Source organism: Pseudophryne corroboree, assembly GCF_028390025.1.
Source record: "Pseudophryne corroboree isolate aPseCor3 chromosome 3 unlocalized genomic scaffold, aPseCor3.hap2 SUPER_3_unloc_56, whole genome shotgun sequence".
Classification (NCBI taxonomy): domain Eukaryota; kingdom Metazoa; phylum Chordata; class Amphibia; order Anura; family Myobatrachidae; genus Pseudophryne; species Pseudophryne corroboree.
The window spans coordinates 235,277-307,365 of record NW_026967548.1 but is presented as its reverse complement, the minus strand read 5'-3'; the positions used below and the strand labels follow the sequence as shown (position 1 = coordinate 307,365).

At 43.7% G+C, this 72,089-nt stretch overlaps 3 protein-coding genes across 3 annotated transcripts; 1 reads left to right on the top strand and 2 right to left on the bottom strand.

Annotated features, from left to right (window-relative positions):
* Positions 1-23,301: 23,301 nt before the first annotated feature.
* On the bottom strand, positions 23,302-25,045 carry LOC134984460 (uncharacterized). Its single transcript, XM_063950036.1, has 3 exons — positions 24,884-25,045; positions 24,636-24,788; positions 23,302-24,531 (listed from the first exon to the last, which is right to left on the bottom strand). The coding sequence occupies exons 1-3, from the start codon at positions 25,038-25,040 to the stop codon at positions 23,324-23,326; spliced, it is 1,518 nt and encodes a 505-aa protein (XP_063806106.1). The 5' UTR covers positions 25,041-25,045; the 3' UTR covers positions 23,302-23,323.
* Positions 25,046-26,256: 1,211 nt separating this feature from the next.
* LOC134984450 (gastrula zinc finger protein XlCGF17.1-like) lies at positions 26,257-29,401 on the top strand. Its single transcript, XM_063950027.1, has 2 exons — positions 26,257-26,347; positions 28,367-29,401. The coding sequence occupies exons 1-2, from the start codon at positions 26,257-26,259 to the stop codon at positions 29,293-29,295; spliced, it is 1,020 nt and encodes a 339-aa protein (XP_063806097.1). The 3' UTR covers positions 29,296-29,401.
* Positions 29,402-50,203: 20,802 nt separating this feature from the next.
* On the bottom strand, positions 50,204-69,432 carry LOC134984459 (oocyte zinc finger protein XlCOF6.1-like). The gene is made up of 2 exons (XM_063950035.1): positions 69,171-69,432; positions 50,204-52,405 (listed from the first exon to the last, which is right to left on the bottom strand). Exons 1-2 carry the CDS (start codon positions 69,229-69,231, stop codon positions 51,159-51,161), a joined length of 1,308 nt encoding a protein of 435 aa, XP_063806105.1. The 5' UTR covers positions 69,232-69,432; the 3' UTR covers positions 50,204-51,158.
* Between the last annotated feature and the right edge of the window lie 2,657 nt (positions 69,433-72,089).

Below are 72,089 nucleotides of genomic sequence, written 5' to 3'. Positions count from 1 at the left end.
CAGAGGTAAAATGTACACATCATATACTATCTACTGCTTAACCTCAGTATTAAACATATATGTTCTTGCTTATGCATAAGTGGATGGTTTGGCTCTGACTGTGTATCCATAATGTTTTATTCATGATAAAGTGTAATATTGTATTACCTTCTATAATTTCTTTGGTTATGAACTTAAATGTATGCATATAACATTTCCCAAAAAAAAAAATTACTGTATCTAGAGATTTATCATCTGGTCATACATATCTATCTATCCATAAATGTATACCAAGGCTCCACCCTCTAAGGGTTTTAACTATCTTTGGCCTAGTGCCAAAAATCATCTAGGTAGTTAACTATGTCAGCACACCGTTGACTTTTGTCTTTCGACACCGTGTGTCCTTTTCTGTAAGAAAACACAACTGTTTAGTACCTGACACCAATACTTCAAATAATTTGTAACACAAAGGTATATCATCCACATACTGGTTACATTTCTCAACATATCATTCAGACTGGCCAGTCCACACAACTGTACGTTTTTTTTTTTTCATGCACACTCTTATTTGCTTCCAAGCAAACTTTTCTTGGACTGTGTCCATCCCATGGATGTTTTGGCACATATACATATTCACTGAAAAATCACTTACAAAACTGAACAACGCTCCTGCTCACATTTCTATCTGTATAACTATTCTATACAATCATATCCCCACACTTCCTGGCTACGGAACCTGGTTCATCACCGCATATTGTGCAGTCCACTAAGAACTTTTGCAATGTATTATATCGATGCCTATACAATGAGATGGATTTTAGCAAGCATATTTTTTTACCTCACGAACCCAGGGTAAGTGATATATAGATATGCTATGCATCCAACTTAATCTGTTCCTACTTTATTCTTCCTGGAATCTTTAGAAATACCCAGGGTAACTTTTAACATTAGGATTCTTCCAAATAACTTGGAAGAATTGTCTAAAAGTATGTTAATACTGGAATCGTAGTGATTAATTGCTTGTCGCAATGTTTGATTTACAGCATATACATTAAAGAATGCGTATTCCTTTATCTTTCCTTATGATTTTAGCTGCTGCTTTGAAAACTTTAGCTCACCAGAGATAGGGCGTTGTCTTCTTGACTGTCTGCCAGATGCAGATCTGTCAGCGATAACGCTGTTAGCGCTGACATCTCTAGCCCATATCTGTTGCTGGGATTTTTTTTTTTTATCTTATATTTTCTGATTACAGTTATGCTGTAGAAAGAAATTGGCAGCATTTTCTACAGATTATCTGGTAAAGATATTAGTTCTTATATTAAACTGGAGTAGATAGCTTGTATAACAAACATTTCTAGAGTATTGCTTATGCAGAGGTTCCCAAACTGTGTGCCGTAGCTACCCGGGGGTAGCTACCCGGGGTGCCTCGGACACTTGCAGGGGTTTCCTGGGTCGGTGGTCCAGGACCAATTCAAATTATCCAGTGCTGGTGGCTGTCAGTCATAAAATATGTGGCCAAACAGAAGCAAATATTGTCCCTCACCACACAACTGACTCCAAGGATGACATACAAACGCCATCCACCTAATGTAATATCTACCTTTACATTTCTCAATAATACATTCTCCTTTCCTAGGGGTGCTGTGAAAAAAAATTCTGATATTCTAGGGCCACATGATTAAAAAAAATTTGGAATCACTGACTTATGCTTATTATGATCTACAGTATCTTGTTAGATGAAAAAAAATTAAAGCTCACTGAACACTTTTTTTTTTTTTACTGCGTCATGGCTTACACTGCTGCTGGAAAGGAGGGGGCACGATTCTGCGCTGTTACAGCCCCCTAGCTCTCTGTGCTTCACACAGCATTGGAAACTGAAGGGGTTTTTTTATTTTTTTATTTTTTTTCTCTTTTTGCTGGCAGACCTTCTCACAATATATTGCATTAAAGAATATTTACGTGTTAAACAATACCATATGGAAACTTCACTTCATAGTTAGATAGTAACATTAGATAAACACATATTTTTAACTACAGATCTGCCAAAAGCCATTTGAACACGGACATCAACTTTTGTTTCCTCCGTTCACAAATATATATATATATATATATATATATATAAACTTTATTATTTAAAAACTTGTAACCATGCCAATCACAGACATAAGGTTTCTATTAGACCCAGATCTGAGAATATACTTAACTGAACATTATGTTCCACCCACAAAAAACCATAACACAAAAAATTTAAATAGTTTGCTAACTTCAATTTCTTACAGAATTCAACAGTTTTGCCGATTTCAAAATACGCTTAGTATTGGTTGATCAGGCCAATATTATACAGCATGATTGAAATGCAAAACATATACTGTACCCTTTGTCACAGTACTATACAAAATTTGTGCTTCTATGGAATATTTCTTCCATACATGATATGCACACTTAGGGTTAATCCTCCCTGCCCTTCCCATACGCTGGAAAAATTCGCAATCCCTGCAATTTTTCACACACGCGACACGTCTGTCACTGGGAAGCTGCAGTAGATCCTCTTATCACAGACTACTATCACAAAGCAACATGCTTAGGTTATGCTTAAAACAACCAGCAACTCTTAGCAGCTCAGTATTGCAATATATAGTTACACTCAATTACATATAATCCCTACAACCTCGGGTTGTTCACTCTATTTATTTCATGTATCCTTCTTACACGTATAGCTGACTAACAAGGGGAGGTGATCTATGTGCTTTTTACTTTATTTTATTTGGCTCTTGGTCCAAAGCACTTATTCACGCAATCATTCATAGAGTGAAAAACACAGGTCACTGTTTCTTTGCTCAAATCTTTGAATTCATTTTGGTATTCTTATTTACATGCAACAGCATCTGTCAATCATCATTTCCGAGTTACTTGGTCCTTCAACCGATTTGGACATAATTTTGGTATTAATTTTACAAACAAACAACAACAACAAACAGGTCCCTGAGTTATTGTACTAGTTTGTCAATCTCTCCACTTATAATTCTCATATTATAAAAAATACAATCACACAGACAGCTGGCAGGTATAGAAACAGCATGTACTGGAATATAGCACATACCATGGTATTCTATACTTACCAGTGCTGTAATGACTTGGTATGTTCCATCCATCATCAGCTGCTGGCTGGCACACCCCTTTGAGAATTTGATGAAGAGATCGAGATCTATAGTTCCCGGACGAGCCCCCATCTTGTTGAATTCTCCTTGTGAGGATAACTAATTTTACCATCTTGTTGCTGTTTGGGTTGTTAGGTAAAATTAATGAATTGAAAATGGATTTATAAAAATCAATTATTATTTATTCAACGGGCCACGCCCGTATACAGGGAAGAGAGACATCCTCTCTTCCTGTGTCAAATCATTTTAACAACGACATACACGTATCAACAATGAGTTTTATATAATACAAAGTAACGCCCATTTTGTATATCCCTCCCATATGATTTCATTCTTCTGGAATACAATGTTAGGCAATAGAGTTATGCAATATTGGGACAATTATCAAGAATACTAAAATGATACTCGTGATCGTCAACTGTGTTCATATTAGGAATTACATCTGGTCTCTATGAGCTTTTAGAAAGTGCGTATGTGGAAACAATACTTAGCCAACAAAGTTGTTTTTCTCTCAGGGTGTGTATAAAGTTCAATATGAATTTGCTATATCATCTAACTAGAATCAAAATGGATTCTGTTATGCTTTCAGATTATACTAGTGAATATGAGAACCCTTTGCTTATTGAATGCCCTGTGATTATTGCGTGTATACATAATATACGTACTATCCCGTAGTGCACACACATAACTGTTAGGCCTTCAGCCGGTTGCCTCAGTCACAGTATTCGACAGACATGACATATGAATGCTAGCAACATAGCTGGAAACCGGGCCTAGGACGCTGAGCCAGCCTTAGGAGACACCTGAAAGGTAAATAATGGCTCCAATGGACCCCATCTATACCCCATGGTGCTAAGACTATCCCAGTATCCCCTACGGACTAAAAGAAAAAGATATACCGATAGGTATTAAAATCCTATTTTTTCAGAATAGCAGGGCCATCCTCGGTTGAAGGTATCACTGCAAAGGTGCCGTTTTGCATTACAATAACCTTAGTAGGAAATACCCATTTGTATTGTACATTTCCTTGGGTGGAATAGACGCCTTTTGGCCAGTGTCACAGGAGAAATATCTGCAGATTATCCAGTCACTCAGCTGTGGATGAGGAAGGCAAAGCAGCCTGTAAAATGTGTTCTTTAATATGATAAAAGTGGACCCTGAGCAGAGTGTCCCTCGGTGCTTGGATAGGGGCCTGTTTGGACTTTGGGAGTCTATGGATCCTATCAATAAGAAGGTCCGCGGCAGAAGCCTTCGGTGAAAGTTTCTGAAAAGAGAACCGTGGCATAATCATAAAGCTCAGCATTTGTAACAGAATCCAGAACGTCCATTATTCTGATATTATTTCTCCGAGACCTGTCTTCTAAATCAATGACTTTATCACGAATAGAGACCATGGGGTAAATTTACTAAGATGGGAGTTCTATTTAAGATGGGATGTTGCCCATAGCAACTAATCAGCTTTTACGTCTCATTAATCTAGCACCTTCTAGAAGATAATACCTGAAACCTGATTGGTTGCTATGGGCAATATCCTATCTTAAATAGAATTCCTATCTTAGTAAATTTAGCCCCATGTCTTCCTGAAGGGTGTCATGTGCTGAAATCAGATCTTTGTGAGATGCAACAATCTCTTTCATCTTAGTCTGTACGAGTGCCAATCTCACTGATATCTGACCTCAAAGCTTGAATATTAGAATTCAATTCTGAGATTATTTCAGTCCTTAAATGCAGATAACATAATGTATAGAGCACAGGTTCTCAAACTCGGTCCTCCGGACACCACATGGTGCATGTTTTGCAGATCTCCTCACAGAATCACAAGTGAAATAATTAGCTCCACCTGCGAACCTTTAAAAATGTGTCAGTGAGTAATTAATACACCTGTGCACCTGCTGGGTTACCTGCAAAACATGCACTGTGTGGGGTCCTGAGGACCGAGTTTGAGAACCACTGGTATAGAGCGTAGAGTAACAGGACCATCTAGGATGTCTTAAGATGTCTTCAGCCATTACAGCTGGGCTGTGCGTCTGACAAGAAGAAGCAGATGATGTAGCGGTCTCAGAAGGACCTCCTGAATTCGAAGTACCAAAGAGATGGACAGGTTGGGCCAATTTGGTACCTTTTAACCTTTTTTGGAGGCATGGTATACCGGCTACAAAGAGACCGACCTCTCAGAGATAGGAAAATACAAACGGTCTATAAATAAAAGGAGCAGTAGTACGCTGTCAGGAGGTTACATCAAGATGGCTCAGTTCAAAATGACATTCTTAGTCGGTGTGACGGGGGTATCCGAGCCAAAATTTCAAGTAAACATGATGTAATGCAAGTCAAATAACACAGTAATGACCGAGAAATTCCACTAGAGGTCAGCGTGATCACAGACGTGAAGTACTCAGCACAGCGAGACACAAATGGCAAAATATATTCAGTGAATAAATTCACAAAATAATATACTGTGAGGTTGTAATCAGAGTGTAATGAGCTGTACTCAGACGATACTTGTTACTGGGCTCTGCATGTAGACTGAGAGGAAGTAGATTATAGTGGTACCATATAAATAGAAGGTAGTTTCACCTCCAGGCAAATGCTTCAATTTAGTGTAGTGACCCCGGTCCAGCCGTCAGGACACTTATTTATATTAAACCTTATTGAAGGCAGAAGACAAAGCATGCGATGGCCGGGCACCAGGATACAAAATGGCAGCCACCTTACTTCCCAATTTCACCACTTGGCTCCGGTGACTGTGGGCAGCCCGTTCTGTCCCTAGCAGTAGCGGAAGCTGCGCACCCGTGTTATCTGAAGAGCAAGTGCTCCCGCCTGAGACAAAAGCGCCTTCAAGTCAGGTGTCTGGAGCGTGCAGGAAAGACTGGGCACACTTAGCCCCAGAATACAGCCCGTGGCTTCATAGGCGTCATTAGGCTGCGGCAGTGAACAGTGCCCGGAGTGAGCGGCTTTAGTGCAGTAGGAGTGGGGGACTTAATAGATTGGGCCTTGGTCACAGCGACGGCTGAGAGCTATCAGGTAGGGTAGATAAGAAGCCACTTAGTGAGGAGAACTCCAGAAACCACGTCTGGATGGACCACACCCCTCTTATTTATTATTTTATATACTAACAGAGGTGACAGGTGTGGTACATCCCTGCAAAGGCAGATCCAATCTCTTTCTCATCAGACTCTGCTGTCTTCCCTGCACTCTCACTCAGATGTTCACTGCTGCCAGTAGCACACGTATGAGAAGCAGAAGTATGGCGGCAGCTGTATAGATTCTGATATGTAATTCTCTGTATCATACTTACCGTACACACATCATCCTTATTACTATTGAAACTATAAAGGTAAGACACTGATGATGGGGATGTAAAAATTGGATTTTAATTACCTACCGGTAAGCCTGTAAATGTGTTATTCACCCTTATTTAAGGTATATTGCTACAGCAGAGTAGGTGTGGAACAAGGTACTTTACATGCAATACACCATATGATACCCTGTAATCATCATCATCATCTGCTAGGTTATAATCTACTATCTCTTACGTCCTAGAGGATGCTGGGGTCCATTTAGTACCATCGGCTAAAAATGGGTCCTTTGGTAGCCACTGGCACTTTAAGAGTTTAATAGTGTGGGCTAGTTTCCCTCTATGCCCCTCCTACCAGACTCAGTCTAGAAACTGTGCCCGAGGAAACGGACATACTTCGAGAGAAGAAAATACACAGATAGTGGTGAGAGTCACACCAGCTCACACATAACAAAAAGGAAAGCCAAACTAACCAACTTGGAACAATTCAGCAACGACTGAACCAACAATACTGACTCAAGTAACAATGCAGGAATACGAAGCACAGGGCGGGCGCTCAGCATCCGCTATGGACTACAAGAAAAGGATTTACCGGTAGGTAATTAAAATCCTATTTTCTCTTAAGTCCTAGAGGATGTTGGGGTCCATTTAGTACCATGGGGATGTACCAAAGCTCCCAGTACAGGAGGGAGAGTGCTGAGGTTCCTGCAGAACTGATTGACCAAACTTGAGGTCCTCAGAGGCCAAAGTATAGAACTTGTAAAACTTAGCAAACGTGTTCGACCCTGACAAAGTAGCTGCTCGGCAAAGGTGAATAGCCGAGACACCCTGGGCAGCTGCCCAGGAAGAACCCACTTTAGGGTAGAGTGGGCCTAAACACATTTTGGAATTGGCAATCCTGCCATGGAATAAGCATGCTGGATAGTAAGCCTGATCTAGCATGACATTGGCACCACAATAGGTTGGTTGATATGAAAAGCCGACACAACCTTAGGTAGAAATTGCTGACGCGTTCTGAGCTCAGCTCTGTCCTCATGGAAAATCAAGTAGGGGCTCTTGTGCGACAATGCCCCCAATTCTGATACGCGTCTGGCAGAAGCTAAGGCCAACAACGTGACCGCCTTCCAAGTAAGAAACTTTACGTCCACCTCCTGTAAAGGTTTGAAGCAATCCGATTGCAGGAACTGCAGCACCACTTTAAGATCTCAAGGTGCCATAGGAGGCACAAAGGGTGGTTGGATGTGCAGAACTCTTTTCAAGAAAGTCTGAACCTCAGGGATAGCAGCCAATTGTTTCTGGAAGAAAATAGACAAGGCCGAAATCTGGACCTTGATGGAGCCCAAGCGTAGGCCAACATCCACACCAGCTTGCAGAAAGAAGAGAAAATGTCCCAGTTGAAACTCCACCGTAGGAAACTTTTTGGATTCACACCAAGACACGTACTTTTTCCAAATCCGATGGTTATGATTAGATGTTACTCCCTTCTTAGCTTGGATTAGAGTATGAATAACCGTATTCGGAATGCCCTTCCGAGTTAAGATCTGGCGTTCAACCTCCATGCCGTCAAACATAGCCGCAGTGAGTCTTGATAGGCAAACAGCCCCTGCAGTAGACGGTCCTCGCAAAGAGGAAGAGGCCTCGGATCCTCCAGCAGTAATGCCAGAAGATCCGCATACCAAGCCCGCCTTGGCCAGTCCAGAGCAATGAGGATCGACAGAACTTTTGATCTTTTTATTAGTTTGAGAATCCTTGGGATGAGTGGAAGTGAAGGGAACTTATACACTGACTGGAACACCCACGGAGTCACCAAGGCGTCTACCGCCACTGACTGTGGGTCTCGTGACCTGGAACAGTACCTCTGAAGCTCCTTGTTGAGACGAGAGGCCATCATGTCTATCTGAGGTACACCCCATCGGCGTGTTACCTCTGTGAATACCTCAGGGTGGAGGCCCCATTCTCCTGGATGGAGATTGTGTCTGCTGACGATGTCTGCTTCGCAGTTGTCCACACCCGGAATGAAGATTCAGACAGCGCCAGCACCTGTCTTTCTGCCCAGAGGAGGATTCTTTTTACCTCTGACATTGCAGCCCTGCTCTTCGTTCCACCCTGACTATTTATGTAGGACACCGCTGTGACGTTGTCCGACTAAACCTGAATGGCTCGATCTTGCAGAAGATGAGCCACTTGTAGAAGGCCATTGTATATGGCCCTTAGATCCAGAATGTTTATTGGAAGGACCGATTCCTGGCTTGACCACATTCCTTGGAAGTTTTCCCCCTGGGTGACTACTCCCCAACCTTTGAGGCTTGCGTCCATGGTTAGAAGTATCCAATTCTGAATCCTGAACCTGTGGCCCTCGAGCAGGTGCGAAGTTTGCAGCCACCAGAGTAGTGAAATTCTGGCTTTCGGCAACAGGCATATCCACTGGTGCATGTGAAGATGCGATCCCGACCACTTGTCCAGAAGATCCAGCTGGAAGAACCGTGCATAGAATCTTCAGTACTGTAGAGCCTCGTAGGAGGCTACCATCTTCCACAGAAGGCGAATGCACTGATTAACCGATACCCTGGGAGGTTTCACGACATCCCGGACCATTGATTGGATCACCAAAGCTTTCTCCACCGGTAGAAACACCCTCTGCACTTCCGTGTTGAGTATCATCTCCAGGAAGGGCAGTCTTCTTGTCGGTTCCAAATGTGACTTTGGAAGGTTCAGGATCCACCCATGATCCCAGAGTAGTTGAGTTGAGAGCGCAATACTCTGCACCAGCTTCTCCTTGGAAGATTCTTTTATCAGCAGATCATCCAGATATAGAATTATGTTCACTTCCTGTTTGCGTAGGAGGAGCATCATCTCCGCCATGACCTTGGTGAACATCCTTGGTGCTGTGGAGAGGCCAAATGGCAATGTCTGGAACTGATAGTGACAGTCCTGTAGTGCAAACCGTAGATAGGCCTAGTGAGGCGGCCAGATCAGAATGTGAAGGTACGCATCCTTGATATCCAGGGATACTAGGAATTCCCCCTCCTCCAGACCTGAGATCACCGCTCTCTGATACTCAATCTTGAATTGGAAAACCCTCAAGTTAGGGGTTCAACGACTTCAGGTTCAACATAGATCTTACCGAAACAGCCGGTTTTGGTACCACAGGCAGGTTTGAGTAATAACCTTTGGTTTTTGGGCGAGGTGGAACTGGAACAATGACATTTGTTTGTACCAATTTTTGAATGGCTTCCTGTAGGATAGCACTTTCTGTCAGCGAAGCTGATAAGCCTGATTTTGAAGAATCTGTGAGGTGGGAGTTTCTGAAACTCCAGTCTGTACCCCTGGGTAACAATATCAGTCACCCAGGGCTCTAGGCATGATGATGTCCAGAAGTGACTGGAATCTTTTAGTCTCGCTCCCACCTGCCTGATCGCCAGGCTAAGAGATCCACCATCATTCTGAGTATTTGGAGGAAGGAGAACCTGGTTTCTGTTCCTGGGAACCTGTTGGTGGGGTTTTTTGGATCTTCCCCGACCTCCTCTAAAGAAGTTGGGAGGGGGATTGGATTTTTTAAATTTTGCGGTCCAAAAGGACTGCAGTGTAGGTGTAGGATAAGATTTCCTAGCTGAGGCTGCTGCGGAGGGAAGAAATGTTGACTTACCCGCAGTCACCATAGATATCCACGCATCCAATGCATCCCCAAATAGTGCCTGACCTGTGAATGGCAGGTTCTCCACACTTTTCTTGGATATTGCATCCGGAGTCCATTGGCGTAGCCAGAGTCCTCTGCGTGCCAAGACAGCCATGGAAGTGGCAGGCCAATGTCCTTCATGGCCTCCACCATGAAACCTGCAGAATCCTGTATGTGACGTAAAAACAAGTCAATGTCACCCCTATCCATAGTATCTAAGTCCTCTAGTAATGTTCCTGACCACTTTACTATGGCTTTAGAAATCAATGCACAAACAATAGTGGGCCTTAAAGCCACGCCTGTAGCAGTGTATAGGGATTTGAGCATAGTCTTAATCTTGCGGTCAGCCGGCTCCTTTAAGACGGTTGAACCAGGGTCAGGTAAAACCACCTTTTTAGACAGCCTAGATACAGAAGCGTCTACTACAGGTGGGTTTTCCCACTTCTTTCTATCCTCTTCAGGGAAAGGGAAAGCAATGAGAATTCTTTTAGGGAACTGGAATTTTTTCTCTGGGTTTTCACAGGATTTTTCAAACAAGGAGTTTAACTCCTTAGAAGCAGGGAAGGTAAACGAGGATTTCTTATTTACTGTAAAATAAGATTCCTCTACTTGTTCCAGAAACTTCTCAGAAATATGCAAAACATCCCTAATGGCTTCAATCATTAGCTGCACCCCTTTAGCAATGGATGCATCCCCCCCTGCATATCGCCATCACCGTCCCCTGTATCAGAGTCGGTATCAGTGTCAGCTTGCATGATCTGGGCAAGTGTACGTTTTTTGGGGTATGTAGGGGGGGTTTTAGATGAAGTAGTGAGAGCTGAATACTTCAAATCCACTACAGATTGTCTCAAAAACCTGCGTCTCTTTCTCAGTATGTGACATCCTTGTTGAAATCTGGGATATCATTCCCCTTAAAGAATCCACCCATGGTGGTTTGGATTCAGAAGGCTGAGACAGCACATTGCAGTCCTGAGTACATGGAATAGACTCCTCAGGAGAAGATACACACTCTGCAGCACAGGACACAGAGCCCTTAGACATGGTAATGTGGATATACACACTTACACACACACACACACAGACACACACACACACACACACACACACACGAAAATGTCAGACACAGTTTCCCCCAGAGTACCTTCAGAGAGTCACAGAGTATAAGGAGCCAGCCACACAGCGCCCCTGTAGGCAGTTATTATGATAAAAGCCTGGCGCTGACTAACCTTAATAGGGAGGGCAGCGCTCCCTGTCAGTGTCCTAGTTCCTATGATCTGCAGGGAGAAAATGGTGCTGGTAAGTGCTGGATCTGCTCTGAGAGGAAGCCCCGCCCCTTGTAATGGCGCGCGGCTTCCCGCACTAATTGTTTATACTGGCCTGAGGATTTTAGTGATAACAGGAGGATTAGCCCCTGTTATCTGCGTGACCAGTGTAGGGTATATCCGTGCTGGCTCAGGACGCCCCTCAAAGCGCCTACACTGTGTGTTGCTGAGCCTTCCTGGAGCACAGCCTGTCAGAGCTGCGCTCCCACCCTTGTGCCGCCATACCCGCCGGCGACCCGCAAACCGGGTCGCCGACGCTGTACTCAACACTTTCTTCTGGCTTTGTTAGGCGGTGGCAGCCGTACTGCGGGAGTGAGTTGTCGCCCGTGGGCTTGTGATCAGCACCCTCAGGAGCTCAGTGTCCTGTCAGTGGAGTAGAGAACCATTAACTCTTCAAGACGTTGGTTCCGTCCCCCTCCCTAAGTCCCACGAAGCAGGGATTCTGTTGCCAGCAGCCTTCCTGTAACCTAACTAACTCTAGAAAATAAAAAACTAAGAAAACTCCTAGGAGCTCCCCTAGCTGTGACCGGCTCCTCCGTGCACATTTTCTAAACTGAGTCTGGTAGGAGGGGCATAGAGGGAGGGGCCAGCCTATACTATTAAACTCTTAAAGTGCCTGTGGCTCCCAAAGGACCAGTCTATACCCCATGGTACTAAATGGACCCCAGCATCCTCTAGGACGTAAAATAAAGTAGATTATAACCTAGCAGATGATGATGATGATTGCAGTGTATCATATGTTGTATTGCAGGTAATATACCTTGTTTCACACCTACTCTGCTGTAGCAATATACCTTATATAAGGGTGAGTAACACATGTACAGGCTTACCAGCGTATGAGCACACACATAAAGGAATGCTACCTTACCAATGCTTCCAGGAGTAACATTAGGAGACATTTCTCTGATCCATCAGCTCATATGACTTATGTTATTGTTCATCTAGAATCTCCAATTCATACGATATGTTCCCCATCCATTGTTTTACATTGGTGCTGACATAGGACTTGGCGAGTGACTACATCTCCATTTATACTTCATGGTTAGTTACCAGTACAAGAGAGATATATATCTAAGTCTTATTATAATATTACATTTGTTATTGTGAGTGCTCTCAGGAGGGTGGACACAATGATAGTCTGAGACACAATATTATACAGCCTTAGTAGATAAAGTCAACCTTTCTGTCAAACTTGACAGTTGTTAACGCCCCCTTGCCCTAGGACCCGCCCCCTTTTAATATTAAATGATAGTGTTTTATATCGCTTAATATAAAATGAATATAAATTTATAGTGTTCGATATTAAAACGTATTAAAAATTGTCGCGTAACACCAGTCGCAGAGTGTCGCGCAACACCCCGTCGCAGTATGTCACGCAACGCGGCGCGTCAAATCAGGCGGATGAAAGATGCATATTACACAGTGTTAAAACCAGGTAGTTTTAGCGGTATTGATAAATATTATGGGTCGGTTAAAAATAAATTTAAAAGATCCGACGTAAGAAAGTGGTTACAAGAACAAGACGCCTACACGCTGCACAAGCCAGCAAGAAAAAACTATAAAAGGAACATGATTTGTGTATCGGGTATAAACCAATAGTGGCAATGCGATTTGGTCTCGCTGATAGATTTGTCAAAATACAACGATGGCGTTAAATACATATTAACAATCATCGATATATTCAGTAAGAGGGTTTGGGGTGAAAGTCTGACCGCTAAGAATGCAGCAACAGTCGCTAATGCTTTTGAAAAAATATTCCAGCGCGGTGATGTGCCGATGAAGCTACAAACCGATAATGGTAAAGAGTTTCTAAACAGACGCCTAAAAAAGGTGTTAGAAAAATACGGTATAAAACATTTCACGACCAATAACGATGTGAAAGCGGCTGTTATAGAGCGCTTCAATAGGACTTTAAAAACACGCATGTGGCGCTATTTCACGGCAAAGAATACCTACAGATATATAGACGTTTTACAAGACTTCATACGCAGCTATAATAACACATACCATAGAACGATTAAGTGCGCTCCAAACGATGTGAATGACTCTAACGCGTTGAGTGTCTTCAAAACGACCTACGGTGATTACTTTAGAAGTAAGAAAGCCCCAGTTTGTTTAGGAATCGGTGACCACGTCCGTATTTCTAAATATAAGGACATATTTCAGAAAGGTTACGAACAGAGCTTTTCTGAGGAGATTTTTGTTGTACATAGTGTGAACACTAAAGGGATTAAACCGCTTTATAAGTTGGCAGATCTGTACGGTGAAGTTATAACAGGTAGTTTTTACCCCGAAGAGCTTCAAAGCATACCAAAAAACTATAACAGAGTTTACAAAGTGGAAAAGATTTTAAAAAATAAGACGGTCAGAGGCCGTAAATACGCGTTAGTCAAGTGGCGCGGTTACCCCGCAAAATTTAACAGTTGGGTCGCAGCATCGGTGATAAAAGACATATAAAGATCATCAGTATCTAACAAGACGAGCGATGGATGACAAATCGTTCTACATAACCTTACCCAGCAACGCATCGGCTGTTACCTTCCCGCAAAATAAGATTTCTAACTATACGACAAAGTTGGCTAAACCGATAGACTTAAATGGCGAATGGGAAGTGGCACTTACTGAGATACAATACCCGCATACGTGGAATACATTGGATTTACAAGATTGTAGACTGCAATTATCATGGGATGGAACGGCGGACCAGCCGGTGGCGAGAGTCGCGAGTTTGTGCATTAAACCCGGTTTTTATGAAACAATCGAGGCGTTACTGAACGTAATCAACGCTGAAATTGTACAACTGAAACTGGACGTTGGATTAAGACTAACGTATGATCCATTTGCACGCGTTGTAACATGTGACAGCAAACTGTTGTATCAAATCCACGCCGGTTCTAAGCTGACATGGATACTGGGTTTACAGCCTAAAACTAATATTTCTAAACCATGCGCCGACATCAAAGGCGGCCAATATACGATGTACGTGTACACAGACATTATCGAACACCAACGGGTCGGGGATAGTTATGTACCGCTACTTCGCACTGTTGAAATGAAGGGTTATAACAATGAGGTTGTCACAATACGATACGAGAAACCCGATTACGTACCATTGTGCAAAACACATTTTGACACGATAGCCATAGAGATAAAGAACGACCAAAACGAGAACATGGCATTTAAGTTTGGGAAAGCGATCGTGAAGCTACACTTCAGGCGCCGCAAAACTGAATTTTATTAACTAAGCAGAATGGTCGCTGTTAAAAATTATGGCGATCCGGGGCTCTATGCGCAATATTATAAATCTCAAGCCGGTAATGGATTACCAGGTTTTCACGGCAGCGCATACATGTACGGCTGCGGTTTAGGCGGTATTTTTCGAAGTCTTTTCAGAAAAGCTGTTCCTCTTTTCCGGAGAGGTTTAGAGTTGGCTAAACCGCATATGAAGACAGCGGTTCGTAATATAGCGAAAGATGTTATCGGGCAAGCCACAACGGCCGTTGTGAATAAGATACACGAGGCGAACCAAGCAAAGCAAGACGGTTCAGGACTAATATATACAAGAAAAGGCGTGTCTAAAAGAAAACGGAAGCGTATGATAGCGCTTCCGCCTTGGGACATACCCTTTTTAAATAAAAAACAGAGACGACGCAACTCAAAGAAGAAGAGAAAGCCGATGAGTGCCGTTGGTGATATTTTTTAAACATGTCTTTCATACACCACGAATCCGTTGAATGTGCAAAAACAGAGCTGGATCTTTTTGACGTGCCCCCGACACAAACTAGCATAGAGAAAAGTCTATACGTCGAAGTTCAACCTTTAGCGGCGTTATCCGACACAGCTCCGCTTGAATTTTATATAGCAGCCAGCGGTGAACACTACTACGATCTGAACAATACGCTGTTGTACGTGACATGCAAGATCGTACGAACCGATAACACGCCGATACCGCAAGGTGCGCGGGTCGCGCTTATTAATTACCCAATAGCGACCTTATTCAACCAAGTGGATGTAACTCTGGGCGACAGGCTCATATCACAATCCAACAATCTTTACGCATACCGCGCGTACATTGAGACTATATTAAATTACAGCTCGGACGCATTGTCAACAAAACACACAACAGGACTATTTTACAAAGATGTGGATGGTGAATTTAACAACACGGCTCTGGACGGCCCGAATACGGGGTTCAAAAAACGAGCAGGCGCAACAGCGCAGAGTCGCACTGTTGAACTGCTAGGCCCGCTTCACTGCGACCTCTTCCATCAACATAAACTAATTTTAAACGCCGTTGATCTGAAGATTAAACTAACCAGAAACAAAGACGCATTCTGCTTAATGTCGTCTGAGGCGGACGCCTTTAAAATACAGATCACAGCTGCATCCCTGTTCGTGAAAAGAGTTCAGGTCTCACCGGCCGTGCGGATTGGGCACGCGCAGGCTCTGTTAAACGGTAACGCGAAATACGCGATTGACCGCGTTGGGATGAAAATCTACAGCGTACCAACAGGCAGTAGAGTATTTAATCTAGAAAATTTATTTTTAGGACAAGTGCCGAAAACAGTTATAGCCGGTTTCGTGGATAACGAATCATTTTCAGGAATACATAACAGGAACCCCCTGTGCTTTGAACATAAAAATGTAAGTTTTGCGTCCCTTTATCTGGATGGAACGCCGCACCCCGCCAAGCCATTTCAACCCGACTTTGAAAGCGGTAATGCTGTAAGAGAGTATATGTCACTCATACAGATCACAAATAAGCAGAAATCTGACAATGGTATACTGATTGACCGCGAAGAGTACCTCAGGGGCTACACGCTATTTGCTTTTGACCTTTCACCAGAACAGGAGTGTGGAGAACACCTTTCCCTGATAAGAACAGGCAATCTACGTGCCGAATTCCGCTTTGCAGAAGCGTTGGACCGGACAGTCAATGTGATAATATATGCTCTATTTGATAACATCATCGAGATTAATCAAAGGCGCGATGTGCTGTACGATTATCTATAAATTAAATAAACTAACACTATGCTGCTGAAAAAATGAACACATTACAGATAAACTGTATTCTGTACGCTGCGCAAAGCACAAGGCATATTTTTAAAGGAACGTATCCGTGCGATATGTTGCCGGTCAGTAAACTGTCGCAATACCCCTGCGCGTTTGTAATCAATACGCATAGCAGCGGGCAGCCGGGTGAGCACTGGCTGGCCGCTTATTTTAACGAACAGCGTGAATGTTACTTTTTTGATTCTTACGGGTTAGCCCCTGACAGCCCCCTATTCCCAAAAGCGATAATAAATTTTTTAAACTTGAATTCAAAAAGTGTTTATCACCAAAATAAGCAGTTGCAAAATTTTAACAGCACCGTTTGCGGTCAATATTGCATATACTTTATATTTTACATGAGTAAAAAATACAAATATGTGGATGTACTGGCCCGTTTTAGTGATGACACAAAACGTAATGATTGTTTTGTTTCAAATTTTGTAAGACGACTTCCAAGAAGCCATTGTCTGAGTCATTATGAATATAGATATATACAGAATTGTGTAACTTGTAACCAACGCTGTGCGTGAAGCGTTTTATGTACAACGTGTCATAACTATGACACGTTGTACATAAAACGCTTCACGCACAACGCTGTGTGTGAAGCGTGTTACGCACAACGTTGTATTGTTTGTGTAACTTGTAATCAACATTCTGTTTGATACGTTTTATGTACAACGCATCATATCTATGATGTTTTTCTAATAAACAACGTTGTTTATTAAACTTTATATCGTGTGCTTGAAATTTCTTCCGTTTACAGCAATAGAAACAAAGAACAAAACGTTGTTTTATAAAGCATAAGCATATTTTATTGATATATGTATATATATATATATAACACGGTAAAGATGCATTTAAAACATTACATAAAATATTATTGACATAAGTTAAACATTGTGGCGCAAAATACCAACACAAAATACAGTGTATAAAAATAATATAAATTAGTTATATGTTATAGTTTCAGCCACTGTGAATCCTGAAATAGATTTACGGATCTTTTCCTAGGCAGTAAGTAACCGTGCGGTGTTGTTAAACCTGGGGGACTTAAAACATTTATTCGCCCTTTGTTAAGGGTTTGTAACGACATGGGCGATGTCACAGCGCCATCAGAGTCATCCTGCATCTCAGCTTTTAATCGTTCTAAACACATTCTATTCCCCGCATTGGCTATGACGGTTGAGGGAATATTCAATTCAGACATAGCCCGCATAAATTCAGGCCAACCATTCGGTATATTACGGATCGACACACCGTTACTTTGCGTGATGCTTCTTATTAAATCTAACATGTTGGAACCAGGCACAGTGACGCCTTTGTACAGAAACTCCCCTTTACTGTTCCAGTCTGTGATGTGTTTAGAGCGTGTCATTTTACTCAATAGTATTTCACAGTTTTTCTTATACCGGTCATTAACACCGCTCAAAAGCTCATGATAAACAGCATCGGGGGCAATAGGCTGTGTCGTATTATTTGATTCATCAACAGATTTTGCAACGGGTGATAAAAGAGCTAAAGTTGACATTTCACTATCAGCCTGCTTACTCAACACCAGGTATCTCTGCAACAACATTGTATATCGCTTTGCTTTTTCATATTCTGATAAATCATTATTCTGTAGTATTTTCACGATCTCTACATCTAGACCGTGCGTTGCTGTTTTACGTATGTCGTCGCTGTTCGTTTTATTATGTAAACGTTCTATCTGATTCTGAGGCACCAGATACATTTTCTCAGCGTACTCCATCAGCGATTAGACAATAGTCCTGTAATTAGCGGTATAGCAAAACCAAGCAGCGAGCCGATAAAACCACCCGACTGTTTAACCAGAATCTTCTTTTTTCCAATGGCACATTTCTTATTACAAAGTGATTTTATAAGCGCACGCTTCTTTTTAAGGTAGTTCAGCTGCCGTTGAGACAGCGGTATTTTGCCTTTAAGCGTGTTGAGCGCTATCTCACAAATGGCCGTGACTAAATCGTTTGAAGCGTTGGATAAAATAGCATTTCTTTGGATTGGTGTTGCTTTAATTAACGTTTTTAAAAGCACCCAATTACGTCTTATCCGCCCCGACATGTTCACCGTTGTTAGAATGGCAACAAATGACTAAAGGTTGTACTGTTATAGCTTTATAGAACCACGCTTCTTAATGACAAAAGCGACAGGCTTGTCTGGTGGGAATAAGCCGCTTCGTAAACGATAATCGTCAAGAGCGTTGTTTCTTAAATCAACCAGCAAATACCCATAAGGGGCAGCCGTCGCGGATTCATAGGATTCGAGAAAAAAACGATGTTTCGATGGGTACATTTGTCTAGCCAGAATGCCCACCTGCATTTTATCCCTGGGGTTTTTGAACAGGACCATATATTTTGTGTTTAAATGTATAGTTCTGCTCTTTTTACCTTGACAAAATATGTTTTGGACAAGGTACAGGATACTGAGATTACGATGATGTACATACTTTGTGAAAGCCTTCTCAACCTCAGAATTATTACTTGCCGCGTCCATCAAATCATCAATCACTGTTAAATTAACCTTATCAGGGGGAAAAAGTTGATCATCGCTAAAAGACTCTGGTAAACCCTCTATAAAGCGCGTACCGGGGTAATCACGCAGAAGTTGGTCGTATATAGGTTGCCAACAGGTGTAAAACCAAACAACATTATCAGGTACATGAGTCATATGTGTTGCAGCGTGTTGCAACAGCGTTTTGACAAAATAACTTTTACCCGAATTGGACGGCCCCGCTAAAATACATGAGAAAGGGTGTTGAAATCTGGTGTCCATCTTAATAGCCGAACGGCAATGTTGTGAAGTTGTCCGTAAGAGACCGTTTAGTATAAACACACCTTTGCGTCTTCTGCAAAGTACGCGTCTCTATCTGCCAGCACTTTTTCACACGTACTATACCGGGTTGACGGATCACAACCTTTTTCTGGTCATCGCCTTCGGGGTTTAAAGGATAATCTAAGACCAGTTCTTTCAGGCTGTCAAAGTTAATGTGCTGCGCATTATCAACATTGAGCGTTATACCTTTAACTTTTAAACAGGTCTTTCCGTTGTTTAGTCGATAGCCGTATGACTTGGGACCGGCTGAGACAAATTCTGTTATATGGGTGCCTGTGGGCAGTTCGCTGGTCAACTCACCTAAATAATCACCCAATGGCGGGGTCCAGTCACCGGGTCTACTGACAAAAATTACAGAATCGGTGTCGTGATAAAGACATCTATCTTGTAATCTATACAGTAGTTTGTACAGTTCAACACGGGCATAAGCCGTTGTAAAGATGGCTATAGTTACATTTGAAATTGCACCCCTGGTGTAATGGTCTTTGGCATACTTCCAATTTACCATAACTGTATCATCGTCAATAAAATCCAAAGCGGACACGTCATAGTACGGTAAGAACGCGTATTCAAAAAGTTTGTCGGGGTCGGTCACTAGACACGTATTGGGCATGTTGCTACGTTGACCAAATTTACCCCATAAGGAATTTAAAAACAATTTTGAAATTTGTCTTTTAGCGGGGTTGATTTCTATGTGTTCGGGTCGTAAAGACAAGCCTTCATTCTTTTGATAGGCGTCTATATACTCTTGGCGTTTCTCGGCGTCTGTACACCATTCGGGATAACCAGAGGCCTCTTGTTTATCCCTGAGGTGCGTTTTAATGTAGCCTGAAAACAATTTGTCAGATCTCTCATCAAAATGCCACACCTCATAGATTTTACATACCTTGTACCCCATTTCTACAGCCAAGTTTAGTTCCACGGTACACCATGTACCGATGAGCGCACGTTTTTCTGAATCATGAACGCACGGCTCAGTCTGTCCAGACTCAGCGCATGTGCGACATAATGGAAACATTAACTTGCCGCCCATTTTAACTGGCAGAACCGGAAAGAATAGGCCACGAGGTGGATAAACTTTAACCCTGGCAAAACCGAAATACTTTGTGACATCACCAAAGTCCTTATAAATAATGCGTGGGTGCTGTATAGGATACGTTTTGGTTTTATTAACATACGGATAGAGACTGGTGAAATCAAAATAGTGTATTTTTTCATCACAGCCTGTTTTGTGATACAGCTTTATGGCGTTTGTGCGCCCGCCATAAAGAGCATCACGTGGCTCCAAGGGTTCGGGTAAATCTTTACCCTTCAGAAAAGCCTGTAGATCCGCATCAGAATCTAGCATAGACTTCCATTCACAACCCCAGATTTCACGTATCTGAAATCCACAACGTTTAAGGTAGTGCAACTTTACCTGCGTCTTGTGGTGTAATTGACCGTAGGTCGTTTTAGTCAGTTTGTTTTTATCATCGGCGTTGTAACAAGCACCACAGCCGTGGTAAAAACAACCTTGGAATTCAAATGCAGTTGGTGTTCCGTTAATCACGGCATAACCATCCAGGCTGTATTTACCAACTTTCTTCTCACCCCCTTGTAAAGCGTGTCTTATACTCACCCCTTCTTTGTGTTCTATGTACATTAACCACTGTATGGCGGGCGTTGAGTAACGCTTCTGCGTCTTGTGATAGTTATCACCCGGTAAAAGCGCCAGTGTCTTTTCCTGTAAAAATTTACACCGGTACATGGCCATGCATACGCTCGCCAACGTGACTAATTGAAAAGCCTCGATGTGACGTTTAACCACAACCTTTTTTTTTTTCTTTGTTATTAGAAACTCCTGTTCTGTCATGGCTATAACAGCAGATCTGAAAGCATCACAAGCTTTTTGTAATATTTTCACATCGTCTTTACAATATCGCACGAGCTCTTTTTGAAAGTTAAACGGTTTGTGTACACACTGTTTATACCAAGCTGTAAACTCAGATAATTCATCAGGCATCATGTATTGTGGACCAAAATACTCTATTGACGGCATAGTTCCTATGTAATTTTGGTTATCAGCTGTGTTAAAAAAATGTGGGAAATAACCTTTGGTACCGTCAAACCCCATCGCCTTTGGTAACTTGCTAAGCCGCATGGGTAAAAAATTTAAAGAGTCGATAAATCTTATCTTCAAATCTTTTACCGTGATGCACATTATGTTGCCGCCTCTAGATAATAATTCAATCTTTAATTTCTCCTTAATCAGCTGGCGCAGCACAAAATATGCATCATAGCGACCTGCATTATGGGCTATGAATGTGTAATGCTCAAATTTTGGTTTCATGAACGTCTTTACAAAGTCTTCGATACACGCAACACCCTTAAACTCCCAGTCTTTCTCACCCGTTAATGTTAAAGCGTAACAGTAGTTTGGTATGTGCACACCCGTCTCCTGCATACACTCAAAATCATAAAAGATGTATTTCTTTGTGGGCTCTTCCGGCTTGATGGTTTGTATATAGCACAAATGGTTCGAAAACCCATCAACGAACACCTTACAAATGGGGCACTTTAGGCCTCTGCAGTTATGATCTGTTCGCCTGTAGAGACAACACTTGTCACAATATACATGTTCAAGACAGGATATTTTGTGATCAAGAGCTAAAGCTTTGTGTAGCTCTAAACACTCGTTTGATCGACAAAATACCCTACACAACGAACACCTTAAAGCCGTCACACCATCGTCAATACAAGCCGGCCTGTGACAAGCCTTACAAAAGAAAAGACAATCGTGATTATTTCTATGATGGTAAGCGCTATGACAACGGACGCAGTAATATCGGGCACCAAGAAACGCTTTGATATCGAGTATCCCATAAAAGTGACAATCGTGATATAGCACAAAGATCGTGTCTTTGTAACGACTGTCTGCACTGTAGTATTTCCAAGACCCTTGACTGTAATAGAGGAGATTGATGGATACTTTTAAATAATTTTCAAAAATTGCAACATCGCTAAAGCTGACCGCTTTATCAAGCGGCAGATTCAAAGCTTTATGTAGTTGTATCGCTCTCTCCTGTATTACATGATCATTGGCATTGTTACCTTTATCCAGAAGTTTACAGACGCTAGCGGCCAAACACAGGTTATTACCTACGCGTCTGAAGTCATAGAGATATCTCTTTCTTTTATCTATTATTAAACTTTGGGGCAGGCGTTGTAAACTACGCCCAGTCAAACCAGACCCTGATCTGTTCATAAAAATACTGATCACAAATCTTAAGCCTGTGGATAATAAGAATTCAGCGTTACTTTGAAGCGTGTTTGTAATCTGATTCAAAAAACTGGCAGCGTCTAATGTTTCTTGCGGCTTACGATGCGAATAGATGGCATTGTGTAACCCACCCCCCTCCAATCTAAGCTGAACGCGGTCGGCAGGATCCACGCCCGCAAGGACATCATCGAGCATGTCCTGTATAGCCGTATGAATGGCTCGAACTCCCTCTACAAATGATGTAACCCTATCCAAATTAACAAACCGATAGTGATTGTGGTACTCAACGGCTCTGAAATTCGGTCGTTGTCGTTCATAGCGGTTAATTGCTTCTAAGTATACATGTTGCCGACCTTCGTCATTACCGGGTGACTCAACACGGCCTGCATCATCATATATGGGGCTTGCATCGCGCTCAATATTGTCAGCCTGTGATTCGTCATTCGGTAATGCATGGGGTGGAGATTGATCTAAATCTACATGCCTCGCACTGTGCTGACCTCCTACCACATGTACCCTGTGCCGCTTGCGTTTTCTCAATTGACCACCTACCGCATGTTCCCTGTGCCGCTTGCGCTTTCTCGATCTGATTAATGTTGTTACAGCATGTTTCACCTTTGCGCGTCGGAATAACTGTGAGATCTTGTATGTTAAACAAGGTTTAATTCGTGGTTTTTTTTTACAGTCATTTAAATTTAAAACACGTTTCAAACCATTGCCTAGCATGCCTAGTCACGGATCAGTTTCATTTATTTCTGCAAAATGATGTATGTTGGCTTTAATAAATTCAGTTGTCTTAACCGACCGATCTATGTATTTTGACATGACATTCATATACGTCTCAACAACTTCTTTAACAATGTCTTGTTTACATTTACTACCGTGGCACACACCTTTAATGTGTTTTAACAAATATCCGGCTTTTACGCCCATGTTCTCAACATCTTCCCTTATCTTACCCAACAACGCGTAAAATTTTATTTCAGCGTCTTGGCCTAATTGTTCTGAATTTTGACATTCATCAACTATGTCGGGCGCTAGCCCTCGCGCCGGTACACAAGCATCAGCCGATGCGTGTACCAGGGCTGTCGTTGTAAAAATATTGGGCATTGATGTTACACAATCAACCGTTGTAGTATTACCAGGTATTCCTGCAACGGCTGATAATACTTCATCAGAGCTATTCTGCGGATCTTGTGTCGTTGACTCTACACAATTTGTAATAAGCTCTTGCCCATTTATGTCATCAATATCTGATATCACAGGATTACCGGCTATGTGTCTTGTTTCTGTTTCAGAGCAATCCTGTGTATCGGTAATAGTGATGACATCGGATTGCGACAATTGCTTAACATTACTTCTTGAGTCAATATTTGATAACAAACCAATGCCTGCTATGTGCCTTGTTTCTGTTTCAGAACAAACCTGTGTATCTGGAATTGTGATTACAGCGGATTGCGACAATTGCTTAACATTACTTCTTGAGAGACGCGATGCCCTCTTAACCTTTACAGTCTTTGTATTACCAGCGACATCCCGGTCTGCAGTGTTAAACGCTGTGTGTTTTGATGTTACAGCAACATCATTACTTACGCATGATACAGTTTGTAACGCGATCCTTCTCCGTTGTGGCTTATCATTTTCGGAATATGACAATTTTCTTTTCAGATCTGTAAATGTTGAATTATGACTTCTCTCATTCGTTCTTGGTCGAGCCGGCTTTCGTTTGTTCGGTACGATACAGCCGTTATGCACAGCCATAACTGATGACCTAGCAACGTTCTTATGTACAATTGCCGGCGTTACGAATTGATGGTTCTCCGCTTCAGCGGCGGTTGTGCGTTTTGATATTTTCCCGCTTGTACTAGGCCTGTGTATCTGCGAGCATGTATCACTGACTGTTGGTATCAAAGGAGCATAGCGTCTTGCTACAGCATCATCTGTAATACATATATTATAAAATAAATATAAACGACTCTGCATGTAAATCAGTATTTAAATCACCGCATAACAATATACCATATAACAGCGTTTGATTACACACCTGCTGCTGCGAATTGATGGCTTTCCGTTTCAGCGGCGGTTGTGCGTTTTGATATTTTCCCGCTTGTACTAAGACGGTGTATTTGCGCTACTGAATCACATCCTGATGGTATCGTCGGCGCATAACGCATTGCTACAGCCTCATCTGTAATACCTATATTATAAAATAAATATAAACAACGCTGCCTGAAAATCAGCATTTAAATCAACGCATAACAATATACCATATAACAGTGCTTGATTACACACCTGCTTTATATTCGAATGTTTTAGCACGACCCCCTGTCGCGTGTGGGAAAAACGGTTGCTCATCAACAACATTGCTGTTCTGTATAGATGTGTTGTGACAATAATCAGGTTTGTTCAATATATCCCGTAGAATAACATCAGCCGTCGCATCATCCATTTTTGTGGCATCTTTAACCGGTGAAAAATGAAAAATAAAAATAAAAAAATAAAAAATATTACATACGGTATAAAATTAGAATAACATGAAAAAGCGATTCATTACTGAGAATATAAAGTGTGTACAGTTGACAACAAATCAGCACAACTGTACAAGGTTTATTTTTAATTCTTTAGCCGTGGAAAAATAAATAAATAAATAAAAAATAAAAATAAAAAATAAAAAATAAAATAAAAAATAAATAAAGATATCATGTTACTCACAATCTGGCGCCAATTCCAAAATATTATTAAAATCCGGTATAGCGCTGAAGTCTAAGCCAAAGGGACTATCAACAGACAAATCGAGATTCTCTGTATTTGTGATTACTGTCAAATCGGGGGAAATAAAAATGAGAAAATAATAATTATTTAATAATTACTATTTAATAATTACTTATCAATGTATCCAGACTGTTGTACGTTCATACTATTTAAACTTTTAAAAATGAACAAATTGTAGACCTTGACTATAATTTCATACTATTTAAACTTGAAATATAAATAAAAACGCGTCAATGTCCTTTATAGACATAGCTTACTTTGAGAGGTTTGATAACTTGGCAAAGCATCATCATCATCAGAAGAAGAAGATCTGTTTCTAGCCATGAAAGTGTTTTTGTTGTTGTTGTTCTGCATTGTCTGTCTCTGAACCAATAATGAAAATGAGAGACGGTTAATATCTATCATCTATCAAACGAATTAGTTGAAATATTGTGTTGGCGCATTCCCAAAATGAACCACTAGATGTCGCTATTACCACATATTTAAATAACATTCAGACAGCCACATTATTAAAACTATATGTTCTATGTGTTACAATGCATCGCTAAACAACAACATCAATGTGGGTATACCCACATTGATGTTGCTGCTTAGCGATGCATTTCACATATGAGTGCATACTGCGATTTGCAACTGTCCAATAGGTTTGAAATATTAACATATTATACATGTATGCCTAAAAACAAAGGATGCAATGACAGGACAGAATCGTGTAACAGTGTGTATATCGCGGCATAGAAACAACATATTTAAACAGCATTCAGAGCCATATTTGTAAAATAAAATAAATAAATAAATAAATAAATAAAATAAAAAATGCAATATGTATAAATATAATAATAATAATAATAATTATGATAATAATAATAATAATAATAATAACACTTACCATAATGTCTTCATGTGTGTATAGCTGTGCAGCTTTAGTTGAAATTTCTTCTCTGTCCCACTTCAGTGATGTGGTCTGTTCTTATAACACTGGCTGTGAGCCATATGGCCCCCACCAACCTGTGGTACGCCGTCCCACATTTCCAAGATGCTTGGGCGGGACTTTTAAATATATAAATTCTAGTCTATAATTTAGTAAATGTGATAAATATTTTCAGTTACAATAAAGATATAATCTTTTAGCTTTTTCTTAAATGTCATACACAGAGCATCAAACGCATACCAAATACATTTATATTATATATACAGAAGAAAAAAATAAATAAATAAATAAAAAATAAAAATCCTGAGTGGTCTAAACTACTTGTATAGATTGAATGGAAGTCATTCCAAATGGGTATATCTTATACTGTAGTATATGAGGCTCATAAAAAGCGCATAAATTATTTAATAATAAAATGAATTTATAAAAAGCATTATACAGAAGTTCTTATGAACTAATGTGCATGAATACAAAATTATTTTATGATTCCATAAATATACACTGGCTTACTGATTTGTAGCTAAAATTACAAAAAATATTGTCTTTGTACATGAATACAAAATTATTTTATGATTCCATAAATATACACGGGCTTACTGATTTGATTAGGACCCATCACCATGATATCTCATTATGGTATGTAATTAATCCAAAAGATGGAAAAATCCGATTTGAGTCAACACATAAACCTGTAGGTGGTGCTAATGTTCCTCTACAGAGATAACAATCGAAAATGGTTTTGATTAGGACCCATCACCATGATATCTCATTATGGTATGTAATTAATCCAAAAGATGGAAAAATCCGATTTGAGTCAACACATAAACCTGTAGGTGGTGCTAATGTTCCTCTACAGAGATAACAATCGAAAATGGTTTTGATTAGGACCCATCACCATGATATCTCATTATGGTATGTAATTAATCCAAAAGATGGAAAAATCCGATTTGAGTCAACACATAAACCTGTAGGTGGTGCTAATGTTCCTCTACAGAGATAACAATCGAAAATGGTCATGGTCAAATTATAAGCAATGGTCATGGTCAAATTTGCACATCGTGCTTCTGAGGGGTTTCTGAGCATTTAAAATGACCTTTGTGACATTTTAAAATGACCTTTTAAATTAGTGCCATGTGTGATGAACCCTTGCTTCTAAGAATGTTCATGGTTAAATTGTACATCGTGGCTTCTGAGGGTTTCTGAGCATTTAAAATGACCTTTGTGACATTTTAAAATGACCTTTTAAATTAGTGCCATGTGTGATGAACCCTTGCTTCTAAGAATGTTCATGGTTAAATTGTACATCGTGGCTTCTGAGGGTTTCTGAGCATTTAAAATGACCTTTGTGACACGGTCATTAGTGATTATCCTTTTTAAAACTGTAACATGTGTGACTCATGAAGTTTCAGCTGCTGGAATGTAAGAACATTTTGTGTTACAAAAAAAAAAAAAAAAAAAATGATGTATTTTAAAGTGTGTGTCATATGTGACATTCTGCGACTGGTGCTGCTCGACACTCTGCGACTGGTGTTACGCGACAATTTTTAATACGTTTTAATATCGAACACTATAAATTTATATTCATTTTATATTAAGCGATATAAAACACTATCATTTAATATTAAAAGGGGGCGGGTCCTAGGGCAAGGGGGCGTTAACAACTGTCAAGTTTGACAGAAAGGTTGACTTTATCTACTAGCCTTCATTAAAAGTTATGTTTTATTACACACATACATTTACAATTAAGTGTCCCAGAGAGTCGTCTTCTCCTATTGTTTACAAGATTAGTATTGTTACAGAAAATGTCACATTTCCATAATGTATTTTATTTCCAGCAGATGGACACACAAGCAGGAATATCTCAGAAGGACATCTAATGTTATCCCCGGATTGTGACATAAAAGATAATGACAGTAGACAGGATTCTCCAGGAGATAACCCCATTACCCCAATTATACATCCAGCTCTATCAGCTGATCCCTCTGATCCTGGGAAATGTTCTCCTGATCACTCTGATATTGGTGCATCTGTTACAGCTCTGACAGTAGATACAGTGTTTCCGTGTTCTATAGATGCCAAATGTTTTACACAGAACACAAAGCCTATTAACCCACACACAGGTAAGGTAGGTGAAAGGCCAATAATATGTTCTGAGTGTGGGAAATGTTTTACATACATATCAGATCTTGTTATACATCAGAGAAGTCACACAGGTGAGAGGTCATTTCCATGTTCTGAGTGTGTGAAATGTTTTGCATGGAAAACACGTCTTGTTACACATCATAGAAGTCACACAGGTGAGAAGCCATTTCCATGTTCTGAGTGTGGGAAATGTTTTGCACACAAATCAGCTCTTGTTAGACATAACAGAAATCTCACAGGTGAGAAGCCATTTTCTTGCTCTGAGTGTGGGAAATGTTTTGTACGTAAATCACATCTTGTTATACATTACAGAAGTCACACAGGTGAGAAGCCATTTTCTTGCTCTGAATGCAGGAAATGTTTTACACAGAAATCAGATCTTATTGCACATCAACGAACTCACACAGGTGAGAAGCCATTTCCATGTTCTGAGTGTGGGAAATGTTTTACACAGAAATCAGATCTTATTACACATCAACGAACTCACACAGGTGAGAAGCCATTTCCATGTTCTGAGTGTGGGAAATGTTTTACACAGAAATCAGATCTTATTACACATCAGCGAACTCACACAGGTGAGAAGCCATTTCCATGTTCTGAGTGTGGGAAATGTTTTGCACACAAATCAGCTCTTGTTAGACATAACCGAAATCACACAGGTGAGAAGCCATTTTCTTGCTCTGAGTGTGGGAAATGTTTTGTACGTAAATCACATCTTGTTATACATTACAGAAGTCACACAGGTGAGAAGCCATTTTCTTGCTCTGAATGCGGGAAATGTTTTACACAGAAATCAGATCTTGTTAGACATCACAGAAGTCACACAGGTGAGAGGCCATTTCTATACTCTGAGAAATAAATCCGATCTTGTTGCACACAATAGACATCACTCAGGTGAGGAACCATTTTAATCTTCTGGAGTATACTTATCATTGCCATGCGTTGTTCTTCAAGGTTCTTATCCTATCTCCTATGTTTTTTGCAATATACATGTTACCACTGAGTGAAATAATCAGATGTCATGCCCTCATCTACCACTGCTATGCAGATGACCTGTCTCTTGCTCTGGGTACTGAGAACTCAGTACCAATCCTAAATGGTTATCTAGCTGAGCTCCAGGTGTGGGTGATGCCAGTTGGCTGTGACTCAGTACTGGTGAAACATGTCCTTATGATAGAAGCTCACCAACAAATGGCAGGGCTACAGCTCAGCTTTGCTACCAGCCAGACTTACGCTTGGGGGTTCAGAGTTACAAAATGCTGATCATGTGCGGAATCTTGGTGTCCTGGATGGTGGAGTGACACTTAGACATCGGTATCTGCCACAATCAGATCCTCATCTGAGGAACAGAGCCAGACTCCAGCACTTATTTCCCTCAAAAGATCTACCTGCAGTCATACATACACTTGTATCATCACACATAGACTACTGCAATTTCCTCTACCTGGGTCTCCCAGCAAAAGAATTACACCGTTTGTAGCTTGTCCAGAATGCAGCAGCCAGGCTGTTACCTTACCATCCCGTTCCTGCCACATAACACCTATTCTCTGCTCCCTTCACCGGCTGCCTGTAAGATGGTGACTTTTACATAATCTTACTGACTTTCCCAGCCCGAAATGACCAGGGTCCATGGTACCAGAAGCAGCTTCTGCCTCCTTACTGCCCGGTTACTACCATCTGCAGATGAAGGACTGTTACCAGCAGTACCAAGAAACCCCAAGAAGTTCTGAGATGTCAGGGGAAAGACAGGGTGGTGGCACTAGTGCTGCAGTGGGGGCTGCCGGAGGCAGTGTCTGTGAGAATCTTGTCCTCAAGCAGCGCTAAGGTGTCAGACTGCGAGACAGGGCAGTGGCAGTAGTGGCGGAGACAGGGTGGTGGCAGAAGTGGGGGGAGACAGGGCGGTGGCAGTACTGGGGGGGAGACAGGGTGGTGGCAATAGTGGTTAGGAGACAGGGCGGGTGGCAGTAGTGGGGGGAGACAGGGCGGGTGGCAGTAGTGGGGGGAGACGGGGGTGGCAGTAGTGGGGAGAGATGGGGCGGTGGCAGTGGGGGGAGAAAGGGTGGTGGCAGTAGTGGTTAGGAGACAGGGCGGATGGCAGTAGTGGGGGGAGACAGGGTGGTAGCAGTAGTGGGGAGAGACAGGGCAGGTGGCAGTAGTGGGGAGACAGGGTGGGTGGCAGTAGTGGGGGGAGACAGGGCAGGTGGCAGTAGTAGGGGGGAGACAGGGTGGTAGCAGTAGTGGGGAGAGACAGGGCAGGTGGCAGTAGTGGGGAGACAGGGTGGGTGGCAGTAGTGGGGGGAGACAGGGCAGGTGGCAGTAGTGGGGGGAGATGGCAGTAGCAATAGCGGGGGAGACAGGGCGGATGGCCGCAGTGCAGTACCAGGGGCTGCTGGAGGCAGTAAAGAGGTGTATGGGTCCCGCACAGAACCAGTTGATAATTAGACCTAATGATGATTATGCTTCCTTATTTCTAATTAATCCCTTGTATGTGTTACTGTTATTTGCTGTGTCAGCCTTTATGTGTGTTCTGTGTAATAATCCTGAAAGTAGTGCTGCTACCAATCTCATATCATTTGTAGTAACTTGGAAAAGATGAGATATGAGGTGCACTCTGGAAGCTTATAGGGGGTTAATCAAAGATGAATGCAGATGTGACATCACGCAGCCCCTGGAAAATGGTCCCGGCCCGCCCGTGTTTAACCCTCAGGGATGCAGCTGCAATGTGTGTGTCTGTGTGGCCACTGTGCATGTGCATTTTTCCACCTCCAGCAAACTGCTGCGGGCCGCTATTGCGGCTGGGTCTGAATTACCCCCATAGGCTGTTGTGCAGAGTAAAGTATTTTTTATGTTTAAAATATAGAGAAAAATCTGTGTATTAAAGATATGAAATAAAGTTTTCCGGTGAGTCTTTTTATGTGTCTGTGTATTATTTCCAGATAATTGTCACTATGATGACAGAAACAATTTACAGCCGGTACTGAGTATAACTGCTCTGTATGTGTATGTCACATGGTGTAGCAGTAATATGGATAATGTAGCGTTAGTGACACAGCCGGTACTGAGTATAACTGCTCTGTATGTGTATGTCACATGGTGTAACAGTAATATGGATAATGTAATGTTAGTGACTCAGCCGGTACTGAGTATAACTGCTCTGTATGTGTATGTCACATGGTGTAGCAGTAATATGGATAATGTAGCGTTAGTGACACAGCCGGTACTGAGTATAACTGCTGTGTATGTGTATGTCACATGGTGTAGCAGTAATATGGATAATGTAGTGTTAGTGACACAGCCGGTACTGAGTATAACTGCTCTGTATGTGTATGTCACATGGCGTAGCAGTAATATGGATAATGTAGTGTTAGTGACACAGCCGGTACTGAGTATAACTGCTCTGTATGTGTATGTCACATGGTGTAGCAGTAATATGGATAATGTAGTGTTAGTGACACAGCCGGTACTGAGTATAACTGCTCTGTATGTGTATGTCACATGGTGTAGCAGTAATATGGATAATGTAGTGTTATTAGCACAGCCGGTACTGAGTATAACTGCTCTGTATGTGTATGTCACATGGTGTAGCAGTAATATGGATAATGTAGTGTTAGTGGCACAGCCGGTACTGAGTATAACTGCTCTGTATGTGTATGTCACATGGCGTAGAAGTAATATGGATAATGTAGTGTTAGTGGCACAGCCGGTACGGAGTATAACTGCTCTGTATGTGTATGTCACATGGTGTAGCAGTAATATGGATAATGTAATGTTAGTGACACAGCCGGTACTGAGTATAATTGCTCTGTATGTGTATGTCACATGGTGTAGCAGTAATATGGATAATGTAGCGTTAGTGACACAGCCGGTACTGAGTATAACTGCTCTGTATTTATAGGTCACATGGTGTAGCAGTAATATGGATAATGTAGCGTTAGTGACACAGCCGGTACTGAGTATAACTGCTCTGTATGTGTATGTCACATGGTGTAGCAGTAATATGGATAATGTAGCGTTATTAGCACAGCCGGTACTGAGTATAACTGCTCTGTATGTGTATGTCACATGGTGTAGCAGTAATATGGATAATGTAGTGTTAGTGACACAGCCGGTACTGAGTATAACTGCTCTGTATGTGTATGTCACATGGCGTAGCAGTAATATGGATAATGTAGTGTTAGTGACACAGCCGGTACTGAGTATAACTGCTCTGTATGTGTATGTCACATGGCGTAGCAGTAATATGGATAATGTAGTGTTAGTGACACAGCCGGTACTGAGTATAACTGCTCTGTATGTGTATGTCACATGGCGTAGCAGTAATATGGATAATGTAGTGTTAGTGACACAGCCGGTACTGAGTATAACTGCTCTGTATGTGTATGTCACATGGTGTAGCAGTAATATGGATAATGTAGTGTTAGTGGCACAGCCGGTACTGAGTATAACTGCTCTGTATGTGTATGTCACATGGTGTAGCAGTAATATGGATAATGTAGCGTTAGTGACACAGCCGGTACTGAGTATAACTGCTCTGTATGTGTATGTCACATGGCGTAGCAGTAATATGGATAATGTAGTGTTAGTGACACAGCCGGTACTGAGTATAACTGCTCTGTATGTGTATGTCACATGGTGTAGCAGTAATATGGATAATGTAGTGTTATTAGCACAGCCGGTACTGAGTATAACTGCTCTGTATGTGTATGTCACATGGTGTAGCAGTAATATGGATAATGTAGTGTTATTAGCACAGCCGGTACTGAGTATAACTGCTCTGTATGTGTATGTCACATGGTGTAGCAGTAATATGGATAATGTAGTGTTATTAGCACAGCCGGTACTGAGTATAACTGCTCTGTATGTGTATGTCACATGGTGTAGCAGTAATATGGATAATGTAGTGTTAGTGACACAGCCGGTACTGAGTATAACTGCTCTGTATGTGTATGTCACATGGTGTAGCAGTAATATGGATAATGTAGCGTTAGTGACACAGCCGGTACTGAGTATAACTGCTCTGTATGTGTATATCACATGGTGTAGCAGTAATATGGATAATGTAGTGTTAGTGACACAGCAGGTACTGAGTATAACTGCTCTGTATGTGTATATCACATGGTGTAGCAGTAATATGGATAATGTAATGTTAGTGACACAGCCGGTACTGAGTATAACTGCTCTGTATGTGTATGTCACATGGTGTAGCAGTAATATGGATAATGTAGCGTTAGTGACACAGCCGGTACTGAGTATAACTGCTCTGTATGTGTATATCACATGGTGTAGCAGTAATATGGATAATGTAGCGTTAGTGACACAGCCGGTACTGAGTATATCTGCTCTGTATGTGTATGTCACATGGTGTAGCAGTAATATGGATAATGTAGCGTTAGTGACACAGCCGGTACTGAGTATAACTGCTTGGTATGTGTTTGTCACATGGTGTAGCAGTAATATGGATAATGTAGCGTTGGTGACACAGCCGGTACTGAGTATAACTGCTCTGTATGTGTATGTCACATGGTGTAACAGTAATATGGATAATATAACGTTAGTGACACAGCCGGTACTGAGTATAACTGCTCTGTATGTGTATGTCACATGGTGTAGCAGTAATATGGATAATGTAGCGTTATTAGCACAGCCGGTACTGAGTATAACTGCTCTGTATGTGTATGTCACATGGTGTAGCAGTAATATGGATAATATAACGTTAGTGACACAGCCGGTACTGAGTATAACTGCTCTGTATGTGTATGTCACATGGTGTAGCAGTAATATGGATAATATAACGTTAGTGACACAGCCGGTACTGAGTATAACTGCTCTGTATGTGTATGTCACATGGTGTAGCAGTAATATGGATAATGTAGTGTTAGTGGCACAGCCGGTACTGAGTATAACTGCTCTGTATGTGTATGTCACATGGTGTAGCAGTAATATGGATAATGTAGCGTTAGTGACACAGCCGGTACTGAGTATAACTGCTCTGTATTTATAGGTCACATGGTGTAGCAGTAATATGGATAATGTAGCGTTAGTGACACAGCCGGGTACTGAGTATAACTGATCTGTATGTGTATGTCACATGGTGTAGCAGTAATATGGATAATGTAGTGTTAGTGGCACAGCAGGTACTGAGTATAACTGCTCTGTATGTGTATGTCACATGGTGTAGCAGTAATATGGATAATGTAGCGTTAGTGACACAGCCGGTACTGAGTATAACTGCTCTGTATGTGTATGTCACATGGTGTAGCAGTAATATGGATAATATAACGTTAGTGACACAACCGGTACTGAGTATATCTGCTCTGTATGTGTATGTCACATGGTGTAGCAGTAATATGGATAATGTAGCGTTAGTGACACAGCCGGTACTGAGTATAACTGCTCTGTATGTGTATGTCACATGGTGTAGCAGTAATATGGATAATGTAGTGTTAGTGACACAGCCGGTACTGAGTATAACTGCTCTGTATGTGTATGTCACATGGTGTAGCAGTAATATGGATAATGTAGCATTAGTGACACAGCCGGTACTGAGTATAACTGCTCTGTATGTGTATGTCACATGGTGTAGCAGTAATATGGATAATATAACGTTAGTGACACAGCCGGTACTGAGTATAACTGCTCTGTATGTGTATGTCACATGGTGTAGCAGTAATATGGATAATATAACGTTAGTGACACAACCGGTACTGAGTATATCTGCTCTGTATGTGTATGTCACATGGTGTAGCAGTAATATGGATAATATAACGTTAGTGACACAGCCGGTACTGAGTATAACTGCTCTGTATGTGTATGTCACATGGCGTAGCAGTAATATGGATAATGTAGTGTTATTAGCACAGCCGGTACTGAGTATATCTGCTCTGTATGTGTATGTCACATGGTGTAGCAGTAATATGGATAATATAACGTTAGTGACACAGCCGGTACTGAGTATAACTGCTCTGTATGTGTATGTCACATGGCGTAGCAGTAATATGGATAATGTAGTGTTATTAGCACAGCCGGTACTGAGTATAACTGCTCTGTATGTGTATGTCACATGGTGTAGGAGTAATATGGATAATGTAGTGTTAGTGGCACAGCCGGTACGGAGTATAACTGCTCTGTATGTGTATATCACATGGCGTAGCAGTAATATGGATAATGTAGTGTTAGTGACACAGCCGGTACTGAGTATAACTGCTCTGTATGTGTATGTCACATGGTGTAGCAGTAATATGGATAATATAACGTTAGTGACACAGCCGGTACTGAGTATAACTGCTCTGTATGTGTATGTCACATGGTGTAGCAGTAATATGGATAATGTAGTGTTAGTGGCACAGCCGGTACTGAGTATAACTGATCTGTATGTGTATGTCACATGGTGTAGCAGTAATATGGATAATGTAGTGTTAGTGACACAGCCGGTACTGAGTATAACTGCTCTCTATGTGTATGTCACATGGTGTAGCAGTAATATGGATAATGTAGTGTTAGTGACACAGCCGGTACTGAGTATAACTGCTCTGTATGTGTATGTCACATGGTGTAGCAGTAATATGGATAATGTAGTGTTAGTGACACAGCCGGTACTGAGTATAACTGCTCTGTATGTGTATGTCACATGGTGTAGCAGTAATATGGATAATGTAGTGTTAGTGGCACAGCCGGTACTGAGTATAACTGCTCTGTATGTGTATATCACATGGTGTAGCAGTAATATGGATAATGTAGTGTTAGTGGCACAGCCGGTACTGAGTATATCTGCTCTGTATGTGTATGTCACATGGTGTAGCAGTAATATGGATAATGTAGCGTTAGTGGCACAGCCGGTACTGAGTATAACTGCTCTGTATGTGTATGTCACATGGTGTAGCAGTAATATGGATAATGTAGTGTTAGTGGCACAGCCGGTACTGAGTATATCTGCTCTGTATGTGTATGTCACATGGTGTAGCAGTAATATGGATAATGTAGTGTTAGTGGCACAGCCGGTACTGAGTATAACTGATCTGTATGTGTATGTCACATGGTGTAGCAGTAATATGGATAATGTAGCGTTAGTGACATAGAGGGTACTGAGTATAACTGCTGTGTATGTGTATGTCACATGGTGTAGCAGTAATATGGATAATGTAGCGTTAGTGACACAGCCGGTACTGAGTATAACTGCTGTGTATGTGTATGTCACATGGTGTAGCAGTAATATGTATAATGTAGCGTTAGTGACACAGCCGGTACTGAGTATAACTGCTCTGTATGTGTATGTCACATGGTGTAGCAGTTATATGGATAATGTAGCGTTAGTGACACAGCCGGTACTGAGTATAACTGCTCTGTATGTGTATGTCACATGGTGTAGCAGTAATATGGATAATGTAATGTTAGTGACACAGCCGGTACTGAGTATAACTGCTCTGTATGTATATGTCACATGGCGTAGCAGTAATATGGATAATATAGCATTATTAGCAGAGCCGGTACTGAGTATAACTGCTCTGTATGTGTATGTCACATGGTGTAGCAGTAATATGGATAATGTAGTGTTATTAGCACAGCCGGTACTGAGTATAACTGCTCTGTATGTGTATGTCACATGGTGTAGCAGTAATATGGATAATGTAGTGTTAGTGACACAGCCGGTACTGAGTATAACTGCTCTGTATGTGTATGTCACATGGTGTAGCAGTAATATGGATAATGTAGTGTTAGTGACACAGCCGGTACTGAGTATAACTGCTCTGTATGTGTATGTCACATGGTGTAGCAGTAATATGGATAATGTAGCGTTAGTGACACAGCCGGTACTGAGTATAACTGCTCTGTATGTGTATGTCACATGGTGTAGCAGTAATATGGATAATGTAGTGTTAGTGACACAGCCGGTACTGAGTATAACTGCTCTGTATGTGTATGTCACATGGTGTAGTAGTAATATGGATAATGTAGTGTTAGTGGCACAGCAGGTACTGAGTATAACTGCTCTGTATGTGTATGTCACATGGTGTAGCAGTAATATGGATAATGTAGTGTTAGTGATACAGCGGGTACTGAGTATAACTGCTGTGTATGTGTATGTCACATGGTGTAGCAGTAATATGGATACTGTAGTGTTAGTGGCACAGCCGGTACGGAGTATAACTGCTCTGTATGTGTATGTCACATGGTGTAGCAGTAATATGGATAATGTAGTGTTAGTGGCACAGCCGGTACTGAGTATAACTGCTGTGTATGTGTATGTCACATGGTGTAGCAGTAATATGGATAATGTAGTGTTAGTGACACAGCCGGTACTGAGTATAACTGCTCTGTATGTGTATATCACATGGTGTAGCAGTAATATGGATAATGTAGTGTTAGTGACACAGCCGGTACTGAGTATATCTGCTCTGTATGTGTATGTCACATGGTGTAGCAGTAATATGGATAATGTAGTGTTAGTGACACAGCTGGTACTGAGTATAACTGCTCTGTATGTGTATGTCACATGGCGTAGCAGTAATATGGATAATGTAGCGTTAGTGACACAGCCGGTACTGAGTATAACTGCTCTGTATGTGTATGTCACATGGTGTAGCAGTAATATGTATAATGCAGCGTTATTGGCACAGCCGGTACTGAGTATAACTGCTCTGTATGTGTATGTCACATGGTGTAGCAGTAATATGGATAATGTAGCGTTAGTGACACAGCCGGTACTGAGTATAACTGCTCTGTATGTGTATGTCACATGGTGTAGCAGTAATATAGATAATGTAGTGTTAGTGGCACAGCCGGTACTGAGTATAACTGCTCTGTATGTGTATGTCACATGGTGTAGCAGTAATATGGATAATGTAGTGTTAGTGGCACAGCCGGTACTGAGTATAACTGCTCTGTGGGGTAAATTTACTAAGGTCCCGATTTTGACCGAGATGCCGTTTTTTCTTCAAAGTGTCATCTCGGTAATTTACTAAACTCAAATCACGGCAGAGATGAGGGCAATCGTATTTTTTTGGAAGTAGTTGTAAAAAAATACGAATGAATACACCATCGGTCAAAATACGCCAGCAAATTAGTAGAACTCGGTCATTTACTAAAAAGTGCAAATCTCCAAAGAGGAAAACACTGCCGTGAATAATTACAAATCGCAAAAAAGTGCTAAAAAAAAGCAGACCTGCTTTTTATATCCGTGATTGGATAGGCATGCAGGGATCCATGAGATCCGTGCATGTGTATCAGTGGGAAGGGGTGGGAAAGTGCTTATTTTCACACAAAAAATGCGTGGGGTCCCCCCTCCTAAGCATAACCAGCCTCGGGCTCTTTGAGCCGATCCTGGTTGCAAAAATATGGGGGGGAAAATGACAGGGGTTCCCCCATATTTAAGCAACCAGCATCGGGCTCTGTGCCTGGTCCTGGTTCCAAAATTACGGGGGACAAAAAGAGTAGGGGTCCCCCGTATTTTTAAAACCAGCACCGGGCTCCACTAGCTGGACAGATAATGCCACAGCCGGGGGTCACTTTTATATAATGCCCTGCGGCCGTGGCATCAAAAATCCAACTAGTCATCCTTGGCCGGGGTACCCTGGGGGAGTGGGGACCCCTTCAATCAAGGGGTCCCCCCCCCAGCCACCCAAGGGCCAGGGGTAAAGCCCGAGGTTGCCCCCCCCCCCATCCAATGGGCTGCAGATGGGGGGGCTGATAGCCTTTGTTGTAAATGAAAAGATATTGTTTTTAGTAGCAGTACTACAAGTCCCAGCAAGCCTCCCCCGCATGCTGGTACTTGGAGAACCACAAGTACCAGCATGCGGCGGAAAAACGGGCCCGCTGGTACCTGTAGTACTATTACTAAAAAAATACCCAAATAAACACAAGACACACACACCTTGAAAGTAAAGATTTATTACATACATGCACACAAACATACATACATACTTACCTTATGTTCACACGCAGGTCGGTCCTCTTCTCCAGTAGAATCCAAGGGTACCTGTAGAAAAAATTATACTCACAAAATCCAGTGTAGATCGGTCCTCTTCAAATCCATTTGTAATCCACGTACTTGTGAAAATAAAAAAACGGAGTCCCGGCCACGAACTGAAAGGGGACCCATGTTTTCACATGGGACTCCTTTCCCCGAATGCCAGAAACCCACTCTGAGTTCTGTCTAAGTGGGTTTCTTCAGCCAATCAGGGAGCGCCACGTTGTAGCACTCTCCTGATCGGCTGTGTGCTCCTGTACTGAGTGACAGGCGGCACACGGCAGTGTTACAATGTAGCGCCTACGCGCTCCATTGTAACCAATGGTAGGAACTTTCTGCTCAGCGGTGAGGTCACTTTCGGTCAACCGCAGGTGCAAATTCAGACAGCACCGAACAGGTCTGAATTAGGCCCTTTATCTTCTCTCCCCAATGTATGGTGGCAGCGCTGATATTCTGTGGGATACGCCTGGTTCCTCTACTGGTTACTGTTGGCATAAAAAGGCTCTTGTTCTCCTGATAGAGTCAATGAGTCCAGACCAGAATTGGTGATTTTCTTCTTTTTCTTGTTTTATTAATGGCTGTTAATGCAAATGTAACATATTGTTTAAAAAATCAGGGGGTCAACGAGACGTTATGGAGCCAATATGTCATTTAATATTTGCTGCTAATTCCCCCAAAATTACTGTACCTCCCAAAGGTAAGAAGGGACTGCAGCAGGTATCTCAAATACCTTCATACATGGACATTTCCAGGCAAGGGGCAGGTAAGTTATTTTTAAATACAACAACTCTAATTCCCCTACAAGTAAAAAAAACACCCAGAACATTTGAATAGACATCATGTATTTAATACAAATATATATATATATAGTCACAAATGGTGGCACTCATAGGACTTATATCAATAATAAATGACTCGGCGGTCAAGAATATTCTTGACCGCCGAATCATTTAAATTAATTTATCATTATATTCATTTATATTCTTGACCGCCGAGTCATTTATTATTGATATAAGTCCTATGAGTGCCACCATTTGTGACTGTGTATCTGGTTGCTAGACCAAGCTGGGAGGCACCAAGGCATTTATACACTTAAGGAGAGAGTGCCGGCTATTTGCTGTATATATATATATATACATATATACACACACACACACACACACACGGGAATATGGAAACCAGAGGAAGTCACATGATATAATTTCAGCTTCCTGACAGGCCACTGCCCCCACTCCACATAATGCTCGGATATAAATGTCTGCCACTATTTAGTTACACAGAAAGAGACCCCCCCCTGTAATGTCACCCACTATTCACATGATATGTCACAATCACACATAGCCACAATCACAAGTACATACAGTCACTATTGGTGGTTCTGGGCTCCGGCCAGTTCAAGGGAAATCGCACAGTCACAATGGCAGCGTGTGTACCCACCTTTACACACCAGACGGGATATTTATACACAGCAACACTGATATTATGTGGACACAAAAGTAACAACACAAGTGACACAGTAACAGGAAATTGTTTCTGTCACCATAGCGACAATTATCTGGAAATAAGATAATACACAGACACATAAAAAGACTCAATGGAAATCTTCTGTTTTTAAACTTTATTTCATATCTTTAATACACAGATTTTTCTCTATTTTAAATTTAAATACTTTACTCTGGACAACATGGATAAAAATAGATAATGGATAATTACCTATGGGTAAATCCTTTTCTCGTAGTCCGTAGAGGATACTGGGGTTCTATTTAGTACCATGGGGTATAGACGTGTCCACTAGGAGCCATGGGCACTTTAAGAGTTTAATAGTGTGGGCTGGCTCCTCCCTCTATGCCCCTCCTACCAGACTCAGTCTAGAAACTGTGCCCTAGGATACGGACATACTTCGAGAAGGATATACACAGACAGTGGTGAGATTTGAACCAGCACACACAAAACCAAAGGAAAACCATGCCAACAAATCATGAACAGCAACAGCTGAACCAATACTTACCCACGTAACTATGCAGGAATACGAAGCACTAGGCGGGTGCCCAGTATCCTCTACGGACTACGAGAAAAGGATTTACCGGTAGGTAATTAAAATCCTATTTTCTTTTATGTCCTAGAGGATACTGGGGTTCCATTTAGTACCATGGGGATGTACCAAAGCTCCCAGTATGAGAGGGAGAGTGCTGAGGGTCCTGCAGAACTGACTGACCAAACTTTAGGTCCTCAGAGGCCAAAGTATCGAACTTGTAGAACTTAGCAAACGTGTTTGAACCTGACCAAGTAGCTGCTCGGCAAAGCTGTAGAGCCGAAATACCCCGGGCAGCCATCCAGGAAGAACCCACTGAATGAGTAGAGTGGGCCTGTACAGATCTCGGAACCGGCAATCCTGCCATGGAATAAGCATGCTGGATAGTAAGCCTGATCCAGCGAGCAATTGTTTGCTTAGAAGCAGGACACCCAATCTTATTGGGATCATAAAGGACAAACAGCGCGTCCGATTTCCTGTGACTAGCTGTCCGCTTCACATATATCTTCAAAGCTCTCACAACGTACAAGGACTTTGAGGAAGCCGAGGAGTCAGTAGCCACTGGCACCACAATAGGTTGGTTGATATGAAATGCAGACACAATCTTAGGAAGAAACTGATGACGCGTTCTGAGCTCAGCTCTATCCTCGTGGAAAATCAAGTAGGGGCTCTTGTGCGACAATGCCCCCAATTCTGACAGACGTCTGGCCAACAAAGTGACAGCCTTCCATGTAACAAACTTTACGTCTACCTCCTGTAAAGGCTCAAACCAATCCGATTGCAGGAACTGTAACACCATATTAAGATCCCAAGGTGCCGTAGGAGACACAAAGGGCGGTTGGATGTGCAGAACTCCTATCAAGAATGTCTGAACCTCAGGGAGAGCAGCCAATTGTTTCTGGATGAAAATGGACAAGGTCGAAATCTGGACCTTTATGGAGCCTAGGCGTAGGCCCACATCCACACCCGCTTGCAGAAAGAGGAGGAAATGCCCCAGTTGAAACTCCACCGCAGGAAACTTCTTGGATTCACACCAAGATACATGTTTTTTCCAAATCCGATGGTAATGCTTAGACGTTACTCCGTTCCTAGCTTGGATCAGTGTAGGAATCACCCTGTTCGGAATCCCATTCCAAGCTAAGATCTGGCGCTCAACTTTCATGCCATCAAACGTAGATGTGGTAAGTCTTGATAAATGACCAGCCCCTGTTGCAGCAGGTCCTCGCAAAGAGGCAGAGGCCTCGGATCCTCTATGAGTAATTCCAGATCTGCGTACCAAGCCCTTCTTGGCTAGTCCGGAGCAATGAGGATCGCCTGAAGCCTTGTTCTTTTGAGAATCCGTGGGATGAGTGGAAGTGGAGGGAACACATATACTGACTGGAACACCCACGGCGTTACCAGTGCATCCACGGCCACTGCTAACGGGTCTCTCGACCTGGAACAGAACTGCCTGAGCTTCTTGTTGAGACGAGAGGCCAGCATGTCAATCTGAGGTACTCCCCACCGGCCTGTCACCTCCGGGTGGAGGCCCCACTCTCCTGGATGGAGATCGTGTCTGCTGAGGAAGTCTGCTTCCCAGTAGTCCACTCCCGGAATGAAGATTGCCGACAGTGCCAATGCATGTCTTTCTGCCGAGAGAATAATTCTTGTTACCTCTGACATTACAGCTCTGCTCTTCTTTCCGCCCTGTCGGTTTACGTAGGACACCGCCGTTACATTGTCCGACTGAACCTGAATGGCTTGATCTCACAGAAGATGTGCCGCTTGTAGAAGGGCATTGTATACGGCCCTTAGTTCCAGAATGTTTATTGGAAGGATGGCTTCCTGTCTTGACCACTTTCCTTAGAAGTTTTCCCCCTGGGTGACTGCTCCCCAACCTCTAAGACTTGCATCTGTGGTTAGAAGAATCCAATTCTGAATCCCGAAACTGTGGCCTTCGATCAGGTGAGAAGTCTGCAGCCACCGGAGAAGAGAAATTCTGTCTTTCAGCGACAGGCGTATCCGCTGGTGCATGTGAAGATTTGATCTGGACCACTTGTCCAGGAGATCCAGCTGGAAGAATCTTGCATGAAATCTTCCATACTGCAGTGTCTCGTAGGAGGCTACCATCTTCCACCAGAAGGCGAATGCACTGATGAACTGACTTCAGGACATCCCGGACCATTGACTGGATCACCAACGCTTTTTCCAATGGAAGAAACACCCTCTGACCTTCCGTGTCGAGTATCATCCCCAAGAAGGGAAGTCTCCTTGTCGGCTCCAAATGTGATTTTGGAAGGTTCAGAATCCATCCATGATCCTGAAGTAGATGAGTTGAGAGAGTAGTACTCTGCAACAACCTCTCCATGGAAGATGCTTTTATCAGTAAATCGTCCAGATATGGAATTATGTTCACTCCCTGCTTGCGGAGGAGCATCAGCTCTGCCATGACCTTGGTGAACACCCTCGGTGCTGTGGAGAGGCCAAATGGCAGAGCCTGGAACGGATAGGGACAGCCCTGTAGTGCAAACCTTAGATAACAGAACTCCAAAAATCACAATTCAGGCGCTACATGTTTTTAAATTGTATAAATTCAATTCGTTTTTATACTACGAGCTGCAAAAAAACAGTCCAGCTGTGTCTGTGTGCGCACAGCTATTTTAATTAGTGATGATGAAGAGCCACAGATCTCCACCTCAGAAATTAAAGCAAACCAAAAAACCAAAAAATTACTGTTTTGCGCTAAAATACTAAATGGTGCATATATGAATGAAAACTCCTGTAAAATATATAACCATCTGATTCATTTATTCAATAAAAAATATATATATAAAAAGATTGGGTAACGTTCTGCTTTTACTATATAGAATTCATGTGTACAAGTCATCAAATACTTTTCCTAATTGCTATAATATAAAATACCTGATATATATTACCACATGTCATATGAACACTTATGCACACTCTAGATCAGTGTTTTTCAACCACTGTGCCATGGCACACTAGTGTGCCCTGAGCAGTCTCCAGGTGTGCCGCCATAAAAGCAGAGCCAGACTCGTCAGTGTTTTGCAGCTACTGAGGCCCTGGAATGATCAATACTGGTGGGTTTAGTGGTTGCAGAGCCAGTTCTAATATTGGGCCCGGGCAGTGTTGGGCTCTTCTGGCTTTCTCAGATGTGGCTCAGGCATTACCTATGGAGAAGCTGCAACATGACATCCTAGGACATGCAACTGCACCATATATCACCATTATATTTGAGTGTGCCTTGGCAATATTGAAATCTTGTTCAGAGTGCCGCAAGTTGTAAAGGTTGAAAATCTCTGCTCTAGATAGTATCCAATCTTAAGTATACATCTTTCATAAAAAAGTGCAATTTAACTTTAAAATGTTATCCATGTAGATATTGTAGAAACAACTGTGTTTAAAGATGCTGTCCCAAATTGTGGTTACCACTCATATGCTGTATGCACACAGCTTATTGTTCCATGATATATACTGTATGCACACAGCTTATTGTTCCATGATATATACTGTATGCACACAGCTTATTGTTCCATGATATATACTGTATGCACACAGCTTATTGTTCCATGATATATACTGTATGCACACAGCTTATTGTTCCATGATATATACTGTATGCACACAGCTTATTGTTCCATGATATATACTGTATGCACACAGCTTATTGTTCCATGATATATACTGTATGCTTATTGTTCCATGATATATATGTTTCTTAAAATGGTATGAAAACTTTTGCACACTCGTATGCTTTTCAGTTTTAAGGTGCAGTCTCTTGTATACACAAGCAGTGGCACTAAGTATGGTGTCCCACGTTATGTACAAACGATCCTGAGAGCACTTGTCCCGTAATGTGATTGCTGCTTATGTGGCGTGTATGGCAACTTACCACTGCAGCCCAACTGGCTGCTTTGCGGGATCTTGCGCTGCGCTCAGCGGTATGTGGTGCTTTCTCTCACCTGTCTACGTCCGCTCAACAGAGCACGGGAAGCTGGAGCCGCCTTTACACGGATGGCTGTGCAGGTCTGACTCTCCCTGTCAGATGGTTGGCCGCGTCCTCGTTGCAGAAGACCCAGCCGGAGGTTTCTGATTTAAGGAGTCACGTTTGGCCGTCCTTGGTTCCCAGCTTATGGACCAGATCACCATCAGTTGTAGAAATTTGTAGAATGATCAGCAAATTCTCCCTCTAACTAGTTTCGCACCTGGGTGCTTCCTCAAAGAGTATTTTTTATTGAATAAATGAATCAGATGGTTATATATTATACAGGAGTTTTCATTCATGTATGCACCATTTAGTATTTTAGGGCAAACCTTAGATAAGCCTGGTGAGGAGGCCAGATTGGAATGTGAAGGTACGCATGCTTGATATCAAGGGATAATAGGAATTCCCTCTCCTCCAGACCTGAGATTACCGCTCTCAGAGACTCCATCTTGAATTTGAGTTCAATATCGGTCTTACTGAACCGTCCGGTTTCGGCATCACAAACAGATTGGAGTAATAACCCCTGTTCTGTAGTTGAGGTGGAACTGGAACAATGACTTGTGTTTGTAACAATTTTTGAATAGCCTCCTGCAGGATTGTACGGTCTTCCTGAGAAGCTGGTAAGCCTGATTTGAAGAATCTGTGAGGTGGGAGTTCTTGAAACTCCAGTCTGTACCCCTGGTCAATAATATCTTTTACCCAGGGCTCTAGGCATGATGTCGCCCAGATGTGACTGAAATCTTTTAACCTTATTTCCACCTGCCTGGTCTCCAGGCAGTGAGGTCCACCGACATGCCAAAGGTTTTGAGGAAGCAGAACCTGAGGTCTGTTCCTGGGAACCTGTCGCTGAAGGTTTTCTGGATTTTCCTCAACCTCCACTAAAGGAAGTGGAGGAACACTTGGACTTCTTTTTAAACTTTGCAGCCCGAAAGGACTGCAGTGTAGGTGTAGGATATGATTTCCTAGCCGGTGTAGTTGCAGAAGGAAGATATGTTGACTTACCCACAGCTGCCTTGGATATCCACATATCCAGTGTGTCCCCAAACAGGGCCTTACCAGTGAAGGGCATGATCACACTTTTCTTGGATTCTGTATCCGCAGTCCATTGGCGAAGCCACAGTCCCCTGCATGCCGAAACTGACATAGTTGTGGCCCTTGCATTAAGCAGGCCAATTTCCTTCATGGCCTCCACCATGAAGCTTGCAGAATCCTGTATGTGATGTAAAAACATGTCAATGTCACTCCTATTCATGGAATCTAAATCATCTAGTAAGGTGCCTGACCACTTTACTATGGCCCTAGAAATCCACGCACAAGCAATAGTGAGTCTCTGAGCCATTCCTGTAGCAGTGCATAGTGATTTGAGCGTAGTCTCAAACATGCGGGCAGCCGGATCCTTTAAGGAGGCTGTACCAGGGACAGGTAAAACAACCTTTTTTGGCAATCTAGACACAGAGGCATCCACAATAGATGGGTTTTCCCACTTCTTCCTATACTCCTGAGGGAAAGAAATGAGCAGCCTTTTAGGGATTTGGAATTTTTTCTCTGGGTTTTCCCAGGTTCCTTCAAATAGGGAGTTTAACTCCTTTTGATGCAGGGAAGGTAACCGAGGATTTCTTTTTTACATTAAAATAAGATTCCTCTTCCTGAACAGGAATCTTCTCAGTTATCTGCAAAATATCCCTAATGGCCGCAATCATAGCTTGAACCCCTTGGGTAGGAGCTGCATCAACCACCCAGATCCACCTCACCGTCCCCTGTATCTGAGGCGTCGGTATCAGTGTCAGCATGCATTATCTGGGCCAGTGTATACTTTTGTGGATACGTGGGTGGGGTGAGAGGCGCAGTTGTGGGGGCTGAATCCCTATTCTTCAGATCCGCCACAGACTCTCAAAAACTGCGTCTCTTTCTCAGTATGGGATAATTTGGAAGAGATAGTTGATATCACACCCAAGGGGGTTCCGACCCAGAAGCCTGAGACTTTGTACAGTCTTGAGTACATGGTAGAGACTCCCCTGGAGAAGATAAACACTCTGCAGTACAAGACACACAGGGGGTCATTCCAAGTTGATTGCTCGCTGCTGATTTTCGCACCGCAGCGATCAGGTGAAAAACTGCATTCCTGCGCATACGTATGCCCTGCATTGCGCACACACGACGTACGGGTACAAAGCCCTTTGTGGTTGTGCTCAGGTTTTTCAAAGTTTTGCAAAGTTTTTCTTCGCACAGGCGGCCGCTAGAAGATTGACAGAAAGGGGGCGTTACTGGGTGTCAACTGACCATTTTCAGGGAGTGTTTGCAAAAATGCAGGCGTGTCTGAAAAAACGCAGGCATGGCTGGGCGTGTGTATGACGTCAAATCGAGACACGAATAGGCTGAAGTGATCGCAAGCGCTGAGTAGGTTCAGAGCTACTCAGAAACTGCATAAACTGTTTTTGCAGAGCTCGGCTGCACGTGTTCACACTTCTGCTAAAATACACTCCCCAGTGGGCGGTATAATGTTTGCACGGCTGCTAAAACTAGCTAGCGAGCGAGCGATCAACTCGGAATGACCCCCACAGTCCCTTGCCATGGTAATGTGAGATATATGCGCACACACACACACAGGAAAATGTTAGTTTCCCTCACAGCACCTTCAGAGAGCCACAGAGTATGAGGAACCATCCACACAGCACCCTATCTGCCTAATATTATGATAAAAGCCCCCTTTAATAGGGCAGCCAGTACCATTTAATTACACTCCCCCCCTCTATAACCCCCTGGTACCGCAGAGGTATGCTGGAGTTGTCTGGGGGGGCAGCGCTTCCCTGTCAGCATCCTGTAATGAGATCTGCTGGGAGAAAATGGCGCTGGTGAGCTGCTGGGTCTGCCCTGAGTGAAAACCCCGTCCCCCTGTAATGGCGCGGCTTCCCGCCCTTTTGTTTATACTGGCCTTGTGGAATTATGTCTGAGAGTGGAATACAGCCCCAGTCAGACCAGTGTAGGGTAGTCTTATTGGCTCCGAACGCCCCTCATAGCGCTGAGTTAAAATATTTTGCTGAGCCTTGCAGGAGCGCAGCCTGCAACCAGAGCTGCGCTCCAACCCTTGTGCCGCCATACCCACCGGTGACCCGCTAACTGGGACGCCAGCGCTGTACTCACCACTCTTCATGTCTTTTGGCTGTTAAGGGTGGCGGCGTGCTGCGGGAGTGTGCGGTCGCCATAGTGGGGCTTGCGGACATTTCCCTCAGGAGCTCAGTGTCCTGTCAGCGGAGTAATGGAGCCATTAACTCTGTATTAAGTTGGTCCATTCTCCCCCCTAAGTCCCACGAAGCCGGCAGACTGTAGCCAAACAGCCTCCTGTAAAAAGACAAACTCTAGAAAACAATAAAACTAAGAAAACTCCTAGGAGCTCCCCTAGCTGTGACCGGCTCCTCCGGGCACATTAACTAAACGGAGTCTGGTAGGAGGGGCATAGAGGGAGGAACCAGCCCACACTATTAAACGCTTAAAGTGCCCATGGCTCCTAGTGGACCCATCTATACCCCATGGTACTAAATGGAACCCCAGCATCCTCTAGGACGTAAGAGAAATATCCTTTAAAGCACAGAAACAATTCAGGTTATGTTTCAGTTTTGTAGGTAACTAAAACAGATACATATCAGGAGCCAAAACCCTATGGGGGTTATTCAGACCCAGCCGCAATAGCGGCCCGCAGCAGTTTACTGGTGGTGGCAAAATGCACATGCGCAGCGGCCACGCACACACACACATTGCAGCCGCATCTCTGAGGGGTGAACGCGGGTGGGCCGGGACCATTTTCCAGGGGGTTGCGTGATGTCTCATCTGCGTTCATCTCTGATTAACCCCCTATAAGCTTCCAGAGTGCACCTCATATCTCATCTTTTCCAAGTTACTACAAATGATATGAGATCGGTAGCAGCACTACTTTCAGGATTATTACACAGAACACACATAAAGGCTGACACAGCAAATAACAGTAACACATACAAGGGATTAATTGGAAATAAGCATAATAATCATTAAGTCTAATTATCAACTGACTGTGCAGGACCCATACACCTCTTTACTGCCTCCAGTAGCCCCTGGTACTGTACTGTGGCCATCCGCCCTGTCTCCCCCCTACTGCCTCCCACCCCGTCTCCCCCCACTACTGCCACCCGCCCTGTCTCCCCCCACTACTGCCACCCGCCCTGTTTCCCCCCACTACTGCCACCCACCTTATCTCCCCCCACTACTGCCACCTGCCCTGTCTCCCCCACTACTGCCACCGATCCTGTCTCCCCCCACTACTGTCACCACCCTGTCTCCCCCCACTACTGCCAGTCCTGTCTCCCCCCACTACTGCCAGTCACGTCTCCCCCCACTACTGCCACCATCCTGTCTCCTCCCACTACTACCACCGCCCAGTCTACCCCCACTACTGTCACCCCTCCACTACTGCCACCCACCCAGTCTCCCTGACACCTTAGCGCTGCTTGGGGACAAGATTCTCAGACACTGCCTTCTGCAGTCCCTACTGCTACCACCCTATTTCCCCTCCACTACTGCCAGTCCTGTCTCCCCCCACTACTGTCACCCCTCCACTACTGCCACCCACCCAGTCTCCCTGACACCTTAGCGCTGCTTGGGGACAAGATTCTCAGACACTGCCTTCTGCAGTCCCTACTGCCACCCACCCTGTCTCCCCCCACTACTGCCACCCACCGTCTCCCACTATTGCCACCCACATTGTCTCCCCCCGACTACTGTCACCCGCACTATCTCCCCCCACTACTGCCAGCCACCCTGTGTCTCCCCCCCTGACACCTCAGCACTGCTTGGGGACAATATTACCCACTGACAGTGCCTTCGGCAGGCCCCACTACAGCACCAGTGCAACCACCCTGTCTTCCTCCTGACCTCTCAGCACTGCTTGGGGATTCTTGGTACTGCTGGTAACAGTCCTTCATCTGCAGATGCAAGTAAGAAAGCAGGGCAGTAAGGAGGCAGAAGCTGCTTCTGGTACCACGGACACTGGTCATGTAGTGCTGGGAGAGTCAGTAAGATTATGTAATAGTCACCATCTTACAGGCAGCCGGTGAAGGGAGCAGAGAATAGGTGTTATGTGGCAGGAACGGGATGGTTAGGTAACAGCCTGGCTGCTGCATTCTGGACAAGCTACAAACGGTGTAATTCTTTTGCTGGGAGACCCAGGTAGAGGACATTGCAGTAGTCTATGCGTGATGATACAAGTGTATGTATGGCTGTAGGTAGATCTTCTGAGGGAAATAAGTGCTGGAGTCTGGCTCTGTACTCAGAGGAGGATCTGATTGTGGCTGATACGTGATGTCTAAGTGTCACTCCACCATCCAGGACACCAAGATTCCGCACAGGATCAGCATTTTGTAACTCTAAACCCCCAAGCGCAAGTCTGGTTGGTTTGCAAAGCTGAGCTGTAGCCCTGCCCTTTGTCGGTGAGCTTCTATCTTATGACAGACCTGTTTCACCAGGACGGAGTCACAGCCAACTGCCATCACCCATACCTGGAGCTCAACTAGACAACCATTTTGGATTGGCATAACATCTGTATAACAGTAGATGAGGGCATGACATCTGATTACTTCACCCTGCGGTAGCATGTATATTGCAAAAAGCATAGGAGATAGGATAAGAACCTTGAAGAACAACGCATGGCAATGATAAGTATACCCCAGAAGATTAAAATGGTTTCTCACCTGAGTGATGTCTACAAGAGCTGATTTACTTCTCAGAACATGGAAATGGATTCTCACCTGTGTGACTTCGCTGATGTTTAACAAGATTTGATTTCTGTGTAAAACATTTCCCGCACTCAGAGCAAGAAAATGGCTTCTCACCTGTGTGAGTTCTCTGATGTTTAACAAGATCTGTTTTGTGTGCAAAACATTTCCCACACTCAGAACATGGAAATGGCTTCTCACCTGTGTGACTTCTCTGATGTTTAATAAGATCTGATTTCTGTGTAAAATATTTCCCACACTCAGAACATGGAAATGTATTCTCACCTGTGTGACTTCGCTGATGATTAACAAGATGTGATTTCTGTGTAAAACATTTCCTGCACTCGGAGCAAGAAAATGGTTTCTCACCTGTGTGACTTCGCTGATGATTAACAAGATGTGATTTCTGTGTAAAACATTTCCCACACTCGGAGCAAGAAAATGGTTTCTCACCTGTATGACTTCTCTGATGTTTAACAAGATGTGATTTCCGTGCAAAACATTTCTCACACTCAGAACATGGAAATGGCTTCTCACCTGTGTGACTTCTCTGATGTATAACAAGATACGATTTGTATGTAAAACATTTCCCACACTCAGAACATGGAAATGGCCTCTCACCTGTGTGACTTCTCTGATGTATAACAAGATACGATTTGTGTGTAAAACATTTCCCACACTCAGAACATGAAAATGGATTCTCACCTGTGTGACTTCGCTGATGTTTAACAAGATGTGATTTGTGTGTAAAAGATTTCCCACACTCAGAACATGGGAATGGCCTCTCACCTGTGTGACTTCGCTGATGTGTAACAAGTTGTGATTTCCGTCTAACACATTTCCCACACTCAGAGCAAGAAAATGGCTTCTCACCTGTGTGACTTCTCTGATGTGTAACAAGATCTGATTTCCATGTAAAACATTTCTCACACTCAGAATATGAAAATGGCCTCTCACCTGCCTTAGCTGACTGATGGGTAATAAGCTTTGTGTTCTGTATAAAACATTTGGCATCTATAGAACAGGGAAACTCTATATCTACTGTCAGAGCTGTAACAGATGCACCAATATCAGAGTGATCAGGAGAACATTTCCCAGGATCAGAGGGATCAGCTGATAGAGCTGGATGTATAATTGGGGTAATGGGGTTATCTCCTGGAGAATCCTGTCTACTGTCATTATCTTTTATGTCACAATCCGGGGATAACATTAGATGTCCTTCTGAGATATTCATGCTTGTGTGTCCATCTGTTGGAAATAAAATACATTATGGAAATGTGACATTTTCTGTAACAATATTAATCTTGTAAACAATAGGAGAAGACGACTCTCTGGGTCACTTAATTATAAATGTGTGTGTATAATAAAACATAACTTTTAATGAAGGCTTTATAATATTGTCTGATTATCATTGTGTCCACCCTCCTGAGAACACTCACAATAACAAATGTAATATTATAATAAGACTTAGATATATCTCTCTCTTGTACTGGTAACTAACCATGAAGTATAAATGGAGATGGAGTCACTCGCCAAGTCCTATGTCAGCACCAATGTAAAACAATGGATGGGGAACATATCGTATGAATTGGAGATTCTAGATGAACAATAACATCAGTCATATGAGCTGATGGATCAGAGAAATGTCTCCTAACGTTACTCCTGGAAGCATTGGTAAGGTAGCATTCCTTTATGTGTGTGCTCATACGCTGGTAAGCCTGTACATGTGTTACTCACCCTTATATAAGATATATTGCTACAGCAGAGTACGTGTAGAACAAGGTACTTTACATGCAATACACCATATAATACCCTGCAATCATCATCATTTGGTAGGTTATAATCCACTCTTACACCCCCATCATCAGTGTCTTACCTCTATACTCTCGCATGCAGCAATATAAACCTCTTAATAAGTCACTGGCAAGTATATATACTGCATAGGCAGTGTATACAGATCCCCGCCAGTATAAAGAAAAGCGGGACCGAAGCGCGCCATGTAGGGGGCGGGGCTCCTTCCCTCAGCTCTAACCAGCACCATTTTCTCCACAGCTTGCTGCAGAGATGCTGCTCCTGGCCCTTCACTGCTGTACACAAGTAACAGGGTGCAAAACGAGGGGGGGCACAGTAATTTGGTGCTGTTTATTAATATATAAAAGCGCTTACAGGTCTGGGGCATTGTTTAATCCTTCAGACCGGTGAGGCGCTGGGTGTGAGCTGGCAAACTCCCTTTCTGTCTCTAAAGGACCTCACTGTGGGTCTGTCCCCTATAACCCAGTGTGTTTGGGGGTGTCAGTACGTGTGTGTCGACATGTCTGAGGGGGAAGGCTCTATTCCCGGGAGGAAGTGGAGCAGAATGTGGGAATGACTCAGTTGGCACCGCCGACTGCTGATTGGGTAGATATGTGGAGTGTTTTGAATGCAAGTGTGACTTTATTGCATAAAAGGTTAGACAAATCTGAGTCTCAGAACCAAGCATGGAGACAATCCATGGATGATGCTTTGTCACAGACCCCCTCAGGGTCACAGAAACGTCCCTTTACCCAGATAGTAGACACTGATACCGACACGGATTCCGACTCCAGTGTCGACTATGATGATGCAAGATTACATCCTAAGGTAGCCAAGAGTATTCAGTACATGATTGTGGCAATAAAAGATGTATTACATATCACAGAGGACCCCACTGTCCCTGACACAAGGGTCTGTATGTATAAGGGAAAGAAACCTGAGGTAATGTTTCCTCCCTCTCATGAACTGAACGCTCTGTTTGAAAAAGCTTGGGAGTCTCCAGACAAGAGACTGCAGATTCCCAGGAGAATTGCTATGGCGTATCCTTTCCCCTCACAGGACAGGTCACGGTGGGACCCACGGTGGACAAGGCTTTGGCACGGTTGTCCAAGAAAGTGGCCCTACCGTCCTCTGACACGGCGGCCCTCAAGAAACTACCTTAAAATCTATTTATGTGACTACGGGTGCGTTGCTCAGGCCGGCCGTAGCTTCGTCATGGGTGAGTAGCGCAATTGAAAGATGGGCAGATAACTTGTAATCTGACATAGACACCCTCGATAGGGATAATGTGTTTTTGACGTTGGGTCACATCAAGGACGCAGCGATATACCTAAGGGAGGCTGCGAGAGATATTGGCCTCTTGGGATCAAGGCCAATGCCATGGCAATCTCAGCTAGGAGGGCGTTGTGGACTCATTAATGGAATGGTGATGCTGACTCCAAAAAGGCTATGGAGGCTTCTGCCCTAGAAAGGTGAAGTTTTGTTTGGGGAATGCCTCGCGGACCTGGTTTCCACAGCTACCGCAGTAAGTCTTCTTTTTTGCCTTTTGTCCCTCCACAGCAAAAGAAAACACCTCAATACCAGATGCAGTCCTTTCGGTCTCATAAATTCAGAAAGGGACGTGGATCCTCCTTCCTCGCAACCAGAGGTAAAGGAAGAGGGAAAATATCGCCGGCTGCGGCTAGCTCCCAGGAGCAAAAGTCCTCTCCGGCCTCTACCAGATCTGCTGCATGTTGCTGGGGCTCCGCTGTGGGAGTCCGCACCGGTGGGGGTACGTCTTCAACTCTTCGGTCAGGTCTGGGTTCGTTCGGGCCTGGATCCTTGGGTGCTAAGAATTGTGACCCAAGGATACAAACTGGAGTTCCAAGACGTGCCTCCGCACCAATTTTTCAAGTCGGCATTACCAGCTTCTCTCCCAAAGAGAGAGGTAGTTTGCGTTGCAATAAAAAAGCTGTGTCAGCAGCAAGTCATTGCCACGGTTCCCCCATTGCAACAGGGAAAAGGTTTTTATTCAACCCTATTTGTGGTCCCGAAACTGGATGGCTCGGTCAGACCGATTCTGAACTTAAAATCCCTCAACCTGTATTTAAAAAGATTCAAATTCAAGATGGAATCTATCTGAGCTGTGATCTCCAATCTGGAGGGGAGGGATTTTATGGTGTCTCTCGACATAAAGGATGCATACCTGCATGTCCCCATATATCCTCCTCATCAGGCGTTCCTGAGATTCGCTGTACAGGATTGTCACTACCAATTTCAGACGTTGCCGTTTGGTCTTTCCACGGCCCCGAGGATTTTCACCAAAGTAATGGCGGAAATGATGGTGCTCCTGCGCAAGCATGGAGTCACAATTATTCCGTACTTGGACGATCTCCTGATAAAAGCGAGATCAAGGGAGCAGTTACTAAAAAGCGTGGCGTTCTCCCTGAGGGTGCTACAACAACACGGCTGGCTCCTAAATTTTCTAAAGTCGCAGTTGGTTCCGACAACTCAGCTGACGTTTTTGGGCATGATTCTGGACACGGAACTGCAGAGGATTTTTCTCCCTATGGAAAAAGCTCAGGAACTCCAGAACATGGTCAAGGATCTGCTAAAACCACAACGAGTGTCTATTCATCACTGCACTTGGGTGCTGGGAAAGAGGGTGGCGGCCTACGAGGCTATTCCGTTTGGCAGGTTCCATGCAAGAACGTTTCAGTGGGACCTACTGGACAAGTGGTCAGGGTCCCATCTCCAGATGCATCAAAAGATAAGCCTGTCCCCCAGGGCCAGGATTTCTCTTCTGTGGTGGCTCCAAAGTGCTCACCTTCTAGAGGGTCGCGGGTTCGGATACAAAATTGGGTTCTGGTGACCACGGACGCGAGTCTCCGAGGTTGGGGAGTGGTCACACAAAATTTCCAGGGAAAATGGTCAAGCCAGGAAGCTTGTCTGCACATAAACGTGCTGGAGTTAAGGGCCATATACAACGGCCTACGGCAGGCAGAACATCTGCTTCGCGACCTACCCGTCCTGATTCAGTCGGACAACATTACAGCCGTGGAGCACGTAAACCGCCAGGGCGGGACAAAGAGCAGAGTGGCGATGGCGGAGGCCACCAAGATTCTTCGCTGGGTGGAAAATCATGTGAGCGCTCTGTCAGCAGTCTTCATTCCAGGAGTGGACAACTGGGAAGAAGACTTCCTCAGCAGACATGATCTCCATCCAGGAGAGTGGGGCCTTCATCAAGAGGTCTTTGCAGAAGTGACAAGTCATTGGGGACTTCCTCAAATAGACATGATGGCGTCTCGCCTCAACAAGAAGCTTCGGACATATTGTTCCAGGTCGGGGGACCCTCAAGCAATAGCAGTGGACGCACTAGTGAAACCGTGGGTGTTTCAGTCGGTCTATGTGTTCCCTCCACTTCCACTTATCTCAAAAATTTAGAGGATCATAAGAAGAACAAGGGTTCGGACGATACTCGTTGTTCCAGATTGGCCTCGAAGGCCCTGTTATCCAGATCTTCAGGAATTGCTCATGGAAGATCCTTGGCCTCTTCTTCTCAGAGAGGATCTATTACAGCAGGGGCCGTGCATGTTCCAGGACTTACCGCGGTTACGTTTGACGGCATGGCGGTTGAACACCAGATCCTAGCTAGAAAATGTATTCCTGGGGAAGTCATCCCCACCCTACTCAAGGCTAGGAAAGAGGTAACGGCGAAGCACTATCACCGTATTTGGAGAAAGTATGTGTCTTGGTGTGAATCCAAGAAAGCTCCTACGGAAGATTTTCAGGGGGGTCGTTTTCTCCATTTTCTGCAGGCAGGTGTGGATGCGGGCCTAAAGTTAGGCTCCATTAAAGTGCAGATTTTGGCCTTATCAATATTCTTTCAAAGGGAATTGGCCTCAATTCCAGAAGTGCAGACTTTTGTGAAGGGTGTGCTGCACATCCAACCTCCTTTTGTGACCTCAGTTGCACCGTGGGACCTTAACGTGGTGTTACAGTTCCTTACGTCACATTGGTTTGAACATCTACAAAAGGTTGAGTTGAAATTTCTCACTTGGAAAGTGGTCATGTTATTGGCCTTGGCGTCCGCACGGCGGGTGTCCGAATTGGCAGCTTTGTCTCACAAAAGCCCCTATCTGATTTTCCATGTGGATAGAGTGGAATTGAGAACTCGTCAACAATTTCTGCCTAAGGTGGTTTCGTTGTTTCACATGAACCAACCTATTGTGGTGCCTGTGGCTACGGATGCCTTGGAGGATTCCAAGTCCCTTGATGTGGTCAGGGCTTTAAAAATGTATGTAGCCAGAACGGCTCGTGTTAGGAAAACAGAGGCACTGTTTGTCCTGTATGCGGCCAACAAGGTTGGCGCTCCTGCTTCTAAGCAGACTATTGCACGCTGAATCTGTAACACGATTCAGCAGGCTCATTCTACGGCTGGATTGCCGTTACCAAAATCGGTAAAGGCCCATTCCACTAGGAAGGTGGGCTCTTCTTGGGCGGCTGCCCGAGGCGTCTCGGCTTTACAGCTTTGCTGAGCAGCTACTTGGTCGGGTTCAAACACTTTTGCAAAATTCTACAAGTTTGATACCCTGGCTGATGAGGACCTCATGTTTGCTCAATCGGTGCTGCAGAGTCATCCGCACTCTCCTGCCCGGTCTGGAGCTTTGGTATAAACCCCATTGTCCTTACAGAGTCCACAGCATCCTCTAGGACATATGAGAAAATAGGATTTTAATACCTACCGGTAAATCCTTTTCTCTTAGTCCGTAGACTCTATCTGCAGTACTTTTACATAGTAATTGCTAAGGTTACACAATGGTTGTGTTTTCAGTTAAGATCAGTCTGTTGCTGATCTCTTTTGGTTCATGCTGTTAACTGGTTTAGTTATATACAATGTTATACGGTGTGTTGTGGTGTGAGCTGGTATGTATCTCACCCTTAATTAACAAAATCCTTTTCCTCAAAATGTCCGTCTCCTCTGGGCACAGTTCCTATAACTAAGGTCTGGAGGAGGGGCATAGAGGGAGGAGCCAGTTCATGCACATTAAAGTCTTAGAGTGCCCATGTCTCCTGCGGAGCCTGTCTATACCCCATGGTCCTTATGGAGTCCCCAGCATCCTCTACGGACTAAGAGAAAAGGATTTACCGGTAGGTATTAAAATCCTATTTTAAGGACTAAAATAACCTCAGAATTTAACTCTAATATTCAAGCTTTGAGGTCTGATATCAGTGAGATTGGCACTCATACAGACTAAGATGAAAGAGATTGGGGTGTGGCTTGGCAGCGGATCCAGGCAGTTGGGCAGTGTTTGAGCTCCTGCCTGAGGCACACTTACCTCGCTCAAATTATGCTGCTACCTGCATGAGAGGACTCGTTTTGGACCCCTCAATTGCTCCTGTGTCGGGAGAGGTGGTCTGCGGAGCCGGCGGGTGCCTCCTGCACCTGTGCGAGTTGCGGCCTGCTTCCCTGACTGGAGCAGGGGCCTCGATTTCTCCTCTGCCCCAGACTGGAAGTGAGGCGCTCGCGGTCTGCGACAGAACGCCCTCCTTTCCTCTGCTACCCCTGCGTCCATCACCCGCCTGACTGACCCGGCTGGGAAGCCCCCCTCAACTGCGGCACCTGGAGCGGGGACAGGCTGTTTGGCGCGGATGAGCCACCGGCGCGTCTGGGACCAGAGACGCTGCTCACCTGTTCTCACTCTCTCCCCTCCTGCCGCAGGCCGTCTCCACGGATGTGGAGACACTCACCGCTTCCACCAACGTATCAGCCCGTATCCTGTGGGCTCCAGGTGCTCAGGCTGCTGTAGCCTTGTGTTTTAGACTGACGGTGCCATCTTGACTAGGGGCAGCACGCCCATACTGTATGCTATTGAGACAGAAGGTGGTGCAACCCGGGGACCTGGGACACCGGCGGATGGAGCCTGGTGTTTTACTGCAGCCGCTGATTGACCCCTCCTCTATAGCCGCGTGCTCCAGCTGGCGTGACACCCGCTGAGGATTCCGGAGACGTGGCGCATAGTCTGGCTGCCTGTGCCGAGGCTGGCTGGGGTCACACTGCATCATCGCTCCCATCCGCGGCCCGCTGACTCCACGCTTATCTCCCCTTCTCTCTCACGCACCACAGAGCCTGCTTCACTGTTCCTGTGATGCCCCTGCTCCCGGTGGACACAGCACTAAAATCCCCAGCTGACGCCAGTGTTCTCCCTGTGGTTTCCCTCCCAGGATGCAGGTGGGCACCCCTGCCCCTTTTCTCGTCCTTTAGCCTAGCTCACAACGTGGCAGAAAGGGCACCTGGAGATGTTCTCTACGTCTTCTCCCCCCTGCGCTGCCGTTCCCACTCGGCGGCGCGTTGGCGTGGCGCACCCAGGAATATTGGGGATGGCTATCTCTACCTCCTCTAGTGAGCTTTGAGAAGCGAACACCCAGGAGGGTTACAAATTATTATTGCTCGAGGCCCCCAGCGTTGCTACTGGCTGGTCCGTGCCTGTGTGCCCGTGGTTGTCTCTACCAGCAGATTTCTAAGGCCATTTTATTATCATCAACTACCCTGACCCCGGGTCAGCTCGGCAACCCACTCCACTTTACCGTGGATTCCATTTCACTGTTGCCCAATCTCTAAGAGGCGCTCCATGGCGCACCTGATGCCTGTCCTAGGCTGGATCATCCTGCGGTCAACCAGCGTTAGAGGGCAGCTGCTCTCCTAGCCGAGGTCTCTCAGGATTATTTTCCATATTCATTTATGATCTCCTAAGCGGAGCCGATATTCTTGGTACTTATCACCTTGCCTTTCCCGTTCTACTATGTTGCAAAAAAATCCCCTGCTGTTAATAAACCCAGCATTCTTCGTGCATGGGAGAAAGCAGGTTCTACTTCTCGTAACTCTTCAACTACAGATCGAATGTCGGATTCGGAGGACGCTCCGTCGCCGAAAGCTCACCTCACCACCCAAGACATCATCTCTATTGTCACTAAAACTATTCAAAATGAGATGAGGTCGACGCTCACGGAATTTAGAAATGAACTGACCGACTTGGGCACACGTACGGATTCCCTGGAATGTAAGATGGATGAGGTTTGCCAGTACCAAGCCGTGATTGAGCAGGAGCTAACGGACCTCCGCGCAGAAGTCGATCTTCATGGAGACCACTTGGAGGACTTGGACAATCGGAACAGCAGAAATATTAGGGTCCGCAAAATTCCAGCGAGTGTTACCATGGAGACCCTTTCAGGTTTTCTAGAAGGCCTATTCCTCAATCTGATCCCCGGTACTCCGAAAGACCTGCTCCTTCTAGACAGGGCGCATAGGGCGCTCCGCCCTCGGCCTCCCCCAACTCAACCACCGCGGGATGTCATCCTCCGTTTCCACTATTACAAGACAAAGGAAAAACTCATGTCTGCGGCACGGGAACACCAATCCGTTGATTATTCCGGCACTCAACTTCAAATATACCAAGACTTAGCGCCTTCTACACTTAGAAAGCGTTGGGACCTTGCTGCTGTTACCAGAGTCCTCCGCACTCATTCTATTAAGTATAAATGGGGGTTTCCATTTCAGCTTCAAGTTACCAAAACTCAGTTAAAACCCCTGCTCAAGACTATGACCTTCTCAAGACTCTTGGTATCCTTGACACTCTAAGACAAACAAAGAGGAAGGGGGGTGCAAATCCCCACCCCCGAATTCCCTTCCGCACACTGAAAATTACCTGTAACCATCCCTGAATCTATCTGGTAATAAAATTCAGAGAATTTGTCACAAATGTTTGCAAACACATGTTTAAGCTGCTGGCCACTTCACGGCTTCTCTGATACAGCAGTCCTAACTACTTAATAGCAGTGCCCACATTGGGCCATGTAATTTGTCACAGTACGCCTCATGATAAAGGTCAATACTAAAACATTTCCAGCATGATTGAGCAGCTTCCAAATTGTTTGTCTGCTTGTGTCTGTCTATGACCCCTCCCCCTTCCAGCACCTGATATATAATTATCTCCAGGTATGATTGAGCAGCTTCCAAATTGTTTGTCTGCTTGTGTGCATGAGGCATTGAATGGGAGCAGAATTTGGAAGGCATGCTGTTCCTTGTAGTGCCAATGGGAGATCCTGGGGGTGGCTCCCTGGTAAGTTAGCTCTCTGTCTGGAAATGTTTTAGTATTGACCTTTATCATGAGGCGTACTGTGACAAATTACATGGCCCAATGTGGGCACTGCTATTAAGTAGTTAGGACTGCTGTATCAGAGAAGCCGTGAAGTGGCCAGCAGCTTAAACATGTGTTTGCAAACATTTGTGACGAATTCTCTGAATTTTATTACCAGATAGATTCAGGGATGGTTACAGGTAATTTTCAGTGTGCGGAAGGGAATTTGGGGGTGGAAATTTGCACCCCCCTTCCTCTTTGTTTGTCTGTCTATGACCCCTCCCCCTTCCAGCACCTGATATATAATTATCTCCAGGTATGATTGAGCAGCTTCCAAATTGTTTGTATCCTTGACACTCTACCTGACGAGTTTAGGTATCAACTCACTTCTGCATCCCCAATGAGGCCTATGGCACCTACTCCTGATTGGTCTATTAAATTACATGGCTTTCTTATAACCAGGGACATGTAACTATGCTTTGTTTTATTATTGTAAAATGTATTCCCCCCCCCCCCTCCCCAACATTCCGAACATACTGATCTAGTTGTTCTAAGGACTGTTTGGTCTCTGGGACTCATGTACGATAGCCCTGCCTGGTCCCATCCAGACAATGATTGTTGTGCCTTGAATTGGTAAGGCTAATACTTTGCTTACTATAGCGGGACCGCCTTAGGCTATGGGCACGATATCGCAATTACTGTTGTTCCATTTCTTGTTGTAATGTTCATCAGTCGTTGACTACATGTTTTCATATAAGCCTGTTTGTTCTTCAATTTTCTTTTTTTTAATATAGTATAGTTACTTTCAACGTAATTGTTCTATTATATACTTGTCTAGTCATGTCACGATTTGGAATTTCTTTTCTCATGTCTTCACCTGTTACATCTCCACCCTTGCGCTTGACCGCAGGACGTCTTTGTTCTTGTTTTCCATGTTCTGGTTCTTACTTACTGTTTTCTTTTATTGTCGCTACCCCCCACAATGAAGGGACTGCCTTGTTGGCACTACCCCTTTCGCTTTAGGACCCTACCCGCATTTAGGAATGGGTCTATTCTTTGAGTTCACTCTCACACTTACTCTATTCTGTTTCTCTCTATTTTTCCTAGTCTTCTCTGTTTGGCCACGAGAATGGTTGTTCACTGCAGTGTACTCTGATGACTATTACCCCCCCATGACCTTGAAACTGTTATCCATTAATGTCAATGGTCTTAATTCCCCATTTAAAAGATCCATGGCGTTTAATTTCTTTGCTCGGCACAAGCCGGATGTAATCTTTCTACAAGAAACTAATTTTAAAGTACCTCACCCCTCTTTAAACTGTAAAAAGTACCCTCCACCTTTTACTCTACTATGTCAGCCAAGCGTAGAGGCACTGCTAGAATGATCCACCGTGATCTCCCCATAGTCATTCAAGATTCTGTCCTTGCTGATAGTGGTAGATTTGTAATTCTCTCCCGTACCCTCAATCAAATTCCTATCACCTTGGCGTCCATGTATGCCCCAAACATGCAGCAGGGTTCATTCTTTGGGATATTCTCTGACCAGCTCTCTAAATTCTTGAATTCTAAAATCATAGTAGCTGGGGATTGAAACGTTACCCTTGACCCCCTTTTTGATAGATCTCACCCTAGCACGGAGACGTCTGCTCACACAAAGCTGTCTAAACTTTTACAAACATGTATCTCCTCTCATAACCTGTATGATAGCTGGAGAACTCTGTATCCGTCCACTAGAGGTTACACGCACTATTCACCTCCACACAACCTTTACACTTGCATTGACTATATTTTTGTAGATCGCGACTCCACTCAAACCCTCCTAGGAGCGCAAATAATTCCTACTACTTGGTCAGACCACTATGCGATCATACTGGATATTGCTATCCCTCATAAGCTCTCGACCCCACGTGCATGACGTTTAAATGAGTCTCTTCTTCTTTAACCCTCCAACATAGATGAAATTAACGACATGGGGGGTAATTCTGAGTTGATCGCAGCAGCAATTTTGTTAGCAATTGGGCAAAACCATTTGCACTGCAGGGGGGGGGGCAGATATAACATTTGCAGAGAGAGTTAGATTTGGGTGGGTTATTTTGTTTCTGTGCAAGGTAAATACTGGCTGCTTTATTTTTACATTGCAATTTAGATTTCAGTTTGAATACACCCCACCCAAATCTAACTCTCTCTGCACATGTTATATCTGCTCCTCCTGCAGTGCACATGGTTTTGCCCAACTGCTAACAAATTTGCTGCTGCGATCAACTCAGAATTAGGCCCATGATTCACACTTACCTCACTGATATTTCTCCTGATATTTCCCCTGCAGTGTTATGGGAAGCTCATAAAGCCACGTTACGTGGCCTTCTCATTAACCTTGCCTCGACTCACAGAAAGATTGAAGCTAAACGTATTCTTGACTTGGAAACCGAATTTACTTCTTTAACCCTTCTCCACCACCGCTTCCCGAAAAAACAGCTATACACTAAGATTCTCTCACTTAAAGGACAAAAAAACAATCAGCTCACTCTTATGGATCCGCCAGAGGTTTTATGAAAAATCGAATAGAGCGGACACTTTGTTGGCTCGTCGTCTTCGGGCAATACGTACGCAGAATCATATACTTGCCCTAAAATGCTCTGACGGATCCGTGACTTGTGACCCTAAGGTTATGGCCTCACAGTTTCATGATTATTATGAATCCCTCTACAATCTATCTTCACCTACTCCTACTGACCCACTTCATATCACCACCATCCAACATTACTTATTCTCCTGTCGCTTACCGAAACTCACTGCTTCGGATCTAGAAAGATTTAATGCCCCTGTTTCCAACGAGGAAATTCTCGCCACGATCGCTCAGCTACGCCGATCTTCCGCCCCGGGGCCTGATGGCTATACAGCTATCTATTATAAAAAAAAAATCACAGTCCCTGCTTCCCATGCTTCACTCATTATTTAACTCTTTATTGGAACAAGGCTCACTGGATGCAGCCACCACCAGGGCCAACATCATCGTCATACCCAAGCCTGATCGCGACCCACTGGAAATGAAAAATTATAGGCCCACCTCACTTTTAAATACAGACCTCAAGTTGTTCGCCAAAATCCTAGCGAACAGATTGGCCCCATTTCTACCGGTTTTAATACATCCGGACCAGGTCGGTTTTGTCCCTAACTGGCAGGCTGCGGATAATACTCGCCGACTTATTAATCTTATCCACCTCTCCCAACGGGAATCCCTTCCGACCCTGGTGGTGGCTCTGGATGCAGAAAAAGCCTTTGATAGAGTAGCATGGCCCTTTATTCAACAAACACTGAGAAATATGGGTCTACATTGTGCTTTTTATAATTCTGTTACCTCACTTTATCATAATCCTTCTGCCTCCGTTCTCGTTAATAGTCTTTCCTCCCCATCTCTTTCTATCAGGAATGGCATCTGACAAGGCTGCCCGCTCTCCCCGTTGCTGTTCGCTCTGGTGATGGAGCCATTGGCGGCCAAAATCAGACTGAATGCCAACATTTCGGGCATTGTAATGGGAAACCACAAATACAAAATAGCGCTGTACGCTGACAATGTCATATTAACTTTAACTGACCCGAGCATATCCCTGCAACACTTATTTGAGGAATTTAAACTTATAGTCACCTGTCTAATTACAATCTCAATGCTGACAAAACAGAGATTTTAGATATAAATGTGTCTTCCCAAGATCTGCGCCTCCTACAATCTTATCCGTTTAAATGGCAACACACTAAGCTTAAATATCTAGGCATCTACCTAACTAAATCTCACTTGACGCTGTACACAGCTAATTTCCCAAGGTTATTTTCGTCGATACGCACTGACCTAGTTGGTTGGAACAAACTATATATCTCTTGGTTCGGGTGCATCGCTGATGTCAAAATGAACATACTGCCGCAATTACTGTATCTTTGGCAGACTCTCCCAATCCACATACCAACTAAAATATTGAAAAATCTTCAGCGGGACATATCTAGTTTTCTTTGGGCTGAGAAGAAACCCAGAGTTAAGATACGACTGCTCCAACAACATCGTACTTCGGGGAACCTCGGCATGCCAGACCTGATTAAATACTACCGTGCTACGCACTTAGCCTCCTGTGTTCTCTGGCACTCGCCTCCCGAGCAGAGACTGTGGACGCTTTTAGAAGCAGTAAATATGTATTCACCCTCAACTCTGTTATGGTGCACACCTCGCTCCCGCCTGACTTTGTTTCTCTTATTACCAGCAATACATTTTTCGTCATCGATCTGGGATCACTGCACTCGCTTTTATTGCTCTTATAATCCTTCATTGACCCCCTTATGGAACAATGTAGAGTTTCCTACAGGAACTGACCACCTTGCATTTAAATATTGGACCTCACACAATGTCCTTTTCTTAGTGGATTTAGCCCCACTCTATTCCTTTCCCTCATTTGCGGACCTACAATCGCGCTTCTCACTTCCTCACTCGGTTTTCTATAAATTTTTGCAAATCCATCACTTTTATACTACCCTCTGTAAAACTGCTCACCCTACAATCAAAACTCCCTTAGAATCTTTGTGTTGTGGTCAACACTCCACAAAGGGTTTGTTATCTGCTATTTACCAAATCTTACTTTCGCATGATACCCCCGCGAAAGAGGCTCACGAATTGGCTTGGGAACAAGATATAGGGGAAACTTTAACCATCGAGGAATGGGCTGACATCAGACAGGAAATTGCTAACAATTTCTTGTCCATTCGTATCAAGGAAAACTCTTATAAAATCTATTACAGATGGTATTTAGTGCCATCTAGACTACAAACTATTTATCCTTCCTGCTCTGATAAATGTTGGAGACTTTGTGGGCAACGGGGAACCATGCTGCATGTTTGGTGGTCCTGTACATTCATCCATCGCTACTGGCGTCAGATTCATAAACTCATTTTTGCTGTCACCGATGTAGTCGTCCCCGACTCGCCCTTCCATTCTTTACTTTTGCGTCCTATCCCTGACACCTTGAGCCATCAACTAAAACTAATTAAACACATTTTAAACACAGCCAAATGCCAAATTGCGGCAAATTGGAAGTCCGTCTCTCATCCTACTCTCTCCGCTACTGTTAATGCTATATGGTCCACATACAAATTAGAACGCATTACCGCTGCCCTTCATGATACGCCAAATAACTTTATTCGACCATCTGAACCATCGCCTATATATATGTCTGAACTCTATAATGCGAACAACCTCGTCTGGCCGACACTCACCCCCCTCCCTTTCTTTCATTACACTTACCTCTTTTTCTTTCTTTTTTCTCTTTTTTACTTTCCTCTATTTTTCTTTTCGCTCTTTGTATAATTGTATTGCTGTTTTTGGTATTTAATTGATAGGATCACTATGGGCCTTGATATTATTGTGTCTTGTTAACGCCCCACTTCTGTGTAACTCCTATATTGATCCACATTCTTTTTACTGTTCTTGTTTTTGTTCTTATTATGACAAAAATCAATAAAACTTATTAAAAAAAAAAAAAAAACAAGATGAAAGAGATTGTTGCGTTTCACAAAGATCTGATTTCAGCACATGACACCCTTCAGGAAGACCTGGTCTCTATTCGTGATAAAGTCATTGATTTAGAAGACAGGTCTCGGAGAAATAATATCAGAATAATGGGTGTTCTGGATTCTGTTACAAATGCTGAGCTTTATGATTATGCCACGGTCCTCTTTTCAGAAGCTTCCACCTTAGGCTCCTGCCATGAACCTTCTTATTGATAGGATCCATAGACTCCCAAAGTCCAAACAGGCCCCTATCCAAGCACAAGGGACACTCTGCTCAGGGTCCACTTTTTCACATTAAAGAACGCATTCTACGAGCCGCTTTGTCTTCCTCCCCATAGCTTAGTGCCTGGATAATCTGCGCTATTTCCGGATATTTCTCCTGCGACGCTGACCAAAAGGCATCTATTCCACCCAAGGGAATGTGCAATACAAATGGGGTTTCCCTACTAACCTTATTGAAATGCGAAACAGTGCCTTCACAGTGATACCTTCACCCGAGGATGGCCCTGCTATTCTGAAAAAGTGGGATATTCCTGTTGACAGTCATTCATGACACTTTACCTAAACCAATCCCGGAGGAGTTGTCTTCCGTCTCGAAGCAATATGCTAAAGGAGTAAGACTGTCAGAGACACTCAGAGTTTGTTTCCTACTGTAACATGTGCCAACTGGGACTAAGTTACTGGGCATGGATCTATTTTTGGAACAAATTTATTTGCTCTTGTTATGGGTATAAAACGTATATTTTTATCTTTATTTCCTGTGCTATATAATTGCTATGTAGTATATGGTCTGATATTCTTTCCACTGTTACGTTTCATAATACCTTTTTAGAATGTTTGGGTGTTCAGGCAAAGCATGGCTGATTTGTCTAACATCCTGTTGCCCTTATAATGGTGTTGGTAGTACCTACATTGGATATCAGACCATGTTCTTGGCCTTTACCTCCCTTGGATACATTGAGATTTGATATTTCTTTGTACAATTGTTACTATGATGACTAGATGTTACACTCTCGTATGGATACTTGGGGTAGTCGGTGGGTTTCCCTTTTAGGCCCGACTGCCACCTTTTTCCACCTTTCTGTTACGGTTCCCTAGTGACGGAATCTCTAGCTCCTTTATGGACGCTATTTCTGTTTGTCTCCCATTTTTGTTCCCTATTTTATATTTTCTGTGATTTGATAGATTGAAGTATGCACACGCCATACAGACTCTATTGGACTTTACACAGATGATCCTAGATGTTTCATACCATGATCTGATCTCTCTCTATCACGGTGACGTTTTAAGTCTTAGTGTAAAAGGCTCTCCCTGTAAGAGACGTCTTGCATTAACATATTTCGCTGACCAGAAGGCGGCGGTGGTAGCCATTCAGGAATCACATGTTCCATTGCACTCTCCCCCTGAGTTTACCAATAACTACCCAACATGCTATATCTCCTATGGTGTAGCCATCCTTTCTAATAGATCCTGCCCCTTTCACCTGGAAAGCAAGTGGGTGGATTGCAATGGTAGATTTTGGATTCTAGTTGGGAAAATTCATTATAAATATGTCACCCTCACTTCTCTCTATGCCCCTAATGCCAGACAGCCCCGATTACTTAGAGAGAGAAGGCCATCATCCAAGTGCCAGGGGACAGGTAATCAGCAGGGAATGTGCAGGATTCTGAATATGAGTGGAGAGCAGGAGTATAATAGGGGTTGATGGCTCCTGATGTATGAGATACACCAGAGAGTGTGGGGAGGAGACTGGTCAGATCTCTGGGCTGGTAACACACAGTGACATGATGTGAGGGGGGAGAGCAGGAGTATAATAGGGGCTTATGCCTCCTGATTTATGAGATACACCAGAGAGTGTGGGGAAGAGACTGGTCAGATCTCTGGGCTGGTAACACACAGTGACATGATGTGAGGGGAGAGCAGGAGTATAATAGGGGTGATGGCTCCTGATGTATTAGATACACAAGAGAGTCTGGGGGGGGGGGACTGGTCAGATCTCTGGGCTGGTAACACACAGTGACATGATGTGATGGGGAGAGCAGGAGTATAATAGGGGCTGATTGCTCCTGATGTATGAGATACACCAGAGAGTGTGGGGAGGAGACTAGTCAGATCTCTGGGCTGGTAACACACAGTGACATGATGTGAGGGGGAGAGCAGGAGTATAATAGGGGCTGATGTCTCCTGATGTATGAGATACACCAGAGAGTGTGGGGAGGAGACTGGTCAGATCTCTGGGCTGGTAACACACAGTGACATGATGTGAGGGGGAGAGCAGGAGTATAATAGGGGCTGATGGCTCCTGATGTATGAGATACAGCAGAGAGTGTCGGGAGGAGTCTGGTCAGATCTCTGGGCTGGTAACACACAGTGACATGATGTGAGGTGGGAGCAGGAGTATAATAGGAGCTGATGACTACTGACTCCCTCACTGGGAAAATATATATTCCTCATTAGTTTGTACCGACAGAGGAGGGTGTAGTATAAGAGATTGCTGTAGTGACTGAGCAAGGAGAAAATGTGACTCTTTTCTGTAATTAGTGTTTATTACTTACCTGTGGTGATATCTGTAAGGATTTCCTCCTCCTTACACTGCTGATCTCCACTCATATACATCTCTTCTTCTCCCTCTATATCTTCTGCCTTTATATCAGTCACATACGTCTCTTCTTCTCCCTCTATATCTTCTGCCTTTATATCAGTCACATACGTCTCTTCTTCTCCTTCTATATTTTCTGCCTTTATATCAGTCACATACGTCTCTTCTTCTCCTTCTATATCTTCTGCCTTTATATAAGTCACATACGTCTCTTCTTCTCCCTCTTCTCCCTCTGAATCTTCTGTCTTTATATCAGTCACATACGTCACTTCTTCTCCCTCTATATCTTCTGCCTTTATATCAGTCACATACGTCTCTTCTTCTCCCTCTATATCTTCTGCCTTCATATCAGTCACATACGTCTCTTCTTTTCCCTCTATATCTTCTGCCTTTATATCAGTCACATACGTCTCTTCTTCTCCCTCTGTATCTTCTATCTTAATGTCAGCGAGACATTCATCCTAAATAGCCCATAAAACAATATACATTAAAAATAGAATATTAATAGTATAATAGTATATAAGACATACACAGCTCCTCTACAGATCATATAGTGATGGTCACTTTGGTATATTGGGGAGACCCAAAATCCCTCCTACCTGATCCTTCTGTGGGATCCTGTGATTCTCCTCTGCACAATCCTGGGAATACAGAGGATGGGGACATCTCTCTGGGGTATCTCTGTTACTAGGTCCATCTGTAGGAGACACACAGTGACTGTGTAAATACACTGTATTTATGTGATTATCAGATGATGTGTGTATATAGGGGCCCCCATACCTGCTCTCCCCTGTACAATACATGACCATCTCCTCTTACCCAGTGATGTGTGGGGCCGGTGATTCTCCATCATCACGTCCTTGTACAGACCCCTGTATTCCTCTATATTCTCCCTCTCCTGCATGGAGACATAGACAGTGACATCATGACACATTATAGGAACCAGACACAAACAGTGATACAGTCATCACCCAGACACATCCCCTGGTGTTACTGTATAATGTCCCATTCCCAGCAGTCACCACCCAGACACGTTCCCTGGTGTTACTGTATAATGTCCCATTCCCGGCAGTCATCTCTCCAGTCATCACTCAGACACATCCCTTGGTGTTACTGTATAATGTCCCATTCCCGGCAGTCACCTCTCCAGTCATCACCCAGACACGTCCCCTGGTGTTACTGTATAATGTCCCATTCCCAGCAGTCACCTCTCCAGTTATAACCCGGACATATCCCCTGGTGTTACTGTATAATGTCCCATTCCCAGCAGTCACCCCTCCAGTTATTACCCAGACACGTCCACTGGTGTTACTGTATAATGTCCCATTTCCAGCAGTCACCTCTCCAGTAATCACCTAGACACAGTCCCCGGTGTTACTGTATAATGCCCCATTCCCGGCATTCACCTCTACAGACATCACCCTGACATGTCCCCTGGTGTTACTGTATAATGACACACGAGGATGGCTGCTGGGTGTCTCACGCTCACCAGATGTCTTCTTCACACCTCTGTGAAATGGGGGAGACATAAATATCACTGTAAATGCGCCCAGATCCCCTCACCTCCACAGTCATGTCCCTGTATTATTACTATAGATAATAGGATTTTGGTACTTACCAGATAAATCCTTTTCTTTGAATGCACAGGGGGCACTGGAGTACTCTTGGGATATGGACGGTGCGATAGCAGGGATAGGCACATTTAAACATTTAAATGTGTAAACCTCCTTCCCCCTCCATACTCCCAAGATGCCTTAGTGTTTTTTGCTGAGCCAAATAGGAGCGACAGAGAGGATGAACAATGGAGAATTATATATAACATTATAACATAACGGACAACTAGAAAGGTGACACAACAATAGATAACAATCACCTTACATTTGAACAAGTCGGTGAAATTGTGTTACCATAAGAACTATTGAACTTACCACCAGCCAGGTGAAACTGCTCTGGGGGGGCGTCCAGTGCCCCCTGTGGGTGCAACGAAAAGGATTTATCTGGTAAATACCAAAATCCTGATTTCTTTTTCATCCACTAGGGGTCACTGGAGTACTCTTGGGACGTACCAAAGCTTCCCTCTGGGGCGGGAGAGCTGTTTTTCACCTGTAACACTAGACGGCCAAAGCTAGAAGCTGATGCCGCAGAATTATCAAACTTGTAAAAGCGCACAAACGTCTGCACTGATGGCCATGTAGCCGCACGGCAAGGTTGCGCCGTAGAAGCTCCACTGCCTGCTGCCCATGACGTTCCCACAGAACGCATGGAATATGCTGAAACAGATGCAGTCGGTGTTAGACTAGCATGAAAGTGCACCTGATGAATGGTCAGGTTAATCTATCTGGCCAAGGTCTGTTTGGAAGCTGGACAACCTATCTTGACTGTATCATAGAGAACAAACAAAGTATCAGTTTTACGTATTGTTGATGTTCGGGCTACATAAACGCGGAGTGTGCGTACCACGTCCAAAGTAGCTGGAGTATCTGAATCTTCTGCAAAACAGGAACTACGATTGATTGGTTGATTGACGTGAAAGAAGATACTACCTGTGGTAGAAAAGCGGGATTTGTCCAAAGTTCCGCTCTGTCAGTATGAAATACCAGAGACGGTGGCTTGCATGACAAGGCACCCAATTGTGCAACACGCCTTGCCCAAGCTAAGGCTAGGAGAAAATAGGAATTTAATTACCTAGCGGTAAATCCTTTTCTCATAGTCCATAGAGGATGCTGGGGTCCACTTTAGTACCATGGGGTATAGACGGGTCCACTAGGAGCCATTGGCACTTTAAGAGTTTAACAGTATGGACTGGCTCCTCCCTCTATGCCCCTTCTATCAGACTCAGTCTAGAAACTGTGCCCGAGGAGACAGACAACTTCGA

Coding starts and splice junctions, on each gene's coding strand:
- LOC134984460 (XM_063950036.1), bottom strand. CDS start 25,040: ATGGATGATGCGACGGCTGATGTTATTCTACGGGATATATTGAACAAA. Junction 24,789..24,883: donor AACATTCGAATATAAAGCAG/GTGTGTAATCAA, acceptor TTTATAATATAG/GTATTACAGATGAGGCTGTA. Junction 24,532..24,635: donor CCATCAATTCGCAGCAGCAG/GTGTGTAATCAA, acceptor TATGTATTACAG/ATGATGCTGTAGCAAGACGC.
- LOC134984450 (XM_063950027.1), top strand. CDS start 26,257: ATGTCTTCATGTGTGTATAGCTGTGCAGCTTTAGTTGAAATTTCTTCT. Junction 26,348..28,366: donor CTGTTCTTATAACACTGGCT/GTGAGCCATATG, acceptor CGTGTTCTATAG/ATGCCAAATGTTTTACACAG.
- LOC134984459 (XM_063950035.1), bottom strand. CDS start 69,231: ATGTATATGAGTGGAGATCAGCAGTGTAAGGAGGAGGAAATCCTTACA. Junction 52,406..69,170: donor CCTTACAGATATCACCACAG/GTAAGTAATAAA, acceptor TATTTCCAACAG/ATGGACACACAAGCATGAAT.